General features: G+C 44.8%; 1 protein-coding gene across 2 annotated transcripts; it reads right to left on the bottom strand.

Moving 5' to 3' along the window:
- Positions 1–27,502: 27,502 nt before the first annotated feature.
- LOC138641791 (metalloreductase STEAP4-like) lies at positions 27,503–60,102 on the bottom strand. 2 transcript variants are annotated; one of them, XM_069729443.1, is made up of 5 exons: positions 60,026–60,102; positions 41,589–42,041; positions 35,417–35,941; positions 30,142–30,306; positions 27,503–29,857 (listed from the first exon to the last, which is right to left on the bottom strand). In XM_069729443.1, exons 2-5 carry the CDS (start codon positions 42,036–42,038, stop codon positions 29,588–29,590), a joined length of 1,410 nt encoding a protein of 469 aa, XP_069585544.1. In that variant the 5' UTR covers positions 42,039–42,041; positions 60,026–60,102; the 3' UTR covers positions 27,503–29,587. The 2 variants fall into 2 exon arrangements, with proteins under 2 accessions (XP_069585544.1, XP_069585542.1); XM_069729441.1 differs by lacking the exon at positions 60,026–60,102 and adding an exon at positions 52,541–52,626.
- Positions 60,103–60,948: the final 846 nt, after the last annotated feature.

The raw sequence follows: 60,948 nt of genomic DNA on the forward strand, positions 1-60,948 counted from the left end.
CCCTGGTTAAGGACATATTATTTTGCAGTAGAAGAGCCCATCATGTAGAACTCCACTGATTGTTTTTGCACAACATTTACTTTAATATTTAGAACTTCTATCAGCAGCGTCCAAAAGATAATAGCAGAGTAATAGTTGTTATCAGAAGTGACCTTAGTTCCGTGGACCTGTTCCTGTCGCCCTTGGGGAAGCCGTCAGCAGCATTTTAGACTTATGAACACCACAATTAGCGAACATTCATGAAGCTGTTTTTTGACCACTGTATTTTGGTTTTATGTGAGCCCTGCATGGTGGCATTTATTTTGTAGCACTGTTCCTTATCATGGGATTATAATATTTAGTGGCCAATACGGTGGCGGAAAACCTGTGTATGGTTGTAATAAATGTATCCTTTTTATGCTAAACCTGTATGTATCATGGTCTTGCTTTTATCAACCAAGAAGTGACGGGAGAGTTGCATACATACTGTATGTAGTAGTACACTAGATCTTTCGTTAACTTGCCAACACTCTGCTGATGCTGTCCTAGTCTACACAGCAAAGCACAACTGACAAGTGAACTTCAGAGAGCAGAAAATATCATTTTGAGGCTATTCTAGTTGCCAAAAATGAAATCTGAAACAATTCAAGGAATTTTGTATGTGGATAGTCACAAAAATACATTATACTAAACACAGGGTGTTAATATGTAATTTTCTGATTATACGCTCCTTACCTATTTTCTGTTACTGTAAAAGTATTTTTTTTAGGTGTAAGTGGAGCATAATTGCCCCTTTCATTTTAATGGAGTGAGAGAATTTACAGCATTCGTGTTCTGTAAACCCCCCCCCCCCCATATAATTGGTCTAAATTTGATTTCCTCATAGAATTTTTTGAAAGGAATGAAATTGTCACAGGGTCTGTAATGAAGATTGGCTTGTATCTAGTATGTTATTTGGTCTTGTGTCCTTCAGGGAAAAAATACAATGTATGCATCATTTGGCACCATAGCACCCAAAGTGTTCAAGACATCTTAAAAATGTATTTGTTTCTTTTTGCAAACTCTGTTAGTGTCCAAATGAAATGCAGGGTCAAAATAATACTCCTCTGAGAAACCCCTATCAATATTGCCATACACTTCTCATGTAAAACTGGAAGTGGGCAGTATTATGTGAGTGGTTCATGGATGTAGAGCAGTATTATTTGTACATTGGGGGACATTCTGTTTAACTGCATATTGATATAGGTGGACAGCCTATAGCACCTTGTTACTCCCTTGTCCGGTTCCAGTGCCGACCACTGTCTTGCTTTTTCCCCTCGACCAGTTGAACCCCTTCTCTTGAGTGTTGGGTTACTGGGGGACAAGATTTATTGGCTTACCTCCTCTGTGCCTCAACTCTGCTATTTCTTTAGTCCTGCGCTATTACATAGTGCTACAACTCTGCTACATCATGGTAGCAACTCTGCTAAATCGTGGCAGTATAGCTGCTACATTCTTATACCAACTCTGCTACTTCATGGAAATGAATCTGCTAGACCATTGAACTAATTCTTCTACTTTGTAGTAAAGACTCTGTTTCATCATTGTAGCCACTCTGCTACTTCATGGTAAATGGCTCTACTATATCGTTGAACTAACTCTTGTACTTTGTGGTAAAGACTCTGCTACATCAGTGTTACTTGGCTACTTCATAGTAGTGACTATTCACTGTTATATTGTAGTACTACTTGGCCACTCTGCTACTTCATGGCGCCAGCTCTGCTTCTCCAGTCATTGCTGATCCAGTTTTGCTTCAACACTGATTGATGAGCCAGATCATTGCCTGCTACATTGGCTCATCATCCCCTCTACAGCCCACTCCTCTGCCCTGCTACTCCTGTGCCACCTTCCCGTGCTGCTGAAGAACTGTTTGGACACCCCTGGTTAAAATTATTGTTATGAACAGTTAAGCAAGTTGAAGATGAAATGATCTCTAAAAGGCCTAAAGTTGACACATTTCCTTTGTATTGTAGGCAAAATAAAAAAAAAATATATATATATATATATATATATATATATATATATATATATATATATATATATATATATATATATATTTTCAGGTTTTACATTTTAAAACTAATAAAAATGAAAATGGGCCAATGCAACAGTTTGGGCACCCTTGGAGATTTGTGTGCTCAGATTACTTTGACTAAGGTTTCAGACTTTAATTAGCCTGTTAGGGTTATGGCTTGTTCACTATCATTGTTAGGAAAGGTCAGGTGATGCAAATTTCCCAGCTTTCTAAAAACGCAGCCTCCTCTAACCTTGTGCCAAAATGCAGCAGCGATGGATTCTTCTAAGCTGCTTCCTAGCACTCTGAAAATAAAAATGGTGGAGGCACACAAAGCAGGAGAAGGCTATAAGAAGATAGCAAAGCCCTTTCCTCAACTCGAAATGTAATTAAGAAATGGCAGTTAACAGGAACAGTGGAGGCCAAGATAAGGTCTGGAAGATCAAGCAAAATTTCAGTGAGAGCTACTCGTAGGATTGCTAGAGAGGCAAATCAGAAGCCCTGCTCCACTGCAAAAGACCTTCAGAAAGATTTAACAGACTCTGGAGTTTTGGTACATTGTTCTACTGTTCAGAGACACCTGTACAAATATGGCCTTCATGGAAGAATCATCAGAAGAAAACCTCTCCTGCATCCTCAGCATAAAATTCAGTGTCTGAAGTATGCAAAAGAAAATGTAAACAAGCCTGATGCATTTTGGAAACAAGCCCTATGGACTGATGAAGCTAAAATGGAACTGGCGGCAGCATGAGGGTGGATCAATCATGCTTTGGGGTTGTGTTGCAGCCAATGGCAGGAGGAACATTTCACGGGTAGAGGGAAAAATGGATCAAATTAAATTTCAGAAAATTCTTGATGCAAACAAAGCACGATCTGAAAAAAAAAGCTGAAGTTGAAAAGAGGATGGCTTCTACAAATGGATAATGATCCTAAATACAAGTCAAAATCCACAATAGAATACTTCAAAAGGCGCAAGATGGAGGTTTTACAATGGTCCTCACAGTTCCCTAATCTGAACATCGTTGGCAGTGCATACAAGACGACCCAGGAATCTCACAGAACTGGAAGCATTTTCCATGGAAGAATGGATGAAAATCCCTCAAACAAGAATTGAACGACTCTTGACTGGCTGCAAAAGCATTTAAAAGACGTGATACTTTCAAAAGGAGGTGCTACTAGGTACTAACCATGCAGGGTGCCCAAACTTTTGAATCTGCCCATTTTCCTTTTTGGAATTTTTAAATTATAAAAGTTGAATATCTATAATATAACGCTGGGAGCGTCACTCTGTCCGAAGCCTCTATAGACTGCGCAAGCGCAAGCGCCGGCGCAGTCTGGGCCTCACAGAGCGACGCTCCCGGGAGATCGCGGTATGCGTAAGCACTGAACGCATACCGCGATCTCCACCGGAGAGTCAGGGACCGCCAGGAGGGAGGGTAAGTATACTCACCTTTCCCGGTTCCAGCGCTGCTTGCGGCTCCGTCTCCCGGCTCCTCTGCTCCCGGCTCCGGAGGGCGCGGACTGCGCAGGCGCCGATTCCTGCTGCCGGAATCGGCGCCTGCGCAGTCCGCGCTTTCCGGCGCCATTTTCTTGAAGACACACTCCGGCTCCACTGCAGGTGTGTCTTCAAGAAAATGGCGCCGGAAAGCGCGGACTGCGCAGGCGCTGATTCCTGCTGCCGGAATCGGCGCCTGCGCAGTCCCCGCTTTCCGGCGCCATTTTCTTGAAGACATACCTGCAGTGGAGCCGGACGATAGGTGAGTATGGTATTTTATTTTTTTTTTATATGGCAGCAGCATTCGGGGGCATATAATACAATGGTGGCGCAGGATGGGAGCAGCACATGACAGAACGGGCGCAGGATGGCAGCAGCACATGACAGAACGGGCGCAGGATGGCCGCAGCACATGACAGAACGGGCGCAGGATGGCCGCAGCACATGACAGAACGGGCGCAGGATGGCCGCAGCACATGACAGAACGGGCGCAGGATGGCCGCAGCACATGACAGAACGGGCGCAGGATGGCAGCAGTACATGACAGAACGGGCGCAGGATGGCAGCAGCACATGACAGAACGGCCGCAGGATGGCAGCAGCACATGACAGAACGGGCGCAGGATGGCAGCAGCACATGACAGAACGGACGCAGGATGGCAGCAGCACATGACAGAACGGGCGCAGGATGGCAGCAGCACATGACAGAACGGGCGCAGGATGGCAGCAGCACATGACAGAACGGGCGCAGGATGGCAGCAGCACATGACAGAACGGGCGCAGGATGGCCGCAGCACATGTCAGAACGGGCGCAGGATGGCCGCAGCACATGACAGAACGGGCGCAGGATGGCAGCAGCACATGACAGAACGGGCGCAGGATGGCAGCAGCACATGACAGAACGGGCGCAGGATGGCAGCAGCACATGACAGAACGGGCGCAGGATGGCAGCAGCACATGACAGAACGGGCGCAGGATGGCAGCAGCACATGACAGAACGGGCGCAGGATGGCAGCAGCACATGACAGAACGGGCGCAGGATGGCAGCAGCACATGACAGAACGGGCGCAGGATGGCAGCAGCACATGACAGAACGGGCGCAGGATGGCAGCAGCACATGACAGAACGGGCGCAGGATGGCAGCAGCACATGACAGAACGGGCGCAGGATGGCAGCAGCACATGACAGAACGGGCGCAGGATGGCAGCAGCACATGTCAGAACGGGCGCAGGATGGCCGCAGCACATGACAGAACGGGCGCAGGATGGCAGCAGCACATGATAGAACGGGCGCAGGATGGCCGCAACACATGACAGAACGGGCGCAGGATGGCAGCAGCACATGACAGAACGGGCGCAGGATGGCCGCAGCACATGACAGAACGGGCGCAGGATGGCAGCAGCACATGACAGAACGGGCGAAGGATGGCAGCAGCACATGACAGAACGGGTGAAGGATGGCAGCAGCACATGACAGGATGGGCGCAGGATGGCAGCAGCACATGACAGAACGGGCGCAGGATGGCAGCAGCACATGACAGAACGGGCGCAGGATGGGAGCAGCACATGACAGAACGGGCGCAGGATGGCAGCAGCACATGACAGAACGGGCGCAGGATGGCAGCAGCACATGACAGAACGGGCGCAGGATGGCAGCAGCACATGACAGAACGGGCGCAGGATGGCAGCAGCACATGACAGAACGGGCGCAGGATGGCCGCAGCACATGACAGAACGGGCGCAGGATGGCAGCAGCACATGACAGAACGGGCGAAGGATGGCAGCAGCACATGACAGAACGGGCGAAGGATGGCAGCAGCACATGACAGAACGGGCGCAGGATGGCAGCAGCACATGACAGAACGGGCGCAGGATGGCAGCAGCACATGACAGAACGGGCGCAGGATGGGAGCAGCACATGACAGAACGGGCGCAGGATGGCAGCAGCACATGACAGAACGGGCGCAGGATGGCAGCAGCACATGACAGAACGGGCGCAGGATGGCAGCAGCACATGACAGAACGGGCGCAGGATGGCAGCAGCACATGACAGAACGGGCGCAGGATGGCAGCAGCACATGACAGAACGGGCGCAGGATGGCAGCAGCAAATGACAGAACGGGGACGCAGGATGGGAGCAGCAAATGACAGAACGGGCGCAGGATGGCAGCAGCAAATGACAGGATGGGAGCAGCAAATGACAGAATGGAGGCGCAGGATGGGAGCAGCACATGACAGAACGGGGGCGCAGGATGGGAGCAGCACATGACAGGATGGGGGCGCAGGATGGAGCAGCACATACCAGGATGGAGACCATATACCAATATAAATGCTCGCCACCCGGGCGTAGAACGGGTTCAATAGCTAGTATATATATATATATATATATATATATATTTTTTTTTTTTTCCTAAAATACAAAGGAAATGTGCCATCTTTAGGCTTTTTAGAGATCATTTCAACTTCAACTTGCTTAACTGTTCACAATGACAGTAATTTTGACCAGGGGTGCCAAAACTTTTACATGGCACTGTATGATAAACATGATGTATAGTATCTCTGATAGAGGAAAATAGTGTGAAAAATCTTTATGCACATCACTCTAAGTGCCATTGATTGCTGCAACAAATGATACCCCGCGATCCACTGGGCATATCAATCAATCAAAACAATAGTTTGCACTCATCGTGTTTCACCTGCTATGACTTTTTCCTTTTCATTTATGGTGATTCTGAGCTGATGGGAAACATTGCATTTTTAATCTGCTGACACCAAACTTTGGAAGATGAACAGATGTTTTCTGTTCTAGTTGCCAGGAGGTGTCCGGTATAAGAAAAGTTGACTTATCAAATGTGATGGATAATGTCTACTGTGGGAAAACGTTTGTGCTATTAAACTCATAGAAACTTTTAAATGTCTCTATAAAATCCATATCTCATTATTTTTTCCTTAGTTAATTGGTATGAAAATGGCATGTTATGGCTTTTCGTGTTTGGAGTCTAAATGTTTTGGGACACATACAGTATACAATAAAACCTTTATCAATTCCTCCCAAAATTAGTTTAGAGCATTAAAAAAAAAAGACAGAGAGTAGCGGGATGCAGCTGCAGTCTCATTCTTTGTGGCTGTGAGGCTGCATTCTTGACAGCGGTCAGGGAGTTGAAGTTACATTTTCCCTGACTAGCTCAGTGTGGTGAGCATCATATCAGAGAGAGGGAGGCCATTTTTTTCTTAACTTTGTCTTTGACTTTTTATAGCAAAAAAGTTGTAAGTTTACTAAAATGTGAAACAAAATTTGCAAAAACTTCAGACGCACATAAAATCAATCCAGGGGGTTGGGGGGGACAGGAGTACATCTGCACAAAAAAATTAGGGGGTCTTTGTTTTTTTTACCTTTAAGGTCTTTATTGGTAGTTGAGCAGTGGAGACTCCAATGCTGCAGTGGAGCAATGTCCTGCAAAAAATCCTGGTTGTCTTGAAAGCTACAGACTTATACAGAGCATGATGTCCCCACAGCTCCATTAAATTATTATGGGCCCTTAACTCCCCTATACAAAGTATCATGGGCACACAGTTCCGCTATATACAGTATGATGGGCTCACAGTTCCACGATCACAGTATGGTGACAGCTCTACAACACACAGTATGATGTCGCCACAGCTCTATTACATGATAATGGACCCTCAACTCCCCTATACACAGTATGTTGGACCCACAGCTGCCCTATACACATTATGATGGGTCCACAGCTCCCCTATACATATCATGATGGGCCCACATCTACCTTATACATAGTATGATGGGCCCACAGCTCCCCTATACACAGTATGATGGGCCCGCATCTACCTTATACATAGTATGATGGTACCACATCTACCCTATACACAGTGTGATGGGCTCACAGCTCCCCTATACACAGTATGATGGGTCCACAACTCCCCTATACACAGTATGATGGTACCACATCTACCCTATACACAGTATGATGGGCTCACAGCTCCCCTATACACAGTATAATGGTCCACAGCTCCCCTATACACAGTATGATGGTCCCACATCTACCCTATACATAGTATGATGGGCACACAGCTCCCCTATACACAGTATTATGGTCCACAGCTCCCCTATACACAGTATGATGGTCCCACATCTACCCTATACACAGTATGATGGGCTCACAGGTCCTCTATACAGTGTGATGAACCCATAGCTCCCTTATACACAGTATGGTGGGCCCACAGCTCCCCTATAAACAGGATGATGGGTCCACAGCTCCCTATAAACAGGATGATGGGCTCACAGCTCTCTATACACAGTATGATGGGCCCACAGCTCCTCTATACAGTGTGATGGGCCCACAGCTCCCTTATACACAGTATGGTGGGCCCACAGCTCCCCTATATACAGGATGATGGGTCCACAGCTCCCCTATATACAGGATGATGGGTCCACAGCTCCCCTATATACAGGATGATGGGTCCACAGCTCCCCTATATACAGGATGATGGGTCCACAGCTCCTCTATACACAGTGTGATGTGCCTACAGCTCCCCTATACACAGTATGATGTCCCCACTGCTCCCACAAATCAATGAAAACAAGCTGCCTAATAATTCTGCACACCTGATAAAGCCTGTAGTATCCGTAGACCTCACCCTCCTCATTATGCAAATACACATCACCTGATCTGCCTCATCGAATCAACATTCACGTTTATACAGCTTGGAGGTGGAAAATCTGCAGAAAAATGATGGTATGGTAAAATTATTGACTTGTCTAATAATTGCGCACACAGTATAGAAACCTAAAACACTGCCCACAATGGAGAACTAAAAAAAACCATCTATATATATAATTGTCTAAGGGGTACTTCCATCTTTCTGTCGGCAACTTCCATAACGGAAATCCCGCGTCGCTGATTGGTCTCGCCAGCTGCCTGTCATGGCTGCTGCGACCAATCAGCGACGGGCACAGTCCAATTAGTCCCACCACTGCAGTCAGTGCCCGGCGCCCGCCCTGTAATCCCCTCCAGTCACCGTTCACACAGGGTTAATGCCAGCGGTAACGGGCCACGGGTACTGCACTCCGTTACCGCTGCTATTAACCCTGTGTGTCCCCAACTTTTTTACTATTGATGCTGCCTGTACAGCATCAATAGTAAAAAGATGTAATGTTAAAAATAATACAAAAAAAAAACCTGCTGTTCTCACCTTCCGTTGTCCAATGATGCGCTCGCGCCGGCCGCCATCTTCCGTTCCCAGAGATGCATTGCGAAATTACCCAGAACACTTAGCGGTCTCGCGAGACCGCTAAGTCATCTCGGTAATTTCGCAATGCATCCTGGGAACGGAAGATGGTGGCAGCCGCATGCGCATCGCCAGAGTTTCGCTGGATCCCAGGGGGTGAGTATATAACTATTTTTTATTTTAACGGTAATTATTTTTTTTAACAGGGATATGGTGCCCACACTGCTAAATACTGCGTGGGCAGTGTTATATACCGTGCGGCTGCTGTATACTACATGGGCAGTGTTATATACTCCGTGGGCTGTGATATACTCCATGGGCTGTGCTACATACTACGTGCCCTGTGTTATATGTTACGTGGGCTGTGTTATATACTGCGTCGTCTGTGTTATATACTGCGTGGCTGCTATATACTGTGTGGGCTGTGTTATATAGTACGTGGGCTGTGTTATATACTCCGTGGGCTGTGTGATATACCGCGTGGGCTGTGCTATATACTACGTGCCCTGTGTTATATACTGCATGGCCTGTGTTATATACTACGTTGCCTGTGTTATATACTGAGTGGCTGCTATACACTGCCTGGGTTGTGTTATATAGTATGTGGGCTGTGTTATATACTGTTTGGGCTGTGTTATATACTGCGTGGCCTGTATTAATGCATCGGGTATTCTACAATATGTATGTATGTATATAGCAGCCACATAGTATATAGCACAGGCCACGTAGTATTTGCTATATACTACATGGCCTCTGCTATATTCTATGTGGCTGTTATATACAGTTAGGGCCAGAAATATTTGGACAGTGACACAAGTTTTGTTATTTTAGCTGTTTACAAAAACATGTTCAGAAATACAATTATATATGTAATATGGGCTGAAAGTGCACACTCCCAGCTGCAATATGATAGTTTCCACATCCAAATCGGAGAAAGGGTTTAGGAATCATAGCTCTGTAATGCATAGCGTCCTCTTTTTCAAGGGACCAAAAGTAATTGGACAATGGACTCTAAGGGCTGCAATTAACTCTGAAGGCGTCTCCCTCGTTAACCTGTAATCAATGAAGTAGTTAAAAGGTCAGGGGTGGATTCCAGGTGTGTGGTTTTGCATTTGGAAGCTGTTGCTGTGAGCAGACAACATGCGGTCAAAGGAACTCTCAATTGATGTGAAGCAGAACATCCTGAGGCTGAAAAAAAAGAAAAAATCCATCAGAGAGATAGCAGACATGCTTGGAGTAGCAAAATCAACAGTTGGGTACATTCTGAGAAAAAAAGGAATTGACTGGTGAGCTTGGGAACTCAAAAAGGCCTGGGCGTCCACGGATGACAACAGTGGTGGATGATCGCCGCATACTTAATTTGGTGAAGAAGAACCCGTTCACAACATCAAGTGAAGTCCAGAACACTCTCAGTGAAGTAGGTGTATCTGTCTCTAAGTCAACAGTAAAGAGAAGACTCCATGACAGTAAATACAAAGGGTTCACATCTAGATGCAAACCATTCATCAATACCAAAAATAGACAGGCCAGAGTTAAATTTGCAGAAAAACACCTCAAGAAGCCAGCTCAGTTCTGGAAAAGTATTCTATGGACAGATGAGACAAAGATCAACCTGTACCAGAATGATGGGAAGAAAAACGTTTGGAGAAGAAAGGGAACGGCACATGATCCAAGGCACACCACATCCTCTGTAAAACATGGTGGAGGCAACGTGATGGCATGGGCATGCATGGCTTTCAATGGCACTGGGTCACTTGTGTTTATTGATGACATAAGAACAGACAAGAGTAGCCGGATGAATTCTGAAGTGTACCGGGATATACTTTCAGCCCAGATTCAGCCAAATGCTGCAAAGTTGATTGGACGGCGCTTCATAGTACAGATGGACAATGACCCCAAGCATACAGCCAAAGATACCCAGGAGTTCATGAGTGCCAAAAAGTGGAACATTCTGCAATGGCCAAGTCAATCTCCAGATCTAAACCCAATTGAGCATGCATTTCACTTGCTCAAATCCAGACTTAAGACGGAAAGACCCACAAACAAGCAAGACCTGAAGGCTGCGACTGTAAAGGCCTGGCAAAGCATTAAGAAGGAAGAAACCCAGCGTTTGGTGATGTCCATGGGTTCCAGACTTAAGGCAGTGATTGCCTCCAAAGGATTTGCAACAAAATATTGAAAATAAAAATATTTTGTTTGGGTTATGTTTATTTGTCCAATTACTTTTGACCTCCTAAAATGTGGAGTGTTTGTAAAGAAATGTGTACAATTCCTACATTTTCTATCAGATATTTTTGTTCAACCCTTCAAATTAAACGTTACAATCTGCACTTGAATTCTGTTGTAGAGGTTTCATTTCAAATCCAATGTGGTGGCATGCAGAGCCCAACTCGCGAAAATTGTGTCACTGTCCAAATATTTCTGGCCCTAACTGTACATACATACATATTGTAGAATACCCGATGCGTTAGAATCGGGCCACCATCTAGTAGACAAATATTTATTAGACTTTCAAAAAGGTACAGATTAAGAGACGAATAATGTGTAAATGAAAAACAGATGAAAACACCAAAAGCGTAACAAACAAGGTGTAAATGCAATAATGAACTGGGCCCCATCACTTAATTTGCAATCTAGTAGGAGACTGGCTGCTGTGATTTTTCCCAATTACAGTTCAGCACAAAGATCCTTGTACTCATGTGCACATCGGATAATGATTGCATCTTCCTAGGCCTCTTAATGCCGGCTCAGCCGGCTGCTTGTCACCTAAGAATTTAGCTAGTGCGCACACTGCTACTATATGTTTTCCTGGAGCTAACTATTTCACTAACTCAGTCCTGCTGTTGCTGGGCCTTCCTGAAGCTATAAAAAGTGTACCTCCTGACAAACCCTTCCCTGATGCTCAAGGGTGCTGTCTACACAGTCGGCTGTGCTACATTAAGGTACATGTCTGCCACCTCAGCTCTGCTGCTTCAACGTGCTGTCCGTACACTAATCTCTGCTGAATCAAGGTTTCTGAAGATGAATCACTCTTTGGGGCAATATGAAAAACCAACCCACTTACTCATGATGGCCCATCCTGATGATTGACATCTTTTAGGGTTTGACCAGAAATCCAAACAGCACCACTCTTGCCCATAGGCCGTGACTGGTATTGCAGCTCAGTGCTATTTAACCCTGCTGTTGTCTTCGGTCTGGGGAGACCGATTTTGAACTTTGGTATTTTTTGGGGTGTTCAAGATGCGGTTCTGAAACTTGTGGTTGATTGACTTAAATGAGGATGTGTCGGTCGGCCACGGGTTTCAGAGCCGCATCTTGAATATTTTAAAGGATATTAAAGTTCAAGGTCGGTCGTTTTTGACCGAAGACAACAGCAGGGTTTTAAGTGAATATCTGCAATACTAGAAACAGCCTATGGGAAACAGTTGTGCTGTTTTTGAAAGAAAAACAAACTAAAAGCTAAAAAATGTTTCAGCTTCTTTACTCCATGAAATAGAACTTTTTCTTCTGTACCTTCCTGAAATCATTGTTTGCGTATTATTATATATGATGGAATTGTTTCCAGGAGCGTGCTCTGAAGTGCTTCTGATGTACTGCAGCAATAAATACTTTAATATATTTTTGTGTTTCTACATCTCTCCCTGTAATGAAAACCATTTGCTATTATAGTTCTATTTCCATCATCACAGGTACTTCACATGTTCCCGAACACAACTATTCAGGGTGATGAGACTCTCTTAAATGGTTTTTCTATTAAAAGTTTTGTTGCAGTGCAACTCGCTGCATGACATTACTTTCAGATGATAATCCTCAGTCCCTTTCGATTGTTGTACCTGGTGCTCACCGCACACTTTTATCTTTCAATTTAGTGAACCCTGAGACTTTAGCATCAGTAGACCATGTTTGTTTGATTGGATGGTATCTGATCTCCGGTATTTCCACTAATCCGTATAATGAAGGGGCGATGGTGCCATGCGATTATCACGTTTGGTTAATTGTTTGCTCGGGTGTAGCGGCTTGTACCTGGTACTGCATCTGTGTAACTGTGGGATTCTGTTCTTTCTCCTAAACCTCTTGAATTATAGTTCTATTTTCATCATCACAGGTACTTCATATGTCCAAAACACAACCATTCCGACACGATGAGACTCTCCTAAATTTTTCTGTTAAAAGTTTTGTTGCAATGCAACACGCTACATGACATTACTTTCAGGTGACAGTCCTCATTCCCTTTCTATTGTTGTACCTGGTGCTGATCGCACACGTTTATCCTCCAGGTACTTAAATTTAGTGAATCCCGAGACTTTACCATAGATAGACCATATTTGTTTGATTGCATGGTATCTGACATCCAGTATGCCCACTGATCTGTATAATGAAGAGGCAATAGTGCCCTGTGATTATCATGTTTGACTAATTATTTGCATGGGTGTAGCGGCTTGTACCTGGTGTTAGGACTGGCGGAACGCACCAAGAAAGATGATATGGATGCGTTCGCAGTCCGGGGTCCACCGTGCAGGTAAAACCTGCTGCTAGTAAATGGCAGACTATATGACGGTACACAAAAGTATACACACGTGGGTTAACCTCACCCTGTGTGAAGAAAGCGATCCTGTTGCGTCACAGGACCGCAGTACCGCACATAGAACGCGAGCAAGTGGTCAGCGAACTTAACCCCAACTGGGATTGAAGTCCGATTAGACCCTTGCTGGCTCAACACCACAACTGGGTGTGTAAAGAACCTTATAAATATTATATGAGCACAAGAGTGTGTGCGAAGCCGCACTGACGGACGCCACTACCACCCAGGCTTGGGTATGGAAAGCGCTAGGCAAGCGCACGGCGCCGTACTGGCGGCCACAGCCACAGGACGCTGTGAAGTGTGTAACGTGCAAATGGTTAATCGGGCGCTAGAGAGCTACCATCATCCGCGAGCAGACAACAACACTAGGGAGGGATACTTAGGAGCTTTCATCCTTCGACATACATCCATCTACACACACACAATATAATTGTACACTAGCGCATGGCCGTGCGGTCATGCGCAGTTTATATAGTTGCAGCACAGGAAGTGGCCACAGAAACTTTGCCCTTCCAAGACCTGCCAAGAGGACCAATGGAATGTGCTGCAGAGCCTGAGCACATGACCCTCGATCTCCAACGGGAGATCTTGCCCTGGGCATGCTCAGTGTGTGCAGACAAGGACTTAGTCCCAGAGAAGTCCGCTCGCTGCTGACCAGCACTGGCTTTAATGGCAGAAGCTGAAGAAGCAGCAGTAACTCTCTGTACAGAGTGAGACTGAGCAAGACGCTGGGACCGACGTCCCTGCTGAGCAGACTCCACTGCGGCTGGATAAGAATGGGAGACCGCAGCGGAGATGGCTCGAGATTCCCCCTTTGCAGAAGCGGGAACTCGAGACCTAACATTACCCCCCCTCCTAGGGCCCCCCCCTCCTTGGGCCTCGCTACGCTCAAAGGCAGCAATGAGCTGTGGGGCCCGAATGTTTTCAGCAGGCTCCCATGACCTGTCCTCTGGGCCATAATCCTTCCAATCCACCAGATAGAACTTTTTGCCGCGTACCACCTTGCACCCCAAAATAGCGTTCACCTCGTAATCGTCCGTAGACGAACCCGATGTCCCGGCAGATGACTCGGAAAACCGGGACATGTATACGGGTTTCAAGAGGGACACATGAAAGGTGTCGGTGATACCCAAGCGGGAAGGAAGAGCCAGACGGTAGACCACAGGATTAACCTGTTCGAGAACCTTGAAGGGACCCAAGTAGCGAGGAGCAAACTTAGTGGACTCAACTCGCAGCCTGATGTTACGGGCGGAGAGCCACACCAAGTCGCCAGGAGCAAAGGTCGGAGCGGGGCGCCGATGAACATCGGCGGAGGACCTCATTCTCTCCTTGGAGGCCCGAATGGCATCCTGCGTGCGGTCCCAAATGTCCCGTGCCTCCACAGCCCAGTCTGCCACCCTGGAGTCAGCAGAAGACACAGGCATGGGCACAGGAACACGCGGATGCTGGCCGTAATTTAGGAGGAATGGAGTCTGACCGGTGGAGTCGGCTACGGCATTGTTAAGTGCAAACTCTGCCCACGGTAGCAAGGATGCCCAGTCATCCTGCCTGGCAGAAACAAAATGTCGTAAATATGTGACCAAGGTCTGGTTGGCCCTCTCTACCAACCCATTCGTCTCGGGATGATATGCCGAAGAGAGATTCAACTCAATACTGAGTAGACGACAAAGCTCTCTCCAGAATCGAGACGCAAACTGGGGACCCCGGTCACTAACAATTTTGTCTGGCATACCATGTAGGCGAAAGATATGCTTGACGAACAAGACAGCCAACGCCCGTGCAGAAGGTAGCCGTGGAAGAGGCACCAAGTGCACCATTTTGGAAAAATGGTCGGTGATCACCCAGATAATGGTGCAGTTACGAGACTTGGGTAAGCCCACCACAAAGTCCATCCCGACCATCTCCCAGGGCCTGTCCGCCACCGGCAGAGGATAAAGCAAACCAGCTGGCCGTTGCCGAGGAGTCTTGTTCTTGGCGCAAGAGACACACGCCCGAACATACTCTGCGACATCACGAGCCATATGCGGCCACCAGTATGTCCTCGCCAGTAACTCAGATGTCCTTTTGGTACCAAAATGTCCACCCACCCTGGACGAGTGTGCCCAAGAGAGAACCTCCGGTCGCAAACTGGATGGAACAAAAGTCTTGCCCGGGGGCACAGACTCTAGCGAAACCGGGGCCACAGTTCTCAAGCTCTCGGTGGGGACAATAAGCCGAGGCTCCTCCTCCTCCTCCGCAGATGACAGAACGGAGCGAGAGAGAGCGTCGGCCCGAATGTTCCTCTCCCCAGAAAGAAAATGGAGGGTGAAATGAAACCGGGAGAAGAATAAGGACCACCTGGCCTGGCGAGAATTCAACCGCTGGGCTGTCTGCAGGTACACCAAATTTTTATGGTCTGTGAAGACTTGGAAGGGAAAACGTGCTCCCTCCAAGAGATGTCTCCACTCCGAGAAAGCCAACTTCAGAGCTAGCAACTCCCTGTCCCCGATGGAATAATTCCTCTCTGCTGGTGAGAAGGTCTTGGAGAAAAAGAAGCAAGGATGCTTCCGACCTTGAGCATCCTTTTGGAAGAGGACTGCTCCAGCACCAACAGAAGAGGCATCCACCTCCATGATAAATGGCTTATCAACATCGGGGCGATGTAGGATGGGAGCGCTAGCGAAGTGTGACTTTATAGAGTTAAAGGCCTTGGAGACCTCCTCAGACCACAATTTGGGATTCGCCCCCTTCTTGGTGAGGGCAACCAAGGGAGCTACCAAAGTTGAGAAGTGCGCAATGAACTGGCGATAATAATTAATGAACCATATAAAGCGCTGCACCGCTTTAAGAGAATGGGGTTCCTGCCAGTCCATCACAGCCTGTAGTTTGGCAGGATCCATAGCCAATCCCTGGGCAGAGATGATGTAGCCTAGGAAAGGTAAGGACTCCTGCTCAAACATACACTTCTCCAACTTGGCATAGAGGGAGTTTGCCCGTAGGAGGTCGAAGACTTTGCAAACATCTCTCCGGTGGGAGTCAATATCTGGAGAGTAGATGAGAATATCATCCAGATAGACTACGACCGAGGTGGAAAGCATATCCCGGAAGATATCGTTCACAAAGTCTTGGAAAATGGCTGGGGCATTACAGAGCCCGAAGGGCATCACCAGATATTCATAGTGCCCATCCCTGGTGTTAAAAGCCGTCTTCCATTCGTCCCCCTCACGGATGCGAATCAGGTTGTAAGCACCCCGCAGATCTAGTTTAGTAAATACCCTTGCTCCACGAAGCCTATTGAAGAGCTCAGATATCAAGGGCAATGGATACTTATTCTTAACGGTGATGGCATTAAGACCCCTGTAGTCTATGCATGGACGCAATTCCCCATTCTTCTTCTGCACGAAGAAGAACCCTGCCCCAGCAGGTGACACTGACTTCCTAATGAATCCTCTTGCCAGATTTTCCTGGATGTACTGTGACATTGCCTCCGTCTCCGGGAGAGATAGCGGATAGACTCGACCCCGGGGAGGCTCAGCACCAGGCAAGAGATCAATAGGACAGTCATAGGGGTGATGGGGCGGAAGGATCTCCGCCGCCTTTTTGGAGAACACGTCTGCATAAGACCAATACTGCTTGGGGAGAGAGGAAAGATCTGCGGGTACCTCTGTAGTAGCAACCTGAACGCACTCCCCCTGACACCTACCCCCACAAGATTCGCCCCATCCCAGGATTCTGCCAGAGGACCACTCGATATGAGGAGAGTGGTACCGTAGCCAAGGTATTCCCAACAGGACCTCATCAATTCCCTCAGGAATGACGAGCAGAGATATAATCTCCTGATAGGATGGCGACATGGACAGAGTAAAAGGGATGGTCTGGTGTGTTATCTGTGAGGGCAGTGTCGACCCATTCACCACTCGTACCGTTACTGGTTGAGCTAGCATAACCAGGGGTATTGCGTGACGTTGGGCGAAGGCAGAAGACATAAAATTGCCCTCCGCCCCAGAATCCACGCAGAGCTCTACCGAGTGGGAGAATGAGCCTATAGTAATTGTCCCCTTAAAGGACAATTTAGAGGCAAACGTCGCCGTGTCTAGTGTACCTCCACCTACTACCACTAGACGCTGACGTTTCCTCGACCGCTGAGAACATCTGGTGGCTAGATGTCCTGACTGCTGGCAAACATGACAGACCTTGAGTGCACAAGCGGTCCGGGACTTAGATCCCGCTTGTGACACTTCCCTGGCCTCATGTGACTCAGGAACTAGGACCGGAGATTCCAGAGGTTTGGCGAAGGTAGGAGCCAGCCGAAACCTCTGCCTACACTGGGCTCGCTCTAACCTCCGCTCGTTAAAACGGAGGTCAATTCGAGTGGAGACAGTTATTAACTCCTCCAGTGTGGCAGGAATCTCCCTAGTGGCCAGAGCGTCCTTAACGTGGTCAGCCAGGCCCCTCCAAAATATGGGGATAAGGGCCCTATCCGACCAATCCAGCTCAGATGCTAAAGTGCGGAATTGGACGGCAAAATGACTGACCAAGGACTCACCCTGAGTTAATGCCAGCAGTTGAAGCGCAGTATCATGGGTGACTTGAGGTCCCAAAAAGACCTGTTTCAGAGTGCACAGAAACAGAGGAGCACTCTGCACCACATGATCACCACGCTCCCATAGCGGTGTAGCCCATTCCAACGCCCTGCCCGACAAGAGAGAAACTATGAATCCCACCTTAGCCCGCTCTGTGGGAAAACGTGCAGCCAGGAGCTCGAGGTGAATAGAGCACTGACTCACAAATCCCCTACAAAATTTACTATCGCCAGAAAATTTTTCTGGCAGCGGGAGGCGAGAAAATGTCGGAACAGGGGTGGCAATGGACATACTTGCTGCAGCCACGCTGGCAGCTTGTACAGCAACTGCGGTAACATCCACAGCTGAGGTTGCGCTCTCGAGAGCCGCCAACCTACCCTCCAGCTGCTGGATATACCGCAAAGATTGCTGCTTGTCCGCCATTACTAGCCAGACCCTGGCGCTAGTGTAATGTTAGGACTGGCGGAACGCACCAAGAAAGATGATATGGATGCGTTCGCAGTCCGGGGTCCACCGTGCAGGTAAAACCTGCTGCTAGTAAATGGCAGACTATATGACGGTACACAAAAGTATACACACGTGGGTTAACCTCACCCTGTGTGAAGAAAGCGATCCAGGACCGCAGTCGTTGTGAATTCTGTGGCAGAGCTCCCTCCTGTGGTCACAAGTGGTACTTCTGCTGATTCTCTCTGTGAGCTTCCATTGGTGGAGGAAAGTGGTACTGCGGCTTCTGAGTTTCCTTCCTCAGGTGATGTGGTGAGGTCGTTAGGTGCTGCTCTACTTAACTCCACCTAGTGCTTTGATCCTGGCCTCCTGTCAATGTTCCAGTATTGGACTTGTTTTCTACTGGATTGTTCCTGTGGCCTGCTGCTCTGCATAGCTAAGTTTTCCTTTGCTATTTTGTTTGCTGTTTTTTCTGTCCAGCTTATCTATTTGTTTTGCTGGAAGCTCTGGGACACAGAGGGTGTACCTCCGTGCCGTTAGTTCGGTACGGAGGGTCTTTTTGCCCCCTTTGTGTGGTTTTTTAGGGTTTTGTGTTGACCGCAAAGTTACCTTTCCTATCCTCGCTCTGTTCAGAAAGTCGGGCCTCACTTTGCTAAATCTATTTCATCTCTACGTTTGTCTTTTCATCTTTACTCACAGTCATTATATGTGGGGGGTCTGCCTTTTCCTTTGGGGTATTTCTCTGAGGCAAGGTAGGCTTATTTTCTATCTTCAGGCTAGGTAGTTTCTCAGGCTGTGCCGAGTTGCATAGGGAGCGTTAGGTGCAATCCACGGCTGCCTCTAGTGTTGTTGGAGAGGATCAGGGATTGCGGTCAACAGAGTTCCCACGTCTCAGAGCTCGTTCTATATTTTTGGGTTATTGCCAGATCACTGTATGTGCTCTGACCGCTATGTCCATTGTGGTACTGAATTGCCTAATCATAACTCATAACACGCAGTACCGCACATAGAACGCGAGCAAGTGGTCAGCGAACTTAACCCCAACTGGGATTGAAGTCCGATTAGACCCTTGCTGGCTCAACACCACAACTGGGTGTGTAAAGAACCTTATAAATATTATATGAGCACAAGAGTGTGTGCGAAGCCGCACTGACGGACGCCACTACCACCCAGGCTTGGGTATGGAAAGCGCTAGGCAAGCGCACGGCACCGTACTGGCGGCCACAACCACAGGACGCTGTGAAGTGTGTAACGTGCAGATGGTTAATCGGGCGCTAGAGAGCTACCATCATCCGCGAGCAGACAACAACACTAGGGAGGGATACTTAGGAGCTTTCATCCTTCGACATACATCCATCTACAGACACACAATATAATTGTACACTAGCGCATGGCCGTGCGGTCATGCGCAGTTTATATAGTTGCAGCACAGGAAGTGGCCACAGAAACTTTGCCCTTCCAAGACCTGCCAAGAGGACCAATGGAATGTGCTGCAGAGCCTGAGCACATGACCCTCGATCTCCAACGGGAGATCTTGCCCTGGGCATGCTCAGTGTGTGCAGACAAGGACTTAGTCCCAGAGAAGTCCGCTCGCTGCTGACCAGCACTGGCTTTAATGGCAGAAGCTGAAGAAGCAGCAGTAACTCTCTGTACAGAGTGAGACTGAGCAAGACGCTGGGACCGACGTCCCTGCTGAGCAGACTCCACTGCGGCTGGATAAGAATGGGAGACCGCAGCGGAGATGGCTCGAGATTCCCCCTTTGCAGAAGCGGGAACTCGAGACCTAACACCTGGTACTGCAGCTGTGTAAATGTAGGATTCAGTTGATTCTTTTGAACCCATTGTTAAAATAACCAATTTAAAGTGGGATCCTGATATACTTTCTCCTGGATTCAATTGTGTTCATGTTCTTAGGACGCAGTAAAGGCCCCTTCACATTAAGCGACGCTGCAGCGATACCGACAACGATGCCGATCGCTGTTTGGTCGCTGGAGAGCTGTCACACAGACCGCTCTCCAGCGACCAACGATCCCGAGGTCCCCGGGTAACCAGGGTAAACATCGGGTAACTAAGCGCAGGGCCGCGCTTAGTAACCCGATGTTTACCCTGGATACCAGCTTAAAAGTGAAAAAAACAAACACTACATACTTACCTGCCGCTGTCTGTCCCCTGCGCTGTGCTTCTCTGGTCTGGCTGTGAGCACAGCGGCCGGAAAGCAGAGCGGTGACGTCACCGCTCTGCTTTCCGGCTGACCGACGCTCACAGCCAGAGCAGGAGGAGTGCAGAGCACAGCGCCGGGGACAGACAGCGGTAGGTAAGTATGTAGTGTTTGTTTTTTTCACTTTTACGCTGGTAACCAGGGTAAACATCGGGTTACTAAGCGCGGCCCTGCGCTTAGTTACCCGATGTTTACCCTGGTTACCAGTGAAGACATCGCTGGATCGGTGTCACACACGCCGATCCAGCGATGTCCACGGGAGATCCAGCGACGAAATAAAGTTCTGGACTTTGTTCAGCGACCAACGATCTCCCAGCAGGGGCCTGATCGTTGGTCGCTGTCACACAGAACGATATCCTTAACGATATCGTTGCTACGTCACAAAAAGCAACGATATCGTTAACGATATCGTCTAGTGTGAAGGTACCTTTAGTCACAGGGTGCCCTCAGCTCCCAGCCTTGACATTTGGCGCTTCAGGCCCCAATAGACATTACTGTAGATAGCGGTAAGCCAAATGGTCATTCGGCCGGCAGCTGTCTTCCATACACAGGAAAAAGCACTCCTGTGTTCTCTATAAGAGCAGCTGCAGGAGTCAACAACTTCTCTTCCTCCAAGACCAACTATCGGGGAAGAATAGAGCACATTTGAGTTTCTTCAACTTGCCTACTTTGGACATACCATACAAAGAGATCAATCACTGGAGAAAGACATCATGGTCAGAAGAATAGAAGGAAGAAGGTAACGGGGAAGACCAGCAACTCAATGGCTTGATACTATCAAGATAACGGCAGACAAGACCCTGGAGGACCTATCTAGACTTGCACAAGATCAATCTTCCTAGGAAGCGTTCATTCATCAAGTCTCCATGGCTCGAGATCCCCTGCAGGCCCTTTTAGTGATCAGCTGTCATTGATGGGGTAACTTGGCAGGAGGTGTTCAATTTGTCTGCAGCACTCCTACAGGGTAAATTAAGTATTACACAGTGTTGTCCTGAGATGTGCTCTTTATACCTTTATAACTCTTCTCTCCTATGGCCAACAGATAAGGATCCTGAACAGAGAGCCTCCTCCCTATCTATTATCTCATAGGGTATAGAAATTTTTTTTTGTAGTAATCTAGACTGCAGATTTAAAGGGAACCTGGCAGCAGGTTCAACTCTAGCTGCTCATTTTCATTTCTGGTTTACCCAGCTATCCTTACTTGGATATTCATGTTAAGTACACCAGCCTTTTCATTTGTAAGAGATCTTTTATTAATGTCTTTAACTTTGATTATAAAAGCTGGTAACAAATCTGCTATAAAAAAAAGATAATACATTTTATTTTACAACTTTTGGCATTTTTATGAAAGTATCAACCAGCTCCCCCAAAATAAACCCCTAATTCATGAAAGTGTACACCGCTTTGAATGGCAATATCGGTGAATCCTGACAATGATGGGTTCTTTGTGTCCTGACTGGGGCTACAACCCCTGATTTAAAAAAAAATGTAACTAGAAGACAATTCTAAACACATTGATCAATTTCTCTTTATTCTAGTAGAAACAGTCTTTTAGAGGAAACTTCTCTGGCTCTTGGGCTGTACGGTGACAAGTCAACAAACATGAAAATAGCCTTTGTGTATTTAAATATGCTCTGAATTTTTGACCTCTGGACATTAAATATACATTACTAGGAAATTCGAGCAGATGGCGAATGAAACGCAGCCCTGCAAACATCTGCGCCTGGAAACTAGGGTTTCACCTGTTGCCAAAATGCCACATTGCCTCTTTATTCTCAAAGTTGAAGCGGTGCAGAAGTGAAGACAGAAATGGTCTGAAGTGACTTATAGACTAGTGGAGGAAAAGACAATTGAATGTCACAAAGGAAGCCACTTAAGAAGAGAAGATTTCCTTCCTGTGCTTGAAAAAGATCAGGAGGACCTTACAGGATATGGACACCAGTCAGGGAATTATTTTTTTTTGCATAAATGCATTCATTTAGGAATAAAAAAAAATTCTAATTCAGTTTTGCAAAAAATGTTACACCATTCGTCTTTTACTTGCTCCATCAGTGAGATCCTGATTAGCAATTTTTAACTTCTTTTATCAGTCTTTTTCAGAAATCCTCTTAGCCGATTTATGACCACATTGTGACCACGTCAAAGGCTTCACGGAAGCAGTGGAGACCTCTGGGACTGCTGGGTTGAATCCTCTTAAAACGTCTTAAAAACTGCCCTTCTTGTGAAGGTGGCATGGCCTGAAAAAAGGGGAATAGCCAGGGGTGTAACAATCGCGGTAAGGCTACTTTCACACTAGCGTTGTTTGGGATACGTCGCAATGCGTCGTTTTGGCAAAAAAACGCATCCTGCAAAGTTGTCTGCAGGATGCGTTTTTTCCCCATTGAAAACATTAGCGACGCATTGCGGCGCATTGCCACGCGTCGCAACCATCGTGCGACGGTTGCGACGTGTTGTGGCGGACCGCCCGAACAAAAAAAGTTGCTTGCAACGTTTTTTTGAGCGTCGTCTCTGCCCCCACCTCCCCGCAACTCACAATGGGGCAGCGGATGCATTGGAAAAATGCATCCGCTGCCCCTGTTGTGCGGCTCTTCCACAGTATGCGTCGGTACGTCGTCCCGACGCACTGCGACGGGCCGAGTACGACGCTAGTGTGAAAGTAGCCTAACAGAGGAAGTGACCGCACCTGAAATGTGCATTGGGGGGGCTGCCGACGACAGTACATATTTCAACTGGATGTGTGTCACCTCTGGCCAATCAGATGCCAGCAGCTGAAGTCAACTAGTTACTGGCGGTGCATGGGAGTGACGTCATGCGCTGCCCGTCGATGCACACAGAAGTCAGCTGCCGGCTACAGAAGAGTATGCCAGAAGAAGGTGAGTAGTATTGTTTTTTTTTTATGTTTTAAAGAAAAGCATCAGAATAGAGAGCATATATACCAGGATGGGGGGACATATATATTATATATAAAATTCATTTATATATTTTACCGTAAGCTTTTCTGTTAAAAAATATATATACAGTTGGGAAAATAAGTTTTTGATACACTGCTGATTTTGCAAGATTTCCCACCTATCAAGAATGAAGAGGTCGGTAATTATTATCATAGGTACACTTTACAGAATCTAAAAATAAAAACCCAAAAATCACATTGTATGATTTTTACATAATTAAATTGCATTTTATTGCCTGAAATAAGTATTTGATCACCAACTAACCAGCAAGAATTCTTTTCTCACAGACCTGTTATGATTTTTTTTAAGATGCCCTCCTACTCTGCACTCATTACCTGTATTAATTGCACCTGTTTGACCCCATTACCTGTATTAAAGACACCTGTCCACACACCCAATCACACTCCGACCTCTCCACCATAGCCAAGACCAAAGAGCTTTCTAAGGACACCAGGAACAAAATTGTAGACCTGCACAAGGCTGGAATGAGCTACAGGACAATATGCAAGCAGCTTGGTGAGAAGGCAACAACTGTTGGCAAAAGAAACACAAGATGACTGTCAATCTTCGTCGGTCTGGGGCTCCATGGCAGATCTCGCATCGTGGGGTAAGAATGATTCTGAGAAAGGTCAGGAATCAGCCCAGAACTACATATGAGAACCTGGTCAATGGCCTGAAGAGAGCAAACATTACGTTAGTAACACACTACGCTGTTATGGATTAAAATTCTGCTGGGCACTCAAGATCTCCCTGCTCACTCCAGCACATGTCCAGGCCCGTTTGAAGTTCACCAATGACCATCTGGATGATCCAGAAGAGGCATGCGAGAAGGTCAGATGAGATCAAAATAGAACTTTTTGGTATCAAACTCCACGCGCCGTGTTCGGAGGAAGAAGAAGGATAAAGTACAATCCCAAGAACACCATCCCAACCATGAAGTATGGTGGGGGAAACATCATACTTTGGGGGTGCTTTTGGGCAAAGGTGACAGATTGACTGCACTGTATTGATCTTGGACTCTGTTGCAAATGTTGCTCCGTTTAACAACCGAGGCAACGCTGCATTAGACTCTCTGACTAACTCATTTCTGCCTCCCAAGGATCCACCTCATCAGGTGAAACATAACATCAATGATTGGAGAATAGTAAAAGATAATCAAAAGCTTGTGAGACACATGGGGTTATGATATAAATACTGCACATGTGAAGCAGGACATGGCACGTGCACATGATGTTTGATGATTAATTTAATTTTTAATAATTGATCTTGCAAATAATTTTAATTTATTGAGGTAAATATAAATATTCTATACAATTAATTCAATTTTGTAATTAATCCCACAATACATCTTCCTGAAATTGCTTATAGCTGGGGGTCCCAATACTGAGATCACATGAGAAAGGGGGTCTTATTAATGTAATTAATTATTCTTTGTACTACATGATACTACTGTACTGCTAAAATGTTGCATGGGTTAAAAAAGTACATTCACTTGGATCATTATGGATTTTGCAAAAATGGAAGCCATGACCTCAGCACAGGCGGAACCCAAGATGTAGCAATAATATCTCTAAACATCTTCTTTTTCGGGACCCCCTACACTCTCATCATATCATGCTCAGCAGACATTGCACAAAGTAGCCTGTGCCGCTCACGTCATTCAGCTTTAATTGCTATTTTTCGTGATTAAATTGACTTAATTTTCACATGATTACTTTTTATAGCTCATAAATATGCATTGCACTTTGCATTTTCTCTGCCCCGGGCTAAGCACAGAACATCTGGGATTAGTCTACGATACATAAACCCGAGCTCGGGCTTTGATCTGAGAACTCTTTAAACAATATACAAATTACTTTGGGGTGACATTATAGGTCATTTCCATAGCACATTTCACATTTACCGCCCTATAAATTAGGTCCAAAACATTTATCAAGAGCGGAAAAAGCAACAGGAGCCACAGAGAATCGGGGATACGGAGAGAACATACTGTTCGGATTGTAATATACAATTGGCGAAAAAAAAACAACAGCAACAGAAGTTTTATTGGCTGTCCTGCCCGGATGCGAACAATTCCCGACTCTCCGCTCCACTTCGGATGAGTTTTTATAGTATGGATGATCTACAAGTTTGGAATATGGCCCGCAGCTATGAATTCCAAACACAAAGTAATTCAAAAATTGTGAACCATTAAAGTGTAAAGTTTTCATGTGCTGTGATGAAAATGAAAAGTCCCCTCATCATGACGAATTACAGACAGGGGTGTACAGTGAAAAATTCAGAATAGGTCCTAACCCCCACATAACTTTTTATGATACATTTCCTCTCTCTTTTTTTGCAGTTTTTGTGCTTCTGTTTTTTCTCCCTCTTCTTCTAAGACCCAAAACTTTTCTACTTTTCCCTCCAGGTAGCCATAAGAGGGCTAATTCTTTTGAGGAATGAGTTGTAGTATCGATTGAAAAACAGGAAAAAACCTCACCCCCCACCCTCTACCTACAATTTCCCTACAGTTTTGGGTATTTTGTTTTCACTGCATTCAAAGTTTACAATATGAGTCGACAAATCGTTTCGGGACATAATCCCATTTTGATTGCTTTCATTGAACATTTTGGAAAACGTGCAGTTATGAACAAATGGCAATTCTTGTGTTTTGATTTTGATTTTTGCTTTACACCATTTACTATGTGGGTTAAATCATTTTATTTTTCATTGATCAAACTTTTATGGGCATAGCAGTAACAAATATCTTTACTATTAAGATGTGTTTATTTTTGAATTAAGAAAAAGGGGTGATTAAAATTTTTATTTTTTACCTATTTTTTTCATGTTGTTAAAGGAAACCAGTCTCCTGATCCATGCTGACCAAACCTCAGGCATGATTGCAACCAGGTATATTTTCAGGTGTTTCCAGAAAGATACAGTACAGACCAAAAGTTTGGACACACCTTTTCATTTAAAGATTTTTCTGTATTTTCATGACTATGAAAATTGTACATTCACACTGAAGGCATCAAAACTATGAATTATCACATGTGAAATTATATACTTAACAAAAAAGTGTGAAAAAACTGAAAATATGTCTTATATTCTAGGTTCTTCAAAGTAGCCACCTTTTGCTTTGATGACTGCTTTGCACACTCTAGGCATTAGGGTTTCCTAATTTACATTAATGGGTTTGTATATTGAGAGGATGGAGAGACAGTTCTTTGTTGGACCACCTCTCATCATAAACACCATGCCATGATTGTGTCGCTTGCCTCTATAGGTTCGTCTAAAGGACTGGCTATGTTGCATCCTATTATTATTTTATTCTCCATATTTTTTATAAGAATACAACATTTATTGTAAATGCGGCCATAAATTGTATGCAGGAAATGGGGATGTCACAAAACTGTTCAATACTGAGATTTTCTTTGTTGTCCTTAGCAACGAATCAGAGTTTAGCTTTCATTTTTTCAGAGAAGTTGAAGAAATTAAAGCTGAGCTTTGATTGGTTGCTAAGGGCAACAAAGGAAGTCTTAGTATTAGTCAGCATTGAAAAATGAGGCCTATGTGTTTTCACAAATCAGGAGATCAGAGACAAATATAGGACTAATACAATCAGTCACTCCTTCTCTCTGACATAATGTATTAAAAGGACAGCAATTTACCAGGATGACCAGCATGTAGTACCAAATTTATCCTGTGGTAGGCATCAGGGGGGAAATGTATAGGGCACAACACCTGCAATGGGGCAAAATCAGCTTTTTGGTAGAGATTGAGAAGAAAGAAGCCGGATCTGTAGCAATCATCCTCGTAGGGACTATCTTCAACATGTCCTTTCTTATTTTTCTCCAGCATTGAAAAACAAAATAAGATTTTTGATACTCTGCTGGGAAATAGTTATGCTGCATGTGTCTATATGCCGCCACCTAGTGGTAGTGATGGGACCTGCTTATTTGCAGAAACATTTTTTGCATCTTAACAAAAGAGAATAACTAAAGGACTTTTATTTTTAGAATGCATCTTATTGAAATAAAACGACTTCTATAACTGTCTAAGCTCTATTTCTACGATACAGCTCTACAAATTCTCTTACATTTGCACAATCATAAACTTACAAGATAAATGAACGTCCGCCACCTGCAGCCACTACATGGATGTACAGTTGCGATCAAAATTATTCAACCTCCACTGCAAATTTGGTTTGTTAGTAACATTTTTCACCGCAAGAACGCAAAATAAATGGATGGACACCCCTACTTACCCAAAAGTACAATAAATGTTGGCACCAATATGCTGAAAACCAAATAAATAGATCCAACGGTTTTAGTGTTATCTTTTGTGAAATGACGAAACTAGAACCTTTCAGGCTTCTGGATCAGCAGCATTTCTGGAGGAGGGAGAATAAAGCAAATGCTGAAAGCAACACTTGCCTATATTGAAGCATGGTGGTGGCTCGATGATGCCTACAGTGAAGCATAGTGGTAGGTTAATGTTTTTTATGTGGTTTTATGATGCCTACAGTGAGTATTGTGGTAGCTCGGTGATGCCTACAGTGAAGCATAGCAGAAGGTTAGTGAAGCCTGTAGTTAAGTATTATGGTGGTTTGGTGATACCGACAGTGAATCCCTATGGTGGCTCAGTCGTGCCTACACTGAAACATGGCAGTGGCTCAGTAATACCTACAGTAAAGCATGGCTTACGCTCAATGATGCCTACTGTGAACCATGGTGGTGGCTTGGGGATGCTTACAGGCAAGCATGGTAGTGACTCAGTGAAACCTACAATGAAGCATAGCAATGAGTCAGTGATGCGTACAGTGAAACACGATGGTGACTTGGTGATTCCTACAGTGAAGCATGGTGGTGGCTCAATAACGCCTACAGTGAAGCATGGTAGTGGCTTGGTGATGTATTCAATGAAGCATGATGGTCGCTTGATGATGTCTAGAGTGAAGAGTGGTGGTGGCTCGGTGATGCCTACAGTGAATCATGGTTGTGGCTTAGTGATGCTTACTGTGAAGCATGGCAATGACTCTGTGATGCCTATGGTAGTGACTCGATGATACCTACGGCGAGGCAGGATGTTGGCCCAGTGATAACTACAGTGAAGCATGGATTTGGGTCGGTAATGTCTATAGTGAAGCATGGTGGTGGCTTGGTGATGTATACAAAGAAGTATGGTGGTGGCTCGGTGATGCTTACAGTGAAACATTGTGGTAGTTCAGTGATACCTACAGTGAAGCATAGTGGTGGCTCAGTGATACTATTGGCCCACTTTGCTCCTTATGGCACTGGAAATCTGCACCGTATGTAGGACAAGATGAATTCAATAAAGTAGTAGGGAATCCTAGGAGAAAACGTTATGCATTATGTGAAAAGTATGAATACCGGACTTCATTGAATCTTCCAACATGAAAATGATGCTAAGGGTTCCTCATAGTCCTCCAATGCTTGGTTTCACAACAAGTCCTGGAATATTCTGGAGTGGCCGTTATAGGTGCCTGACTTGAAGCCCATGGAAACTCTTTGGTGGTTTCTGAAAAAGGCGGTTGCAGCAGGAAACCTCAAGAATATTAGTGAAAAGAAGGTCCATTTTCTATGAGAAATGAGCTAAGATTCCTCAGGAATTCTTCTGGAAGCTGGTAACTGGTGTGAATCATGTTTGTAGCAGCCCTAACAGTCAAAAGAGCTCTACTAAGTACTATAGACATTTGTAATGAGGAGGTGGATAGTTCCGGGACTGCAGTAGTCAGTTATAGAGGCATTTTATGCTGAATTTGGAGAAAACGCTTGCTATATTAGTTGCATTGATCTATGTGTATTTTTCTCATTTGATTGGTTTACTTAAAAAGAAAGCAGAATGTTTGCAAAGTTTAATAATAAATCTGATTTGCAATGGGGCTGAATAATTTTGATTGCAACTGCATTACTGAGTACAATAAAAGCTGTATGTCTACAGCTGTCCGCAGTGAGCGCCCCCTAGTGGTGGTAATGTAAAGTCAGAATATAATTACGAAACAATGGATTTAGATGTTTTCTCCAGTAATCAACCAGTCCATGCCTGGAAGATGACGCTATAGAGCAATACTGTACGTTTTTAACTTTGTCTCTGAGTTTTTGCTTGCAGACCTCTCCCACCCTTGTCGTATTCTGGTAATCCTCTTATCAACGCATGGAATGATCAGAACAAGCTTCAGAATGAGAACAAGGCATGGGATGACCAGCGAAACCATGTACACGGGAGGCATGTACCATCTGTATCTAGCCAGTATAAGGAATCGGTCCCAGCCGTAGACCATCGCATGTCCCGTGCACAGCACCAGGGTCAGATATCCAAGTTTAGACTGAAAAATAAATAAATGATTAAAGATATTTTATTAGATTGCTTTCAATGAATGGTAGAGGAAATCGGACTCTACAGAAGAATTCTGAACGCTGCTTTGAATGTTAACAGAATTTACATAATGAAACTCAAGATCGATATAAGATAAGGAATGTAAGTTATTTACACCATTAGGAAATATTATACTGTATGTACACTGAATATTCGTATATCTTTCTTTAGTGACTTTTTTTCACACTCTTTAGTTTGGACAGAACATCGTATATAACAAACTGCAGAACAGACCTGGACAAACCGAAATTCTCTCCAGTTGACTGAATTGCTGACAGAAGGAAGAGATGTTATTCCCAGGACAATGTAGAAGAAAAATCCCAAGATTCCTAGTGCTAAATAGGTGTCACTTCTCCAGACCAGGGGCTTCTCCAAAATCCTGGTTTTATTCATCTTTATCTATTCAAATAGGAGAAAAAGAAAAATCATTATACAGAGCCACACATCTCATATTGATCTATTATCTATCTATCTATCTATCTATCTATCTATCTATCTATCTATCTATTATCTATCTTTCTATTATTTATCTATCCTATTATCTATCTATCTATCTATCTATCCTATTATCTATCTATTTATCATTTATTTATCTATCATCTATCTATCTATCCATCTATATATCTATCATATATCTATTATCTATCTATCTATCTATTATCTATCTATCCATCTATATATCTATCATATATCTATTATCTATCTATCTATCTATCTATTATCTATCATCTATCTATCTATTATCTATCTATCTATCTATCTATCTATCTATCTATCTATCTATCTATCTATCTATCCATCTATATATCTATTATCTATCTATATATCTATTATCTATCTATCCTATTATCTATCTATCATTTATCTATCATCTATCTATCCATCTATATATCTATTATCTATCTATCCTATTATCTATCTATCCTATTATCTATCTATCCTATTATCTATTTATCATTTATTTATCTATCATCTATCTATCCATCTATATATCTATTATCTATCTATCATCTATCTATTATCTTTCTATTATTTATCTATTGTAGCATTTCCCTTACTTCGGGTCTTGGGGGACACTCGATTTCCACGGGAATAATGCATACCGGCACGATTTTTCCACAAATTAAGTCCGTTCCGGTTTATTAAGGCATCATAAACTGCATCTCGAACAGTTCATTATACCGCCAAATCAGCATATCACATACGATTTTACATTGCCTTCAGTGGTCACACTGGTATCTCTCTCCATTACAGTTGATTACATGCATCAACGGAACATATTAACCACCAGCATTATGTTCCAATGGCAGATACGTCTCTGCCGTATATTACAGGTTTTACCCCATATCAGGGATTACCTCTCAGGAGCTTCGGCTCCACACACTGACTCCTGCCAGCGTTAGTTCACAGGGAAACTGCCTCACTGGGATCACCGTCCTTGTGACCAGGGCACCTCGGATAGACCAGACCCACAGTAGGAACTGTAGCTTCCCCAACACAGAAACCGTCCCAGGCTCTGTAGATGCAGCCTCTCCATGCACTTCCAGGAAGTCCAATCACAGACACTTCCAACACACAGGCCATCAGTCCATGATCTCACCAGGTGCTTACAGGACTCCAGTCCGTCCGCGGACAATCCAACACTCTGACCATTCGAGGACTCACACTCTTACCAGGTGCTTGCAGGACTCCAGCCCATCCCAGGGCAATCCAACACCTTCGAGCATTCAGTCCATAGCCTCAGCAGTGCTTCCAGGACTCCAGCCCACTTCAGGACAATCCAACACCTAGGCTATTCAGGACTCACGGATCTCAGTGCTTCCAGGACTTCAGCCCATACCAGGACAATCCAACACTGACCGTTCATCAGGTCCAGGGTCTCAGGTGCTTGCAGGACTTCTCCAATACCAGGAGAATCCAACACCGACCCTCCAGGACCTTGCACATGGACCAAACAGATCCATACACAGGAACCACACAGGAACATGTGACCCACACCCTGGTCACATTACATACCTGTAACCACTCCCCTGGGTGGGAGTGTGGGTGTGTGTGGCTAGTCTGACCCTCCCATCTCTCATGACTAGCCCTGCCAATCTCCCATTAGAACTACACAATTACTTGTGGGACTACAGGTCCCAGAACACCAACCAAACTTCAGACTGACAGCACAGAGTGTCTTCCTCTGCAACACACACACCGGCCATTTACACTCCTGCCGGACTTTGTCTCATCACATTTATGCCTCCAAGTGCATCTTGAAGCGCACACACAGCGCCCCCTGGCTGTAACATGGGTCACCGCACCACACTATCTATCTATCTATCTATCTATCTATCTATCTATCTATCTATCTATCTATCTATCTATCTATCTATCTATCTATCTATCCATTATCTATCTATCTATCTATCTATCTATTTATTATTTATCTATCTATCTATTATCGATCTATCTATCCTCTTATCTATTATCTATCCTATTATATATCTATCTATCTATCATCTACCTATCATCTATCTATCTATCTATCTATCTATCTATCTATCTATCTATCTATCTATCTATTATCTGTCTATCTATCTATCTATCTAACCATCTATCTATCTATCTATCTATCTATCTATCTATCTATCTATCTATCTATCTATCTATCTATCATCTACCTATCATCTATCTATCTATCTATCTATCTATCTATCTATCTATCTATCTATCTATCTATCTATCTATCTATCTATCTATCTATCCTAATTATCTAGAAACAAATAAGTACCAAGGCTAAAAATTGAAGTATATCAGATTTTTGGCTAATTTTGCAAGACTGGATGCAATTTTTTTTATTAACAACATCACTGGAAACTGCAGGAAGAATGCTGTCTGGTAGCAGGCACAATTATTATGACAGGCAAAAAAGGAAAAGCCAGCACCAGGTGATTTCCATAAAAATTCAAGTTTTGTCTTTTATTTAATCCACTAGATGGTGGGCCGATTCTAACGCATCGGGTATTCTAGAATATGCATGTCCCCGTAGTATATTGCCCAGTCACGTAGTATATTGCCCAGTCACGTAGTATATTGCCCAGCCACGTAGTATATTGCCCAGTCACGCAGTATATTGCCCAGTTAAGTAGTATATTGCCTAGTGACGTAGTATATTGCGCAGCCACGTAGTATATTGCACAGCCACGTAGTATATTGCCCAGTTAAGTAGTATATTGCCTAGTGACGTAGTATATTGCGCAGCCACGTAGTATATTGCACAGCCACGTAGTATATTGCACAGCCACGTAGTATATTGCCCAGTTAAGTAGTATATTGCCTAGTGACGTAGTATATTGCGCAGCCACGTAGTATATTGCACAGCCACGTAGTATATTGCCCAGTGACGTAGTATACAGCACAGAGCCACGTAGTATTTTGCCCAGTGACGTAGTATATTTCCCAGTGACGTAGTATACAGCACAGAGCCACGTAGTATATTGGCCAGTCACGTAGTATATTGGCCAGCTACGTAGTATATTGCCCAGCCAGGTTTGTCACAGGTTAAAAAATAAAAAATAAACATATACTCACCTTTCCGAGGGAGCCCTTGTAGTCCACGGCAGCTTCCGGTCCCAGGGTTGGTATCAGCGCAGGACCTGTGATGACGTCGCGGTCACATGACCGTGACGTCATGGCAGGTCTTTGTAGCGCAGGCGCGCAGGTCCTGTGATGATGTCGTGGTCACATGACCGTGACGTCATGGCAGGTCCTTCTCGCGCAGGCGCAGGGCCTGTTATGATGTCGCGGTCACATGACCGTAATGTCATGGCATGTCCTTCTCGCGCAGGCGCGCAGGGCCTGTGATGACGTCGCAGTCACATGACCGTGACGTCATGGCAGGTCTTTCTGCCACCGGAACCTGCAACTGAGGATGGCGGCCGCCGCGAGCGGCAACGGAGGGTGAGTATAGCAGGTTTTTTTTATTTATTATTTTTAACATTACGTTTTTTACTATTGATGCCGCACAGGCAGCGTCAATGGTAAAAAGTTGGGGACACACAGGGTTAATAGCGGCGGTAACGGAGTGCATTACCCGCGGCATAACGCGGTCCGTTACCGCCGGCATTAACCCTGTGTTAGCGGTGATTGGAGGGGAGTATGCGGGCGACATGCACTGACTGCGGGGAGTAAGGAGCGGCCATTTTCTTCCGGACTGTGCCCGTCGCTGATTGGTCGCGGCAGCCATGACAGGCAGCTGGCGAGACCAATCAGCGAATGAATAACCGTGACAGACAGAAGGACAGAAAGACGGATGTGACCAATTATATAGTAGATTGTTTGTAAAAAGTTAAAAGCATACATGACATAGAATGTCAAGGGGCAAACATCCCCGCATGCCTGACGCGTTTCGGACTTTATGCCCTCCTCCTTACTTATAAGGCATCTCATCTCATTTCTTATGATAGATTCTCCATATCAGCTGTCAATATGTTTTCCCTGCTAATTACAGTTTCAATGATAGCCATTCAGACACCAATGGAAATTATAATATTTATCAAATTGAAAAACTTTCTGCTGTCCACAATAAAATAATCAAACAAGAACAATGTAAACAGCTCAACACAGCGAACAGAACAAGTTTCTCCAACTTCAACACATAAAGGCCACTTTTTGACTTCTCCTGACTACTGCATTCATTCTCCATGTCTGAGTCACTAGGTTCAGCTGGCGTTCCTGAGGAATCTTTACTCAATCCTCTTGGTCAACGGCCTTCAGTTCACTAATATTTTTGGGTTGTCAAGAGATTGGCCCTAAAGATTAAGACGAGCTAATTGCCTTCACAAACAAGGAAAAGGCTACAAATAGATACAAAGGCATTGAACTTTCTTAGAGAATGTTTCCTTAATGACAAGGCTAGAGAAATGCTGACCAGTGGTTACCAACTAATCACCCTGCTCATTTTCTTTTTTAATGAAATTATCTTCTATATACAGTCCCTTTAATGGAAATTTTAATACATTTACATGATGCAATGTCTAAGCACATCCTTGCCTGGAATCGATTTTGGTAAAAGACCAATGGATCCAGATCCGGAGAACCACCATAAAGGGAACCTGTCAGTAGCATTGAAAAACCTAAAGTACCAACACTGACTTTTAGAGTGAATAAAGAGATTTCTAAACATGTCCTTAATTATATATTCAGTACCTGTATGGGAACCTACTAGGAGTCATGGGGGCTAGTCATGGAGGACAGTCCCTAAAAATGCCCAATATGTCATGACAAGGAGTTCAAAATTCTGAGAAGTCACCATTGACTTATTGTTTGCGATGAAGCTATTGCAAGTACTCCCAACCTCACTGCGAAAGCCAGAGAATCAAAAGACGTGCAGAATTTTGGGGACCTTTGGTCGCCATTACTAATCAGCCGAGCAGGTCCAACTCCAAGAGTCTAGTTTAGATATGGCACCAGCGCCAATTAGGGTGGATGCATAGGATAAAGATCACCTACGGTAATACGTTACCTGGTTGAAGATGCTCATGTCCGCCCTATATTTGACACTGTATCGAATGGGAATAACAAGGGTGTAAATTGCATGGAGAAAAGCAAAGGACAACGCCACCAGCCCCAGCTGCTTCCTACATAACATCCATCGGTCCAGCCAGTTTGGAAATCGTCTGTACTTGGTTCCTCTATATAACTGAATGATGGCGGCAAACACACCGGGAAGATAACACAGAGCCAACAAAATCAGTGAGACGACCGGGAAGATCCTGTTCGGAATCGTGATCATCAGATGATGTGAGACGTCGTTTTTCTTTTCTGCATTGTAGACTATGTCTTGTATCACGCAGTAGAGAAAGACCGCCACGGTGAGTCCTGCACCCGTGTACATGGGGAGTCTCCACATTGGGAAGAGCTGCAGCGGATAGTCTTCTATTTCCTTGGCCACTACCAGACATCCTTTGTCTTGTGGCGTCAACCCAATGGCACGGACAATATCCATCACATGTTGTTTGGCTTTATTGTCATCTGAACATACAAAGACCTAAGAGTAAAATAGTAAAGATATAATACATAATCAGCCATACAAAGAATAAAGAACCACGAACGGGCTGCAAAGTATCAGAAACCCAACTTTTGGAACAGGAGGGAAAGGAGGTGACAGTATTGTTTTCAGGGAGCCCTGTATGTCCCAGTATTGTTTACATGGGGCATTACGCATGTCATCATTATTTTTAGGGGACACAGTGTGTGAAAGTATTGTTTTCAGAGGGCACTGTATGTGCCAATATTGTTTTCTCGGGGCCCAGTATGTGGCAGTATTGTTTTCACGAGGGTCCAAACTGTTCAGTATTGTTTACAGGAGGAATCATGTGTGTCAGTATTATTTCCCGGGAGCATTGTGTGTGTGAGTTTTATTTCGAGGGAGCCCAGTGTGTGGCAGTATTATTTCACGGGAAGCACAGCATGAGGCAATATTGTTTTTAGGGGGACATACAGTACAGATCAAAAGTTTGGACACACCTTCTCATTTAAAGATTTTTCTGCATTTTCATGACTATGAAAATTGTACATTCACACTGAAGGCATCAAAACTATGAATTAACACATTAACGAAATGCTGCGGACTTGCGGTGGATACCGCGTCTCCTCCTCTACCCTCCAGCCTGCTACAGGCGCGATCGGCTTGCTTAGCCCTCTACTTTCAAGACCCTCCTTGTATTATTTACAGCGCTCGACCGCCAGTGTCAGCCATTTATTTTAAACAGTTATCCTGTTTAAACTCCAGTACTTGATGCAAACTCTGTGTATAAAGGGTGATTAATTCACACCCCTCGGCTCAAAATAATAGAGCACACTGATGAAGGTCTTCACAGACCGAAACGTTTGTAAATATAAATACTGTATGTATTAAACACCCCCTTTTGCATCAGACTTCCTGGAGTGTGCTGAGTTTATATTCTAGACTTCACACATAAGACCTCAGGAGTGGACATGGATGTCAGACATATGTAACATCCTCCAAAACTTTGAGGACTGCACCAAGATGGTGAGCGTCGATGATGCCATAATTAGCATCACCATCCCGCTTCTCAGCATTCTGAAAAACTCTCTACTCACAATCAAAGAGGATGCATTGCAGGCGGAGCACGAGTACATGGAGCAAGGAAACATACAGGGGGATTACACTCAGCCCAGCCTCATGTCTTCTCAACATGGATTGGTAGGCAATGAGGAGGAGGAAGAACAGGAGCTACTTTTCATGCGCTATAGACGGTACTACAAACACATCTGTATTAGCTTCTGTTCAGCGGGGATAGCCTAAGGACAGGGAGGAGGAGGATGAGGAGGAGGAGGACAGCGTGGTCAGTCGTCCTGTTGGTGAGGACATGGAAGTCTTGCCTGTTAGCAGTCTGGCACGCATGGCTGACTATGTTGCGCTGCATTTCACGTGACCCTCGGATTATCAAAATTATGGATGAAACTCATTACTGGTTGGTGACACTTCTAGACCCACGCTACAAGGAGAACTTTTAATCTCTTCTGCCTGAGGCAGAGAGGTGTACTAAAATGTTGCCGCACCACAGGGACCTTGTAGCGGAATTAGTTAGAAAATTCCCATGTGAGAACGCTGGCAGCAGACGTCAGAGTTTGTTGTACAACCAAGGACTCCAAGCGAGAGAGACAGCAGTACAATCCAGCTCAGGCAGGGGAGCAATGGCCAAGTTCTGGGACAGTTTTCTCAGACCCTCCCATTGTGGCGGCACAGAGGCAAAGGGTGCTGTCACAAGAAGTGCAATGTTTGGGAAGATGGTGAGGAAGTACTATGCAGATCGTACAAACGTCCTCTGTGATTCCTATGTGCCTTTTAATTATTGGGAATCCAAGCTGGACACATGGCATGAACTGGCTCTCTATGCCTTGGAGGTCTTGGCCTGCCCTGCTGCTAGTGTTCTGTCAGAGAGGGTTTTTAGTGCCACTGGTGGAATTATAACAGATAAGCGCATCCGCCTATTAACTGAAAATGGTGACAGGCTGACTCTTACAAAAATGAACAAGGCCTGGATTGGGAAAAACTTCTGTACACCACCAAGTAAAAACAGCGAAACATAACTTCAAATACATTCTCTCTTTTGGGGAGGTGTATTCTCATGCACCTCTGCACAACCACACATGGGTATACACTTCCACATTTGGTCTGTTTGTTGTTCTCCTCCTCCTTATCATCATCCTCATCATCCAGAACCACTAGATGACCAGAGTGAACGTGCTCTGTCCTGTTATAGGCCAGTGATTTTTGGGCACGAGGGCTGTGAAGGCACTATTTCATTTTGTAAAAACAGGACCCCACATTGGGGAATTGGGCATTACATTACATTGGGCCAACTTCTTAAGTCTGTCTCCTGCAATGTGTCCTTTAACTGCCACTAGATGACCAGGGTGCACGTGCTCAGTACTGTTATAGGCCGGTGATTTTTGGGCACGGGGCTGTGAAGGCACAATTTAATTTTGTAAAAACAGGACCCCACATTGGGGAATTGGGCATTACATTACATTGGGTCTACTTCTTTAGTCTGTCTCCTGCAATGTGTCATTTAACTGCCACTAGATGACTAGGGTGCACATGCTCAGTACTGTTAAAGGCCGGTGAATTTTGGGAAAGTGGGCTGTGATGGCACTATATTTTTAAGTCCAAAAAGGACAACAAATTGGGGAATTGGGCATCACATTTCTTTGGGCCTACTTCTTAACTCGGTCTCCTGCAATCTGTCCTGTACCTGCCACTAGATCACCAGGGTCAACGTGCTCTGTACGGTGCGTTTTGGCCAAGGCGGCTGTAATGGCACTATTTTAATCAGTACAAAAAGGGCACCACATGGCGTAATTGGGCATGGCATTCCATTGGGCCTATTTCTTAACTAGGTCTTCTGCAATCTGTCCTGTACCTGCCACTAGATCACCAAGGTGAACGCGCTGTACAGTGCATTTTGGCCAAGGGGGCTGTCATGCCACTCTTTTATTTAAATAAAAAAAGGATTTTACATTGGGGAATTGGGCATGACATTACTTTGGGCCTACTTCTTAACTCGGTCTCCTGCAATCTGTCCTGTACCTGCCACTAGATCACCAGGGTCATCGTGCTCTCTACGGTGCATTTTGGCCAAGGGCGCTGTAATGGCACTATTTTAATCAGTCCAAAAAGGACACCACATTGGGGAATTGAGCATGACATTACTTTGGGCCTGCGTCTTAACTCGGTCTCCTGCAATCTGTCCAGTTCCTGCCAGTGGATCACCAGGGTGAACGTGGTCTGTACAATGCATTTAGGTCTAGGGGGCTGTGATGGCACTATTTTAATCTGTCCAAAAAGGACACCACATTGGGGAATTGGGCATGGCATTTCATTGGGCCTGCTTCTTAACTCTGTCTCCTGCAATGTCTCTTGTTTAACTGTCACTAGATCACCAAGGTGAACGTGCTTTGTACTGTTATAGGCCGGTGAAGTTTGGTCAAGGGGGGCTGTGATGGCACTAGTCTATTTTTTACAAAAGGTACCCCCCCATTGGTGAAACCACATCCTTGTTGGCAAACACTTCATAACATTTGTGTACCTTAAAGAGCTCACTTGAAAAGCTCCTTTTTGTGTTGCCTGGTTGATAACATTGGACACAATACACTTCATATAAATTTGATAAAGCAAAATCTGTTACTTTGCCTCAGTAGTTCATTAAAAATATAGCTTTGTCCACTATATTAGTTTCTCTCCTTGCGAGCCTTAACTTTGTCTGCCTCAAATGTACAAATGGAGACTATACAAATGGCGATTTGTAAACAAGATTGAAATACTGTATACCAAATGCATTCAGACAATCACATAGCTGCATTTCTTGTAAAACATTTAGAGATGTGACAAACAATGCTCATAGTGACACAATCTTGATAAATGTTTGTTTGTTTATTCACTTCACAAACAGTTCTAAGCTTATATGTTTGTTGTTTGTCATTGTAAAACATTAAGGTTTACTGAAACTATGCCGGTGGTGGTTTGATCTAAATACTTGTGGCATTTATTTTTCTAGGGGTTTATGGCCCCTCGTCTGATGACTCCATGATATTTCAGTTTCATCCAACCTTGAAAAGTGGCCACTTGAAGGTGTGGGTGAAACTAGAATTACTACTTAGTGTTATTCACTGTATAAGACCAGAGAAACATGACTAAGACAGATGCCAAAACTGGGGTACCTATACATGTAGAGTGTGCTGATACCTGCATAATTGGGGACGCCCATGCAATGTAGGTAATCTCCCAGGGGTTCTCTGTCTTGGTGTTGCTTCTCTGATATTCCAGATGGATGATGTTTAAAAGCCTCTTGGTGATGATCTAAGTATACTGTATGTAGTTATTCTTCATATATACGTAATCACTATATTTATTTAATCCTTATATGTACTTATTAACCTGTGTATGTTAACACATACAAAAGTGTACACACTCACACTATTCAATCATACTATTCCTTGAATTTTGTAGTTTGCAATAAAATTGCCTTGTATTGCAAGTATTAGCCTTTTTTTAAAGCCGTATCTGAACCTTAGTGTTAAAAACATGTCAAATAAAATTGCCAAATTCTCCTGGAAATAATTGTGTAAAGAGGGAACCATCATACCATTAAAAAAATACGAGTGAATTTTCCCGGGCCCATCCACTATGTGAGTTCCAAGGCATAATGGGGTGCATATGACTGACTATGCAACAGGGCTGGCCTTGCTGCCAATGTGTAAAACAAAGGAGTATGGAGCACAAAATGCATATTCTGAAGTGGATTTTAATGGGCCCATCCAGTATGTGGGTTCAAAGGCCTAATGGGGTGCATATGAATTGGTAGCAGGGCAGGCTTTGAATTCAATGAAACACTTTTTCAGGAGTCCCCCTGGACTCTTATGACAGGGGTATTGTGGTGCGTCGTAATTGTTGGCAGCCCATCCACTCACAGCAAAGGCTACAACAGCTTAGGAGACCCACTGTTTCACAATGGCCCTTTAACCCCTTTCTGACATTGGACTTATCCCGTCGAGGTGGGGTGGGCCCGTATGACATAGGGGATAGTACGTCCAGCGCGATCGGCCGCGCTCACGGGGAGATAATAAAAAACTGAGGGAGAAAATAAAAGACTGCCTAATAGCAAAACTGGCTGAGCTGCACATAACAAGCAATGAGAGTGCAGCTTTCGCTTTACCAATGAAGTGAAAACTGAGCGTTGATTGGTTGATATTTGCAACAAAGCCAGCATTAATATTAGACAGTTTTTTATTATCTCCCCCATTGTGTACACTTTTAAAAAGTGAAATTATGATGTGGATTTTATATGTAAAGTTTTTTTTTGCTGCGCAAGTGTAAAGATTTTTTTTGCCGGCACTGTACTTTAACTTCCTGTTGTTTCAGGAAACAATACATGTACATTGGTCTCAATAATCATACCATAACTCTTTGTGACTAATGAATGTGTGCAAGGGAATGCCACCCTTGTGTGCCAGCCAGACTGTGTGTGGTATTGCAGCTCCGCCACATTCAATTTAAATGAGCTGCAATACCGAGCGCAAACAGTAAACAGATATGGCGCTATTTCTGTAATGCTCTAACCTTGCACATATGTGACATGAGCAATTTATTAGTATTCATGAAGGATTACCTGTCTGCTGGCATCCAGATTTCCGGACTGCAGAGCCCAGGCGGAGACGGTATTAAATGCTTTGACGACTGTGGCCTTGGGTACAATCTTGGCCAGGTATTCGGCATTAGACTCAGGGTATCGGTTTAGCTTGACATTATTGCTGACATCCACCAGTATTTTACCTTCCAGAACTTCTTCAAGCTCCTTTAGAAATTCATAATGGTCCCTTTGTATGGCCGCAATGATAACGGAACATTTTCGTGCCGCCTCTGAGTGACTTAAGGCTTCAGCCGCTCGGGGCAGTAAACTTGTATCACCCGGATTACGGCTTCCAAATATCACAGAATATCCACTTTGTAGCAGTTTGGACCCAAGTGATCGTCCAAAATCCCCAGTTCCAAAAATGCATATGCTGTCGTGCTTTTCTGCAAAATCTGAGCAAAGCGGTATCATGACCTTGGTTCCCATTATCTGAAAGGAAATAAAGTGATAATTACTATGACTACTTTCTTTTGCAGCAATATCAGTAGCATATTTACCATAAAGACAGTACTAGTGACCACTATGGGCCCAGAAGTAGGAAACGTCTTGACGCTAAACTGTTTTCTATACTCTAATGGCAGCAGCCTGTAGTCACCACTAGGGGGAGCTCACAGCATGCAGACCTATACAGCTCCACTTGTGTTCAATATTAGCTGCTTATTAATTTAGCTTTTTAAATAATCACCAGTTTCCACTTTGACCGGCTCCACAGATTAATAAAGAAGGTAAGGAAGCCTTTTCTCTTCTAGAGATTGAACCTTACTTTTTCCAAGTGGAGGACGCATTCCCTTGTCTTTTGAGAGGGTTTATAGGAACCAGTTATTGTCCAAATTTTTTGTACAGGCCATTTATGTACTTGTAGAACTTAATCATGTCCTCTCTAAGATGTTTTGTTCTCAAGACTAAATACACTTAATTCTTTAAAATTTTACTCATAACCAAGATCCTTATCAGTTTTTTGGCTATTTGTATTAAGGATAAGCACGCACTAAAATGCTCGGTTGCTCGTTACTCAAACCGGGCAATTCCTAATACTCGCATGTGCAGCGCCCCAGAGTCCTGGTCGTTGCAGTAATGTCGCTCTGCCACTAAGGGGAGTGATGTTATGTCTGATTGCACTAAAGGAGTTCACCTGACCAGGTATCACAGTCACACATTACACTTCACACTCTGGCCACCAGGGGGAGCAAAAGGCACTATGTATTAGGCCACTCCTCACACTCTGGTAAAACTGGGGGTTGGATAGGAAGTCAGGACAGAACGCAGCCTGGGAGAGCTCCAGGGAGGACCTGTCAGGGGTGGGTTCCTGGCAGGTACCTAGCAGAAAGGACAGAACATACGGAGCCGCGCCTGCACTACCTTGCGGCAGCATCCTAAGGAAGGACACGAAGCGAAGGATATTGTGGAGAAGTGAGAAACGAAATAGCAGCACAAGGAGATAAACCAGTAGGAGTCGTGCCCCGAGATCGGCAACATCCTACTGAGGCGCGTAGCCGGTGGCCGGAACGCCGAGGAAGTAACAGACTTCAAGTATTACTTCAAACAGCGGCAGGACAGGTGATTATAGGTTGGCTGTCTACCTTACATCACCTAAACAGACATAGGGGGCAAAGTTGGAGAGGGGCGTCTCTAAGGTCCCAGAATAGCTCCGAGCCTACCCGTCACACGGGTGCGTCCTAGCCAGATAAACTTGGGGGACGGAGAAGAGAAAGAATGAACACGAAAGTTGTGAGGACTATCCCGAATGCTCAGCAGGGAAGGACTACAATACACAGGCGCTAGTTGGTAGGCAACAATTTCCACCTGCAAAGGGAACTCTGGATGTGCCTTCGGACCGGCCGGTCTCAGACAGCCCTGTTAACAGTACTCTGGATTGCGGATCCCGAAGTCTTCAGTAAAAAGGTAAAGAGACTGCAACCCCCACGTCCTCGTTATTAACTGCGCCTCACATCATCGCCACCTACACTACTAGGAAGCCCTGGGGACATACTTCACCTGTGGGAAGGTATTCCATCTAGCTGCCATTCCATCACCCCAGCGGACCCCCAAGCAGCGTCGGTCACCCTGACCGAACACCACAGGTGGCGTCACGAAACCTTGACAAACTTTCATCACCCCTTTCATTGGACGCCCCTTAGCAGGGTCACGGACCGGGTCCAGCCACCATGACAGCCCCAGCAGCGAGACAGAGAGGACCGGTACCGAGTAACTCGCGGCCCTGCGTCTGGGGGCGCTCCACATGCTCATTTCGAGCAGATTTTTCTGATAAGATATATTACAAAGTTGCCTCTTTTCACGTGTGCTATTGAAAAATAAGTCTGAAATGCGTAGAAAAAAATTAAAATTTGATTTACAGGCTTTGCCCCTTCCTGATATCCTATTCTTTTGCATGTTTGTCATGCTTGCATGGTTCAGATCACCAAACAAATTTAAATATTAGACAACAATTACACAAGCAATCACAAAATGCAGTTTATAAATGAAGGTCTTTATTATTAAGGGAAAATGAAATCCAAACCTACAGGGCTCTGTGTGGAAAAGTGATTGTCCCCCCCCAAAAAAAAAAACATAAATTAACAGTGACTTATCATATCTTTGGGAAGCTAAGTTCAATTTCCTTAGCCACACCCAGGCCTGATTACTGCCTCACCTGTTCTCAATCAAAAAATCACATAAATAGGACCTGCCTGACAAAGGGAAGTAAACGAAAAGATCCTCAAAGGCTAAACATCATGCCGTGATCCAAAGAAATTTCAAAACAAATGAGAAACAAAGTAATTGAGATCTATCTGAAAATGTTATAAAGTCATTTCATAAATGTTATAAAGTCATTGTTGGTAAAATATTTGAAGGGTTTCTGAGGGATGTTATTCTGGATTATCTCAATGAGAATAACTGTTTAACTCCATATCAGCATGGGTTTATGAGAAATCGCTCCTGTCAAACCAATCTAATCAGTTTTTATGAAGAGGTAAGCTATAGGCTGGACCACGGTGAGTCACTGGACGTGGTATATCTCGATTTTTCCAAAGCGTTTGATACCGTGCCGCACAAGAGGTTGGTACACAAAATGAGAATGCTTGGTCTGGGGGAAAATGTGTGTAAATGGGTTAGTAACTGGCTTAGTGATAGAAAGCAGAGGGTGGTTATAAATGGTATAGTCTCTAACTGGGTCGCTGTGACCAGTGGGGTACCGCAGGGGTCAGTATTGGGACCTGTTCTCTTCAACATATTCATTAATGATCTGGTAGAAGGTTTACACAGTAAAATATCGATATTTGCAGATGATACAAAACTATGTAAAGCAGTTAATACAAGAGAAGATAGTATTCTGCTACAGATGGATCTGGATAAGTTGGAAACTTGGGCTGAAAGGTGGCAGATGAGGTTTAACAATGATAAATGTAAGGTTATACACATGGGAAGAGGGAATCAATATCACCATTACACACTGAACGGGAAACCACTGGGTAAATCTGACAGGGAGAAGGACTTGGGGATCCTAGTTAATGATAAACTTACCTGGAGCAGCCAGTGCCAGGCAGCAGCTGCCAAGGCAAACAGGATCATGGGGTGCATTAAAAGAGGTCTGGATACACATGATGAGAGCATTATACTGCCTCTGTACAAATCCCTAGTTAGACCGCACATGGAGTACTGTGTCCAGTTTTGGGCACCGGTGCTCAGGAAGGATATAATGGAACTAGAGAGAGTACAAAGGAGGGCAACAAAATTAATAAAGGGGATGGGAGAACTACAATACCCAGATAGATTAGCAAAATTAGGATTATTTAGTCTAGAAAAAAGACGACTGAGGGGCGATCTAATAACCATGTATAAGTATATAAGGGGACAATACAAATATCTCGCTGAGGATCTGTTTATACCAAGGAAGGTGACGGGCACAAGGGGGCATTCTTTGCGTCTGGAGGAGAGAAGGTTTTTCCACCAACATAGAAGAGGATTCTTTACTGTTAGGGCAGTGAGAATCTGGAATTGCTTGCCTGAGGAGGTGGTGATGGCGAACTCAGTCGAGGGGTTCAAGAGAGGCCTGGATGTCTTCCTGGAGCAGAACAATATTGTATCATACAATTATTAGGTTCTGTAGAAGGACGTAGATCTGGGGATTTATTATGATGGAATATAGGCTGAACTGGATGGACAAATGTCTTTTTTCGGCCTTACTAACTATGTTACTATGTTACTATGTTACTATATTTCTCTATCTTTGGGACTCCAGCAAACCATGATGAGAGTCATTATCCCCAAATGGCGAAAACACAAAATAGTGGTGAACCTTCTCAGTAGTGGCTGGCCGACCAAAATTACACTGAGAGCACAGTGTCAGCTCATCCAAAAGATCACAAAAGACCATACAACAGTATCCAAAGAACTGCAGGCTTCACTTGCCTCAGTTAAGGTCAATGTTCATGACTTCATCATAAGATAGAGTCTGGGCAGAAAAGGCCTGCATGGCAGAGTTCCAACATGAAAACCACTGGTGAGCAATCTACTATATAATTGTCTAAGGGGTACTTCCGTCTGTCCCTCTGTCTGTCTGTCACGGATATTCATTGGTCGTGGCCTCTGTCTATCATGGAAATCCAAGTCACTGATTGGTCGCTGCAAAACAGCCATAACCAACCAGCGACGGGCACAGTCCGGAAGAAAATGGCTGCTCCATACTCCCCGCAGTCAGTAGCTGGCGCCCACTCCATACTCCCTGCTCCCCGCAGTCAGTGTCCCCGGCGCTCCGCTCCCTGCAGTCAGTGTCCCCGGCGCTCCACTCCCCGCAGTCAGTGTCCCCGGCGCTCCGTTCCCCGCAGTCAGTGTTCCCGGCGCTCCCCGCAGTCAGTGTCCCCGCTGCTCTGCTCGCCGCAGTCAGTGGCCGGCGCCCACTCCATACTCCCCGCAGTCAGTGTCCCCGGCGCTCCGCTCCCCGCAGTCAGTGTCCCCCGCGCTCCACACCCCGCAGTCAGTGTCCCCGGCGCCCACTCCATACTCCCCTCCGGTCACCGCTAACACAGGGTTAATGCCGGGGGTAACGGACCGCGTTATGCCGCGGGTAACGCATTCCGTTACCGCCGCTGTTAACCCTGTGTGTCCCCAACCTTTTACTATTGATGCTGCCTATGTGGCATCAATAGTAAAAAAAAGTAATGTTAAAAATAGTAAAAAAACAAAAAACCTGCTATACTCACCCTCCGTTGTCCGCTCGCGCCTGCCACCATCTTCCTTTCCCAGTAATGCTTTGCGAAATTACCCAGAAGACCTAGCGGTCACGCGAGACTGCTAAGTCATATGGGTAATTTCGCAAACGCAAGATGGCGGCAGCCGCGCGCCCATCTGCACAGCGCCGTTGGATCCCAGGAAGCGGAGAGACGTGACGCTGACGAGCAGCGACCAGAATGTTGAGTATGTTCAACTACAAGGGGCCCTCGGATCGTTAGGTGAGTATGTTTATTTTTTATTTTTTTAATCTGTGACATACGTGGCTCGGTAATATACTACGTCGGTGTGCAATATACTACGTGGCTCTGTGCTGTATACTACGTGGCTGGACAATATACTACCTCGCTGTGCAATATACTACGGGGCTCTGTGCTGTATACTACGTGGCTGGACAATATACTACTTTGCTGTGCAATATACTATGTGGCTCTGTGCTGTATAATACGTGGCTGGACAATATACTACGTCGCTGTGCTGTATACTACGTGGCTCTGTGCTGTATACTACGTGGCTGGGCAATATACTACGTAAATGGGCAATATATTACGTAACTGGGCAATATACTACGTGGCTGGGCAATATACTACATTGCTGTGCAATATACTACGTGGCTCTGTGCTGTATACTACGTTGCTGTGCAATATACTACGTAGCTCTGTGCTGTATAGTACGTGGCTGGGCAATATACTACGTGGCTGGGCAATATACTACGTGGCTGGGCAATATACTACGTCGCTGTGCAATATACTACGTGGCTCTGTGCTGTATACTACGTGGCTGGACAATATACTACGTAAATGGGCAATATACTACGTGGCTGGGCAATATACTACGTGGCTGGACAATATACTACGTGGCTGGGCAATATACTACGTGGCTGGACAATATACTACGTGGCTGGGCAATATACTACTTGGCTGGGCAATATACTACGTGGCTCTGTGCTGTATACTACGTGGCTGGGCAATATACTACGTTGCTGTGCAATATACTACGTGGCTCTGTGCTGTATACTACGTGGCTGGACAATATACTACGTCGCTGTGCAATATACTACGTGGCTCTGTGCTGTATACTACGTGGCTGGACAATATACTACGTCGCTGTGCTATATATTACATGGCTGGCCAATATACTATGTGGCTGGCCAATATACCATGTCGCTGTGCAATATACTACGTGGCTCTGTGCTGTATACTACGTGGCTGGGCAATATACGACGTAAATGGGCAATATACTACTTGGCTGGGCAATATACTAAGTCGCTGTGCAATATACTATGTGGCTCTGTGCTGTATACTACGTCACTGTGCAATATACTACGTAGCTCTGTGCTGTATAGTACGTGGCTGGGCAATATACTATTTGGCTGGAAAATATACTACGTGGCTGGGCAATATACTACTTGGCTGGGCAATATACTACGTGGCTCTGTGCTGTATACTACGTGGCTGGGCAATATACTACGTCGCTGTGCAATATACTACGTGGCTCTGTGCTGTATACTACGTGGCTGGGCAATATACGACGTAAATGGGCAATATACTACTTGGCTGGGCAATATACTAAGTCGCTGTGCAATATACTATGTGGCTCTGTGCTGTATACTACGTCACTGTGCAATATACTACGTAGCTCTGTGCTGTATAGTACGTGGCTGGGCAATATACAATTTGGCTGGAAAATATACTACGTGGCTGGGCAATATACTACTTGGCTGGGCAATATACTACGTGGCTCTGTGCTGTATACTACGTGGCTGGGCAATATACTACGTCGCTGTGCAATATACTACGTGGCTCTGTGCTGTATACTACGTGGCTGGACAATATCCTACGTCGCTGTGCTGTATATTACATGGCTGGCCAATATACTATGTGGCTGGCCAATATACTATGTCGCTGTGCAATATACTACGTGGCTGGGCAATATACTACGTGGCTGGGCAATATATGACGTAAATGGGCAATATACTACGTAACTGGGCAATATACTACGTGGCTGGGCAATATACTAAGTCGCTGTGCAATATACTATGTGGCTCTGTGCTGTATACTATGTCACTGTGCAATATACTACGTGGCTCTGTGCTGTATAGTACGTGGCTGGGCAATATACTACGTGGCTGGGCAATATACTACGTGGCTGGGCAATATACTACGTCGCTGTGCAATATACTACGTGGCTCTGTGCTGTATACTACGTGGCTGGAAAATATACTATGTAAATGGGCAATATACTACGTGGCTGGGCAATATACTATGTCGCTAGGCAATATACTACGTGGCTGGGCAATATACTATGTGGCTGGGCAATATACTACGTGGACATACATGTTCTAGGATACCCGATGTGTTAGAATCGGGCCACCATCTAGTAAGAATATAAAGGCTTGTCTCAGTTTTGCCAGAAAACATCTTGATGATGCCCAAGACCTTTGTATAAAAGTTTGTGGACTGACAAGGCCAAAGTTTCACTATTTGGAAGGTGTATGTCCCATTAAATCTGACTTGGAAGTAACACAGCATTTCAGAAAATTAACATCATACCAACAGTAAAATATGATGGTGGTAGTGTGATGGTCTGGGGCTTTTTTGCTGCCTAGGATTTGGAAGACTTGCTGTGGTAAATGGAACCATGAATGTTGCAGTCTATCAAAAAACCCTGATGGAGAATGTCCATCCATCTGATCGTGACCTCAATTTGAAGTGCATTTGGCTTATAAAGCTGGATAATGATCCAAAACACACCAGCAAGCCCACCTCTGAATGGCATAAGAAAAACAAAGTTAAGACTTTGGAGTGGCCTAGTCTAAGTCCTGACCTTAATCCGATTGAGATGACTTTAAAAAGATGGTTCATGCTCGGAAACCCTCCAATGTGGCTGAATTACAATAATTCAATTACGACTCAATTACAACTCAAAGATGAGCTGCCAATATTCCTCCAGAGCGTTGGAAAAATCTCATTTCCAGTTATGGCAAACGCTTGATTGCAGTTGTTGCTGTTAAGGGCGGCCCAACCTGTTATTAGGTTTAGTGGGCAATCACTTTCTCACACAGGGCCCTGTAGGTTTGGATTTATTTTCCCCTTAATATTAAAGAACCTCATTTCAAAACTGCATTTTGTGATTACTTGCGTTATCTTTGTCTAATATGTACATTTGTTTGGTGATCTGAAACATTTAAGAGTGACAAACATGCAAAAGAATAAGAAATCAGGAAAGGGGAAAAACATTTTCACGCAACTGTATATTGCTATTTTCTTCCTGAGACCTGATTCTTTTTTTTTTCCCATTGAAGGGGCCACATTAGGGTTTGTTTTTTGTGTGCCACAGAATAGTTTTTACAAGTAAAATTTTATGGCGCAGGCAACATTTTGATGACTTTTTATTGCGATTATGGGATAAGGTATGACAACTGAAAAATGGCAAGTTTACATTTTTTCTTTCCGGTGATTACTGTACAGGTAAAATAACTTTATATAGTCATAGATTGAACTCTTGCAAATATCTTTATTTTTTAGGTTTCTGTAGTTTAAAGGAGGATAAAAAGGGGAGATGATTAAAATTTGCATTTTTTTTTACTATTTGAAAAAGCTTTTTATTTTACTTTTCACTCTTTTTTTATTTAAGCCTCTGGCACTTGAACCTGCGAATGTTTCTTCTATACAATGTTTTACAACAGTAATTATAGCATATTGGGAAAATAATGGCTTCCTCTGAAGACCAGCCTTTCGCTGAGCTTCACAGGATCACCTAGATGGCATGGACATGAGCCTTCAGCTGGCACTCACCTGCCATGGCAACACTTTTTTACATTACTACAAAAAGGGGCTCAGAACATGGGACATTATTAGAAGAAGGGGATCAGGAGAGCGGACATTATTATAGGAAGGGGTCCAAGATAGGGGATATTATTAGAGGAAGGGGCCTGGACAGGGACATAATTGTAGTATAGGGCAAGGATCGGGGACATTATTACAGGATAGGGGACTTTGATACAGGAAGGGGCCTGTATGGGGGACATTAATTCAAAATGAGGGCTAGCATAGGAGACATGAATACAGGATGGGGACATTATTACAGGAAGGGACCAGTATGGGGGATACTATAACAAGATGGGGCCATTATGAAGAACATTTTTATAGGATTGGGCTAATATGGTGGAAATTATTATTGTAAGTCCAAGATGGCGGACATTAGTACAGGAAGGGTCCAGGATGAAGGAAATGATTACAGGATGGGGCCAGGATGAGGGACATTATTACAGAATAGGGGTGAGGAGGGGGCACTATTACAGGATGAGGAACATTTTTACAGGATGGAGGATATTATTACAGGAGGGGGCCAGTGTGAAAAACATTTTTATAGGATGGGGCTAATATGGGGAAAATTGTTATTGGAAGGGTCCAGGATGGCGGACATTACTACAGGAAGGGTCCAGGATGAAGAACATTATTACAGGATGGGGCCAGGATGAGGGACATCATTATAGAATAGGTGTGAGGAGGGGGCACTATTACATGACGAGGGACATTTTTACAGGACGGAGGATATTATTACAGGAGGGGGGAATTATTACAGGAAGGGGCCAGTATGGGGGATATTATAACAGGATGGGGCCAGTGTGAAGAACATTTTTATAGGATGGGGCTAATATGGGGAAAATTGTTATTGGAAGGGTCCAGGATGGCGGACATTAGTACAGAAAGGGTCCAGGATGAAGAACATTATTACAGGATGGGGCCAGGATGAGGGACATTATTACAGAATAGGGGTGAGGAGGGGGCACCATTACAGGGTGAGGAACATTTTTACAGGATGGAGGATATTATTACGGGGGGGGGGGTGCATTATTACAGGATGAGAGTCAGGAAGAGATATATTATTACAGGATGAGAGGCATTATTATAGGATGAAGGACATTTTTACAGGTTGTAGAACATTATTAAAGGCTGGAGCCAGAATAGAGGACATTATTACATGATGGAGTCCAGGATGAGGGACATTATTACAGGAAAGGGCAAGGATGGAAGACAATATAACAGGATGGGGGTCAGGAGTGGGGACATTATTACAGATTGAGGAACATTATTACAGGATGGGTAATTATTACATTATAATTACAAAATAGTGTCCAGGACAACTAAAATGATTTTGCCACTTGTCAAGTAGGAAGAATGTCTATCATTGAGCATATAAATATGGGACTTCACATTAGTAATTTAAGAAAATACTAGAGTATCTTGAGCCTGATACAGCTGATAACAGAGAACAATAGATTGTATCTCTTCTATCTATTAAACATTGATGACACATTCCCTTAAAGTCTACTGTCTGCTCCTGGGATCAGAAACCTCATGTGGAACTACAACTCTGAACAAACTAGACTGCATCAGTCCAGGAATGTTGGGAGTTGTAGTTTCCCATCGGCTGGAGGTCGCTGTCTGAGTCCTGGACTATAAGCGTGTCCTGGGGATAACCCAATGCCATCTATTATGTATATAGTAAAATAGTCCACACTAGAGCATGGCAGACGGGCATTGCAAAAAAAGTAAAAACAGATGTAGCAGAGCTGAATGTGCTAATTCACATGAGGTTCCTAGGCAGTCCTATGTAAAATAACTGCTATTTCATATTACATTGCTGGAATTCAAACTCAGCTCTGCTACATCTTATTCCAAATCAGTACTCACCGCCAATCACTGCAGAGAACGTGGTGGCTTGATACAGTATCTTCTCCCAGCTAGTGTCTGCCAACTGAATGAGCAGAAATGAGGCTGGAGCCTCAGAGCAGGAAACAAAAGTTTTTCCCTTTAGGGGGAGGCAATGAAGGATGTGCCATAAATGGCTGACATGCGGGACCCTCAGCCAAGGCTGGATAGAGCTTGGTGGGGCAAAATATTGGGTGGTTATTAAGTCATATTTATAAAATCTGCTCCTTGTGTTGAAAATCTACAAAAGATATTTGGGAGGTTTGTGAATGCACCCAGTCTATTTACGTAGCAGATTTTCATTAGAATGGGGTCTAATCCACGGTGAACCCACAACCAAACGTTTTGCTGAAAACTCGACCATTAAACCCATTGCAAATTATATTCTGTGTGGGACGGAGCCTAACGAGGTTTTTCTTTATGTCATTTTTAAACAACTAATCAAATAAAATATTTATCTCTCTGATTTTTAGATTGAAGAGCCAAAAAGATCCCAAGCAAAAATGTTTATCCCATAGAGATGATAAGTGCAAGAGGTGCAGTGCCATGAAAAAGTATTCATACCCCGTGAACTTTTCCCCTATTTCTTCATGTTATACCCAAAAACGTAAATGTATTTTATTGTGATTTTACTTGATGTATCAACACAAAGTATCAAGTATTTGTGAAGTGTAAAGGAAATTGAGGTTTTCTTAATACTTAAAAAATGTAAATCTGAAAATTGTGACGTGTATTTGTATTCACCCCCCCTAAGTCAATACTTTGTAGGACCACCTTTTGCTGCAAATTACTTCTGCCTATCTTTTGGGGTCTGTCTCTACCAGCTTTGCGCACCTAGAGGTGACTTTTTTGTCCCTTCTTCGTTGCACACTCGCTCTCGCTCAGTGAGGTTAGATGGACACGTCTGTGAACAGCAATTTTCACATCTTGTCACAGATTCTCAATGAAATTTAGGTTTGGACTGTGGCTGGGCCGCTCACACACAAAAATATGCTTTGATCTAAACCATCCATTGTAGCTCTAGCAGGATGTTTAGGGTCGTTGTCCTGCTGGAAGGTGAACCTTCACCCCAGTGTCAATGCTTTTGCAGCCTCTAACAGGTTTTCCTTCAGGATTGCCCTCATCCAATCAAGTTTCACCAGCTTTCCTGTCCCTGCTGGAGCATAGCATCCCCATAGTATAATGCTGCCACCACCATGTATGACAGTGGGGATGGTGTTTAGTTTACCCCCACACATAGCGTTTTGCATTTAGCCCAAGTTCTACTATGATCTCATCTGACCAGAGCACCTTCTTCCACATGCTCGCTGTGTCCTCTACATGACTTTTTGCAAACTGCAAATGGGACTACTTATTGCTTAATTAAAAAAAAAATGGCTTTCTTCTTGTCATTCTTCCATAAAGGCCAAATTTGTGTACATGAATCTCTGCAGCCCCTCCAGAGTGACCATGGGCCTTTTGGCTACTAATTAATGCTCTCTTTCTCTCTTTCCTTGGGATGTCAGTTTAAGTGGATATGTCTTGGTAAGTATGCAGTTGTGCCATACTCCTTCCATTTTTGGATGATGGATTGAACAGTGAGATGTTCAAAGTTTGAACTAATCTTATTACCTAATCCTGCTTTACTCTTCTCCACAACATTATCCCTGACTTGTCTGGTGTGCTCCTTGGTTTTCAAATGCTGTTTGATCGCTGATGTTCTCAAACAAACCTCTGAGGCCTTCATAAAATAGGTATCGGTACAGACAGAATAAATTATACATGGGTGAACTCAATTTACTACTAACCGTATATACTCAAGTATAAGCCGAGAATTTCAGCCCATTTTTTTAGGCTGAAATTGCCCCTCTCGGCTTATACTTGAGTCATACCCAGGGTCAGCAGGGGAGGTGGAGTGGCAGCTGTCTAAGCATACTCACCTGCTCCTGGCGCGGTCCCTGGTTCCCCGGCGCCGGCAGCTTCTTCCTGTAGTGAGCTGTCACATGGTACCGCTCATTACAGTAGTGAATATGGAGCCCACTCCACTCCCATAGGGGTGGAGCCGCATATTCATTACTGTAATGAGCGGTAAAATGTGACCACTTACTACAGAAGAACCTGCCAGCGCTGGGAAGCAGGGACCGCACGAGGAGCAGGTGAGTATAAGCAGTGCGTGAAATTCACGTGCTCCCCGTTCCACCTTTGCCGGCTGCCGCGTCTTCTGCATCCTCTGCACTGATGCTCAGTGCAGTGGACGGGGAACGTAGCGGCGGCTGGCGGAGGTGGAACGCGGAGAATAGCAAGTGCTGGGGACCTGAGCAACGAGAGGTAGGAATGTGATTTTTTTTTTATCGCAGCAACAGCATATGGGGCAAATGACTGAATGGAGCATCTTATGGGGCCCATCATGAACTTTATGGAGCATTATATGGGGCTCCTGATTCAATATGGATATTCAAAAACACTTAACCTACTGATGTCTCAATTAATTTGACTTTTATTGGTATCTATTTTTATTTTTGACATTTACCAGTAGCTGCTGCATTTTCCACCCTAGGCTTATACTCGAGTCATTAAGTTTTCCCAGTTTTTTGTGGCAAAATTAGGGGGGTCGGCTTATTCTCGAGTATATACCACGCTATCTGACTTCCGGAGGCAATTTGTCTCTCAGCATTTTATTTTGGGGTATCAGACTAAAGGGGACTAAATACAAATATACGGTATGTCACAATTATCAGATTGACATTTTTTAAATATTTAGAAAATCTAAATATTTTCTTTACACTTCACAAATATTTGCTACTTTGTATAAGCCAATCCGAGTATAAGCCGAGACCCCTAATTTTGCCACAAAAACTGGGAAAACTTAATGACTCGAGTATAAGCCTATGGTGGGAAATGCAGCAGCTACCGGTAAATGTCAAAAGTAAAAATAGATACCAATAAAAGTAAAATTAATTGAGACATCAGTAGGTTAGGTGTTTTTGAATATCCATATTGAATCAGGAGCCCCATATAATGCTCCATAAAGTTCATGATGGCCCCATAAGATGCTCCATACAAAATACGCCCCATATAATGCGCCATAAAGGTCATGATGGGCCCCATAACATGCTCCATAATAAAATATGCCCCATATAATGCTGCATAAAGGTTGATTATGGCCCCATAAGATGCTCCATAGAAACATTTGCCCCATATAATGCTGCATAAAGGTTGATTATGGCCCCATAAGATGTTCCATAGAGGTATTTGCCCCATATAATGCTGCACAAATGTTGATTATGGCCCCATAAGATGCTCCATAGACACATTTGCCCCATATAATGCTGCACAAATGTTGATTATGGCCCCATAAGATGTTCCATAGAAACATTTGCCCCATATAATGCTGCATAAAGGTTGATTATGGCCCCATAAGATGCTCCATAGACACATTTGCCCCATATAATGCTGCACAAATGTTGATTATGGTCCCATAAGATGCTCCATAGAAACATTTGCCCCATATAATGCTGCACAAATGTTGATTATGGCCCCATAAGATGCTCCATAAAAACATTTGCCCCATATAATGCTGCACAAAGGTTGATTATGGCCCCATAAAATGCTCCATAGAAATATTTGCCCCATACATTCCTGCATAAAGGTTGATTATGGCCCCATAAGATGCTCCATAGAAACAGTTGCCCCATACAGTGCTGCATAAAGGTTGATTATGGCCCCATGAGATGCTCCATAGAAACATTTGCTCCATATGCTGCCGCAATTAAAAAAATGTCATACTCACCTCTTGTCCTGAGCAGGCGGAGACACCGGCACTTGCAATATTCACCTGTCCCCGTTCCACCGCTGCTCGCCGCTCTGTCTTCCATCTCTCTGCAGTGACTGTTCAGGCAGAGGGCGGCGCGCACACTAAACACGTCATCGCGCCCTCTGACCTGAACGTCACAGCCAGAGGACACGGAAGACACAGCGTCGCACGGCGGTGGAACAAGGACAGGTGAATATCGCATGGCTCACCCTCCCCGTTATACTCACCCTCCCGGCGCGGTCCCTGCTTCTCCGATGTGATGGCGCCGGCAGCTTGTTCCTGTGTTCAGCGGTCACTGGTACCGCTCATTAAAGTAATGAATATGCGGCTCCACCACTATGGGAGTGGAGTCGCGGCCATATTCATTACTTTAATGAGCGGTACCACGTGACCGCTGAACACAGAAAGCGCTGCCGACACCCGGAGACCATCGGAGAAGCAGGGACATGAAGAGACGCGCCGGAAGCAGGTGAGTATGATGGACAGTTGCCACTCCCCTCCCCCGCGGACCTCCGGGACAATGACTCGAGTATAAGCCGAGAGGGGAACTTTCAGCCGAAAAAAGTGGACTAAAAATCTTGGCTTATACTCCAGTATATACGGTAGTTTATCATATAAAATCCTAATACAATACATTTAAGTTTGTGGGTGTAATTTGAAAAAAGTTCTCAAGGAATCAATACTATTTCAAGGCACTGTAACAGTATCTGGCAGGGTTGAAGGAGACACTACGTGGCACAAATCTGTGTGATTGACAGTGATACAAACAGCAGGGGTCTGTTGGATTAGTGAGTGTGAGTAGGATAAAATGAAACATGGGAAAGGGGGCATTGATGATACAGGATGGAGGAAACAGTGAATGGCATGGGCTCCGCAAGTGATGGAGGGGAAAATTGGATGATGGGGACTCTGGGGTGGAGAATGTAGAAGAGAAACAGTAGATGACAGGGCTCCTGGGGTTATAGGATGAAAACAGTAGATGGCAGGAGCTCTGGGGTGGGGAATGGAGAAGAGAAACAGTAGACGACAGGGCTCCTGGGGTTATAGGATGGAAACAGTAGATGGCAGGAGCTCTGGGGTGAGGAATGGAGAAGAGAAACAGTAGATGACAGGGCTCCTGGGGTTATAGGATGGAAACAGTAGATGGCAGGAGCTCTGGGGTGGGGAATGGAGAAGAGAAACAGTAGATGACAGGGCTCCTGGGGTTATAGGATGGAAACAGTAGATGGCAGGAGCTCTGGGGTGGGGAATGTAGAAGAGAAACAGTAGATGACAGGGGCTCCTGGGGTTATAGGATGGAAACAGTAGATGGCAGGAGCTCTGGGGTGGGGAATGGAGAAGAGAAACAGTAGATGACAGGGCTCCTGGGGTTATAGGATGGAAACAGTAGATGGCAGGAGCTCTGGGGTGAGGAATGTAAAAGAGAAACAGTAGATGACAGGGCTCCTGGGGTTATAGGATGGAAACAGTAGATGGCAGGAGCTCTGGGGTGAGGAATGGAGAAGAGAAACAGTAGATGACAGGGCTCCTGGGGTTATAGGATAGAAACAGTAGATGGCAGGAGCTCTGGGGTGAGGAATGGAGAAGAGAAACAGTAGATGACAGGGCTCCTGGGGTTATAGGATAGAAACAGTAGATGGCAGGAGCTCTGGGGTGAGGAATGGAGAAGAGAAACAGTAGATGACAGGGCTCCTGGGGTTATAGGATAGAAACAGTAGATGGCAGGAGCTCTGGGGTGTGGAATGGAGAAGAGAAACAGTACATGACAGGGCTCCTGGGGTTATAGGATGGAAACAGTAGATGGCAGGAGCTCTGGGGTGGGGAATGTAGAAGAGAAACAGTAGATGACAGGGGCTCCTGGGGTTATAGGATGGAAACAGTAGATGGCAGGAGCTCTGGGGTGGGGAATGGAGAAGAGAAACAGTAGATGACAGGGCTCCTGGGGTTATAGGATGGAAACAGTAGATGGCAGGAGCTCTGGGGTGAGGAATGTAAAAGAGAAACAGTAGATGACAGGGCTCCTTGGGTTATAGGATAGAAACAGTAGATGGCATGAGCTCTGGGGTGAGGAATGGAGAAGAGAAACAGTAGATGACAGGGCTCCTGGGGTTATAGGATAGAAACAGTAGATGGCAGGAGCTCTGGGGTGAGGAATGGAGAAGAGAAACAGTAGATGACAGGGCTCCTGGGGTTATAGGATAGAAACAGTAGATGGCAGGAGCTCTGGGGTGGGGAATGGAGAAGAGAAACAGTACATGACAGGGGCTCCTGGGGTTATAGGATGGAAACAGTAGACGGCAGGAGCTCTGGGGTGGGGAATGGAGAAGAGAAACAGTACATGACAGGGGCTCCTGGGGTTATAGGATGGAAACAGTAGACGGCAGGAGCTCTGGGGTGGAGAATGTAGAAGAGAAACAGTACATGACAGGGCTCCCGGGGTTATAGGATGGAAACAGTAGATGGCAGGAGCTCTGGGGTGAGGAATGTAGAAGAGAAACAGTACATGACAGGGCTCCTGGGGTTATAGGATGGAAACAGTAGATGGCAGGAGCTCTGGGGTGGGGAATATAGAAGAGAAACAGTAAATGGCAGGACTCCTGGGGTTATAGGATGGAAACAGTAGATGGCAGGAACTCTGGGGTGGGGAATGTAGAAGAGAAACAGTAAATGACAGGGCTCCTGGGGTTATAGGATGGAAACAGTAGACAGCAGGAGCTCTGGGGTGGGGAATGTAGAAGTGAAAACAGTAGATGGCAGGAGCTCTGGGGTGGGGAATGTAGAAGTGAAAACAGTAGAAGGCAGGAGCTCTGGGGTGGGGAATGTAGAAGAGAAACAGTAAATGGCAGGGCTCCTGGGGTTATAGGATGGAAACAGTAAATGGCAGGAGCTCTGGGGTGGGGAATGTAGAAGAGAAACAGTAAATGACAGGGCTCCTGGGGTTATATGATGGAAACAGTAGACAGCAGGAGCTCTGGGGTGGGGAATGTAGAAGTGAAAACAGTAGATGGCAGGAGCTCTGGGGTGGTGAATGTAGAAGTGAAAACAGTAAATGGCAGGGGCTCGTTGGGTCGTATGATGGAAACAGAGGATGGCGGGTCTTTGGGGAGAAGGGAAACAGTAGGTGGCAAGTTCTCTGAGGGGGTATACGATGCATACCATGTGGTAGGGGAATTAATCCAGACTTGCAGTTGTGGTGGAGGTCCCTACTATCTCTTTTGTTCTCTCAGCAACTGAGAGAATAAGGATCCTCTGACCCACTTGGTCTTTTTCTAACTTCCACAACGAAAACTACCTGGAAGTGTTCCTAACTCTACATTACAGTGTAAAAAGAATACTATGGCCAGAAAATGGCAAATTGGTGTCAGATTTTTTTGGAAAGTTTTGCTCTGCAGTGACTCGTCTGACCACAAGGTGCTGAACCACCTCACTATGGCTTTCTATGTATTGTGCATCATAAAGGGGAAGTGGAGAAAAACTGAATTGGAATCAGCACTGGAACTTCTTCATTCGGAGCATCACAGGAGGTCCCACGGATTAACCCCTAAGTGATGGTATTTTGTAGCAAAGTTCCATCATTTACTGAGATGGGTGAACCCATTTAAAGCAAGGAAAAATCAATGGCTGCCTGTGCAACCTGCCATACATTAATGATAATATATAATGATTGTACTCACTGGTACTTGACGGATGTTGGTAATAAGAGGCGCAGACCTCGGAGCTTTATCCAGGGTTATTCCTCTGTCTGCACATTCAGGATCAGCCCGCGTGTCTTCTATTGATTTTTGATCATTTCACAACCTCCTCTTCCTGACATATTTGTCAGGGTAAAAGAGTAAAAGTAACATTGTGCAATCCAGTTCTCAGAACCGTAAATGGAAAATCCAAATTGTTACTCAATATAACCTTTCATTTAAAGGGGCTGTCCACTTTTTGGACAACCCCTTTTTAAATGAATCAGTGCCCCATGTAAACTAGTAACAGCGTCTCCTCCCTCCTGGATTGGTACAGCGATGTCGGTGCTGTGTCTGCCAGCGTTCATGCCACATTATTATGCCACGGAATTGCTGCAGTCAATCAGTGGCCGCTGATCGCCTGCAGTGCTTACACTTCTGTTGTGAATTCTGTGGCTGAATTCACTCCTGTGGTCACAAGTGGTACTGCAGCTTCTGAGCTTCCTCCCTCAGGTGTTCTGGTGAGCTCGTTGGCTGCTTTGTTATTTAACTCCGCCTGATTCTGTCTTCCTTGCTCCTGATCAATGTTCCAGTGTTGGATCTGAGCTTCTGGATCTTTCCTGTGGCCTGCTGCTCTGCTTAGATAAGTGCTTCTTTGCTTTTGTTGCTGCTTTTTCTGTCCAGCTTGTCAATTTGTTTTGCTGGAAGCTCTGAGACGCAAAGGGTGTACCGCCGTGCCGTTAGTTCGGCACGGTGGGTCTTTTTGCCCCCTTTGCGTGGTTTTTTGCTTTAGGGTTTTTTGTAGACTGCAAAGTTCTCTTTGCTATCCTCGCTCTATCTAGAATATCGGGCCTCACTTTGCTGAATCTATTTCATCCCTACGTTTGTCTTTTCATCTTGCTAACAGTCATTATATGTGGGGGCTG

This window comes from Ranitomeya imitator, chromosome 6 (assembly GCF_032444005.1).
Source record: "Ranitomeya imitator isolate aRanImi1 chromosome 6, aRanImi1.pri, whole genome shotgun sequence".
NCBI classification, from domain to species: domain Eukaryota; kingdom Metazoa; phylum Chordata; class Amphibia; order Anura; family Dendrobatidae; genus Ranitomeya; species Ranitomeya imitator.

Coding starts and splice junctions, on each gene's coding strand:
- LOC138641791 (XM_069729443.1), bottom strand. CDS start 42,038: ATGGGAACCAAGGTCATGATACCGCTTTGCTCAGATTTTGCAGAAAAG. Junction 35,942..41,588: donor ATCTGGATGCCAGCAGACAG/GTAATCCTTCAT, acceptor TTTTACTCTTAG/GTCTTTGTATGTTCAGATGA. Junction 29,858..30,141: donor GAGAATTTCGGTTTGTCCAG/GTCTGTTCTGCA, acceptor TTTATTTTTCAG/TCTAAACTTGGATATCTGAC.